This window comes from Pygocentrus nattereri, chromosome 20 (genome assembly GCF_015220715.1).
Source record: "Pygocentrus nattereri isolate fPygNat1 chromosome 20, fPygNat1.pri, whole genome shotgun sequence".
Lineage (NCBI taxonomy): Eukaryota > Metazoa > Chordata > Actinopteri > Characiformes > Serrasalmidae > Pygocentrus > Pygocentrus nattereri.
In genome coordinates, this window is record NC_051230.1 from 22,883,379 (window position 1) to 22,951,153 (window position 67,775).

Here is a 67,775-nt window from a genome sequence, read left to right on the forward strand (position 1 = left end):
TTGCTCCAGACAACATAGGTCCTAAGATCATTCAAGCACGCAAACCCCTCCACCATGATAAGGTGGTGATCCAAGGAGAGGGGATATTATCTACTTTTTAAAAATATTTATATATATATATATATATATATATATATATATATATATATATATATATATATATATTCTTCCTGTTATATTGTTTACACCATTACTGCTGTTACTGTCCTGTTTGGTGTGACTGCTACTGGCTGCAAAATTTCCTTCGGGATCAATAAATTTTCTATCTATCCATCCATCCATCTGTTTAAGAAAGTAAGGACAATTCAGTATTCCTTGATATGGGCCCTTTAAATGGTTCTTCGAGTTGTGAGGGTTCTACATATAACCATTGCTTTACTAAAGAACCATTGAAACCTCTTTTTAAGAATGAGTCTGTCTGGGATTTTAAAGGATAGTACTGTACATTCTTATCACCATCCGTTTCTTAGGCTGCCCCACTTACAGTTATCAGCATATTAAATGGAAGGTGAAGCAGTTAAAGGAATAGATCCCACACGTGTGACTCTGTGACTGAGACTAGAGAACTGGATTAATCAAGAGAAATAAAGTGGATTAAAGTGAAATAGTCTCTTGTACTCTGAATATGTATCCAACCAAAATGTATATTCTAAATATTACCTGGAATGGTGCCGACTAATGAACGCCACATAAAGAGCCCACTCTGTTCAGTTATTAGATTTCTTTATCTAAGAAAGTTACAGCAGTGAACGTTGTTCTGTCTTGTTCCACTGAAAGAGTAGTTCCTGAATCATTGGTTATTCTTGCCATTTGTCATACATACCAACATAATGAAGCAACGTCCATGTGTGTTACAGACCGGACAGTTAAACGTTAAAGAGGAAATCCAAAAGGCATAAAACGTGTGTCGCATTCATCAGTTACATATATTTGTGAATCTCAAAGGGCTTTTATAATTCTGTAATTACAATATAGAAACACTTCAACAAACGGTTGACCACATTTCCTCTCAAACATATGTCACGATTTGGAATGAACGTCATGACAGCCAACCCCTGCATGAACTCCTACCTTACATCTGGAAGTTATAAAGCTGCCTTACACCCATAATGAACCTCTTACGTACCTCTCCTATGTTACATTCTGCATATATCTAACACATTCAGTAGGGGGGGTGGAGGATGGGCCCCCTTTTTGAATGGGTGAATATTTTGCGGGTGGTTTGACAAATCAAGGTATCACATGATGCAACAAATTTAAATAATTTTAGCCAGAATTGTCAATATACAAGCACATCACATCAATGGTTCACCATTTCTGGATTTTCCAACCACCTGTTTTTTTTTTGCATATCATTACAAAGTGCATAAAAAAACTTGATAAAAAAGCCAGAAATCTGAGAAAATGCCTAAACATTGTAAAAGACCTTTTTACGCTTGGATGAGAAGTTGGACTTTCAATAAAAGGGATAATGGAAACCAGTTTCTCAATAAGAAGTGACATAGTGGGGACAAAAGCCACATGTTTGGCACTACATCCTATCAGAATTGTATGCAGCAGAGACCTTCCCAGGTGTTGGGTTGGTGAGGGCGAAGTTGGATAGCGGTTTTAGCCCACATTAAACGGACATCTCTGAACTCTTAGAGTTACAGCCGTGTACAGCTGTCAGACAGAGGGCTGTCAAAACTGCTCTACTATGATGATACAAGGTTCAAGTCTTTCTATTGCATGCGCTGCAGCCATCAGGACTCTCGTTTGAAGTCATAAGCGTGTCTAGTAATCTTTCAAGTATTTCAGTAACGATAGTTTGACTAGCCCAGTAGTTTTCAACCTGTGGGCCACAGACCCCCCAGTGGGCTGTGGAGGTACTGGCAGACAGCCCTGGGCCATCGGTTTTTCTAAATGTAAAGTTTTACAAAAATTCTGTTTTTTTCCTGCCTGCTTCAGTCCACTGCTACTCCCATAATCCCTAAAGCAGGAGTTCCAGTACAACAAAGATGCTAAACTCATACTCACAAACACAACTCACAACTGAGATGATTAGTTTGATCTTCCCCCTAAAGAGCTCAGTAATGCTGAGATAAATAATTGCCTCATCACGTTGATTTATCAGTCTACTCAGTCTTTAATAGGAACCTCAGTGTTTGTGCAGAAGCTGTTAATTAAGATCCTCTTCAGAATCCAATGAGCCTATTTGCTACATGCACCGTGCTCATTTTAAAATAGTTAATAAACAAACATTGATGGTATTGTATGTTTTTTTATTTTAGTGTATTCTAAAAGTATTCTCTTAAAAACACAAAAAGCAACTGTATTCTGAATACTGTCTTTACAAAATGTAACTTGGACTGAATGCAGATACTTAATGTCTGATACTTGTATTCTGTTACATCCCAACTCTGGCACCAACTGATTCTACAACTGCATTTTCTCAACAGCAGCAAAACGTATCATTTGGCTGTTTACCCAGAAAAGCTGACTGAAGAAATTTACCACACAAAATCCCATGTAGTGAAGATTTTTGGTTTATTTCTTGTCTTTGTAAAACAATTTTCCTTAACACCAAAAAGGGTCATAATATGGCCTAATTACTAAAAATGGAAAAAAACCCAACACATTCAGAACAAGCTTTAGCCCCGCCAAAGCACTAGTCCAAAAGGCCTCAACACTGAAATCACAGTGAACTGACACACTGCTTCATCCCTACTGAACATCACTTGCTTAGCAAATTCTACACATTTTTGAACCCAGTTATAAAGCTGGATTTATCGCAATACAAGTTAAAAGGTGATATTACAAAAATTGACATATCCAAAGACTTTGACTTGAGACACAAGAACCAAAAACAAGTATCAGAAGGTTCAGCATCCCAAATGATCACATTATATTGTGGAACACATAAATAATGTGTAAAAATGATATAAAATGAACAGGAATCCTAGAGCCAAACCCATATGAGGCAGCACTCTGGGGCAACAAACAGGCTTTGCGTTCATGCTCCGGTTTAGCCAGGCCCAACTGTGTGAGCACATATCTGATATTACATGTGCTGCGAATAAATTCTGATTGTATAAGAGACAACCTGAAAAGTGTGGAAATGTGGGCTCGAGCTTGATTGTCCATAGAAAAAACTTCCACTCAAATGCAGTCTATATTGCAGAAAGGCGATACATCATAAATCCTTTGCAAGGGATACAAATGTATATAAATCTTTGTTTTGTTTAAAACTCAAAGCTGTAGCTAATTAATATAGACTTTGCACATCTAAAACCGTAAAATGTCATGTATCAATCATACTAAAACTAAAAAGTAGAAATGTCTCTGACACGTCCCTTTCCTCTTGTGCATGGCCGCTTTGCATCAAACACTGGTATATTCAAACCACTGTGCGCATTTAACACTTTTAGAGCATTACATGTTTACAACTTACTTTAACCTTCATCTTTTGACTTCACAGTTTTCTGAAATAGACACTCCAAAAGTGCTTAGACAAGTTTCAGACAAGCCTTTATATATAGCTAAAATGAATCCATATGAAGGTAAATTTCACTGCTATATGTTGACTATATACACTGCTATATTTTGACATTCAAATCTCTCTTCAACCCAACATGACAAAGATGCATGATTGTCTGATAGTCCAGGTTGAGGATGTACTTTAAATAATACTCCTGCTCGGGAGCATTTTAACAAGCCTCTACTTAAAAAAAAAAAAACATTAATACTGATAAAAGAATATTGAAACAATTCCTAAATATATTCTAATGCAGTAGTGACCAGCTCTGGTCCTGGTCATCTAACTTACTGCAGAGTCCAGTACCAACCACAATCTGCCACACCTCTGCTCCAGCTAATTAATTTAAGTCCTTGATTGGTTGAATCAGATGCACTGGTGTTAAGAAAGGAGGGGAAACAGCATGTTAGACGCAAGCTAATCTCACAAGCCAGACTTCTGCATGAAGTCAGACGCCATCATTGTAAAAACCTGCTCACATACTCACTGTGCCCAAAAGCACCAGTTTTTGGGTAAAGAGCATGTCACCAAAATGAGTTAATCCAGTACACCAAAGATACCTGGATGGTGTACTACTCTGGTATCTTCGTGATACATTGATAGCACATCCTATAATGCAGGAATTTTCAACTCCTGTCCTGGACAGCCACTCTCCAGATGATAAATCTGATCAAACATGCCTGATGCAACTAATCTGTTATTTTCCAGCTTTAATATGTGTGTCTGAGAAAGTATCATCAAACCATCCTGGACTTCCAGCTTTCCAAGATCAGAAATGACCACCCCTGCAATGCAGAAAAGCATCATTGATCATCATCAGTGATTAGATGGCTAAGAAAATGAGGCAGATATTATGTTTGCTTTGATTGTCTCAGCCTCTCACTGTTGGTAGAGTTTAATCACACTGTAGTAAAGTTTGGTGGTCTCAGGCCACATGGAAATGGAGAGTTTGATATCTTTTGTACACAAAGCTGGCCATAAGTAACAGAGTTTGCCAGTTGCATTCTGATTTTGTCTGTACGTCCATGCATCAGTTTACCAGCTGAATTCTAGTCAGCAATAATTTATATTTCAGTGGACTACTCAACAAAGATCAAGCTTTTCAGAGCAAGACATATATAACACCCATCTCCCCCCAAAAGAGTGGGCAGTGATTGGTTGCTTGGCATTCAAACAACCTCTTTTGACAAAGCATGCACTTCTTGGCCACATTATTTGGTGAAAAGTAGGTAGAAGTCTGGCTTGTGAAACTAGGTACATGGATTCACATGGTAACTTGGGTATACTTTATGCTATGCTGCATACCACAAACCACATATACTGCATATAAGGAGTAGCATGCAGTATGTAGTATATACTGGTGCAAACTGCAGTACACAGTTCACAGTATCCTATTTTGAACAAAGCCAGTGATTATGGTGCACTTCATAGCTTAGCATGTGCCAAGAACCACTGTTTGACTGACAGTGTGACTTAGCCATTTTCAAAATGGGTCTGCAACAAAAACACATCCTTGGGGAAATAAAATGGTATAAACATCAGTAACCACTCAAATATATCTTGCTGAAGAGCTCCAAACATAACTCTCAAATAACTTCTAAAAATGTGCTGCTGTAAATTGCCAGTGGCTGTATCTCCAAAAGGCTCTTATGAAGTGTACGCAAACTGACATGCAGACAGCCAATCAGAATGCAACTGAAAAAAAAAACAGTTGTGGCCAGCTTAGCTTACTATATATAACGTACACGGAATGTCTGAGGCTGAGTCTAGATGCAGACTGGAATTAAACTCTGCAAGAAAGTAGATCTCCAGAAGGAAGGTTAGTGACCACTGGTCTAATCGCAGTTAATGCAGAACATCAATGTCAAAACCTCCTCCCAGTTACAGTACATGATCAGAAACCCCTCTTGTAGGACCTCTGAATATGAACAAATACACTACTGGACATAATAAACATTATTTGGGAAATAGGTGCTCCCCTTGAACTACGTGGGGAGCAGAGATGGGGTTGTTAATGCAGAAGCATGCTGAAACTACACTGATGTAATCTTCAGTGGAGCATACAGTACCATAATAGGCCTTGGTTGAGGTGAAAATACTACAGTCCTTTGATTACATCTACTGTTGTAACAGTACACTAAAATCTTGTGAAAAAAAGAACTGTTAGTTTGAGCCATATTAAGGCACTCAAAGATTCTGTGATTAGTAAATGTGGTAAACACGTCAGTAAAGACCTGTAATAAATGACAGCACCTAATAATCTGGTCACAGAGAACAAAGCACCTTTAGACTGCTGGGTTGGGACTGAGCATATAAATGTATCAAATGGTTACTATCCAACTTGCTGGTGCTATAGCAGCCCATCACTCTAAAGGACCCAAAGGCATATCCTATGTTCTGCTTTATTCAAAATTCTAATTTGAGCATGTTCACATGGTATTAAATAGGGGTGACATGTGAAGATGGTACAATAAATAAGCAATACTGTCTTTAAAATCAGCATAACATCCATCTGAAGCTGTCATTTAATGATAAAGGAGCAATTCTTCTACTAGTTTGATTCTTCTTCTTGTATATATTTCCCTTTTGCCTTCAAGTCATCCTTAAGAAAAAAAAAATATTTGGGGTAAATGAAAAAGAAAGCCCGGGCTATTCCTAAAAATGCAAAAAAAAAAAAATCCCAGATGAAAGCCTTGGGTTTCATGGTATCAAACTGCTTAATAAATAAAACAGTCCTGGACATTCTGTGTTCCTCTGCATTAGTGTTTGTGAAAAGATCCAACGAAATTCCTTTAAGACTGGGGTAAGTGCTGTTTGATGATCTCTTTGGACTGAGGAGGTATCCGGTCAGGAAAGCGCACGTGGAATTCCACTATCATGTCCCCGCGTTGGGAAGGATTCTTGGGGAAAGGCAAGCCCTCACCCCTAAGTCTCTTGATGGTGCCTGGTTTGATGATGTCATTGCAGGGCAGCGAGATCACCCGGTTCTCCATGGTAGGAATGTTCACTGTGCAACCACACAGAGCCTGGAAAAAGAGGAGAATGGGGGAATGCTGTCAGATAAGAGTAGAACTGACTGTTACAAAATCAGAAAGTCATCCAGAGAATAACACTGCTCTAGTGCAAAGACATTTCTTACTTAAATAAAAAATAACTATATGCACTATATTTCAAAACATGTTGTTTTATCCTAGATATTAAAAGTAAGCACTTATTGAAGTATACTGCTATTTATGCGTTTCCCCCTAAAATGCTAGTTTGTGACACTAGATTTAACAGCATAAAGTCACTTTCTGCTTTCATTAAACATGTTCAGTGTCTACGGCTCTGCATTCTGTAGTGAGGGGGGAATGGCACCTCTCATATGAAACACCATCATGACAGCAAGCAAGAAATAACTAGTACTCAGTGAGAGTGTTGAACAGAAGGATAAAATGGATCTTCAACAATTAGTTTAATAACTATTTAAAAGTTTGATTTTACCTGCAAAATGCACACAACTAGCATTCTGTGCCTCGCTTAATGTCCACCACACATGTTTTGATCAATGTTTTTCACAAATTCTTATAGATCAAGTTCTGACAGTCTGAGGGCCATTGGCAAGAGTGAACTCTAAGATCTCTAGATCAGCATGATCTAAAAGAGGGTGGTTTTGCTCTGGGCAATTTCTGTTCAGGACTTTAATGAATGAAGGGCAACCAAGGACAAAAAGTCTGTGAAAAGTCATTATATGTGGGGTCTCTAACATTTGCAGCATCAGTAAGAATTTTAGAAATCCAGTAGAGTGGCCAGGCATAACAAACACTAGTTATTAAACTGCCCTAGGTGCTCTGCATGAAGACAGCAGACGGTGCAAGACATGAGCCAATGATATGTTAGATTGTACTTTGTAGCTGGTGTCAAAAATCTTTTGTTGCTCATACTTGCAAATGTGGAGTCAATAATAGCCTTTTGTATCACGTCAGCCTTCAAAACATAGGCAAATTTCTATCTTTGGTAGTATTTTTGTGCAGACATTACATATTATAAAGGGCATTGCCATAATCTAGCATCTATCTTAAACATACAAGCCTAACATTAAGAACACGAGCCAGGAAGGAGTTGAAAATTTTAACCCTTGAAAGGAAAATCCTACCTAGAACAACTTGATTAAGGTGCTGCTGACTTGGTTAGGCCAAACCTCTTGACCTGGTCATTACTATTAAAGATAGTATATTTTCCTTTTTCTTTTCTAGCTGGATGCAGGTAATGAACAAACTAATGTACCAGGAACTGCGAACTGCACTGGCATGTGATGGCTAATAATCTCATTTGATTTGAGTGTATAACTTTGGACTCCATCAATCATTCATCTCTGTCTCTGTCACACTATATGACTTCTTATCACCTCAAGATTTGTCCAGAAGGCTGAAACATTGCTGTGAAGGTAAGATTGTGGCTAAAACAGCACAGTTTGAGCAAGGCGAGAAATATGAAAGTACAGAAGTAGAAGGTAATTAAGTATGACTCACTAGAGGGGGACTCTTGATGTACTGTCTATGAGCAAGTTTAGGGCTTGGCTTACGTAAATGTGGATAAGTGACTGTCTGATGTCTGCTATCTAAGTGAGCGTGTCGGTTGGTGGAGGGGGAGCTAATGGCCTGTACTGAAAGCTAATTTTAGCGGCTGCTCTCATTTTGCAGCACTGATGGAGTAACTGAAGATTCAGCAGAGGTCGTAAATAGTTGGCAAGTTTGTCAGAGAGGTTTAAACCAATCTATGACTACAAAGAATTTCCCTCGGTTGGACTCCTGGCATTTCCCTTAATCGATGGCAGGCACATAATGAACTACATTTAGGACAGTCAACAGAAGGTGCAGTTTAAAATGGAGGCGCAGCTGTGGAGTGTGACTCAAATCATTACCTGGCTGAAGAGAAACAGAGTTGATAATGTTTAAAGCGACTGACTTTAAGAAGACAGGCTAACTTTTTCTGGGATTTTCACAGTTTAAACCCGAGACCTCCCCTGCAGCACACTAAATCAAACTCTTAAGCATTAGTTGCCATCTCAACTGTCTTCCTAACTCAGGATATGGAAGGTACATTGGCTAATCCGAGAAGTTAAATCTGTGGCAGAGCTCATTACAATTCCAGCTTCCAAGAGTCTGCATTCTTTAAGCATTAATTCATCTCAGCTTATGGAGGCACAGCTTATCTTCAGCTTTCTTAATGATGAAGCACACAGCCTCAGAAGGCTACTTAGCAGCTGCCCCAAGAGACGAGGAGATGTGTTGGCAATGACATCAGCTCCTTTCTTCAGGCAGCAGCAACAAGCGGGGGGATTCATGGAAAGAAGGCTGTGGCTGAGGCTAACACAAACATTTGGCCTTGACCACATGCCAGGCATCTCCATGGCTGGCCTAATTTGGAACAATGGCTGAAGAGTGAAGGTTTCCCAAACAGCACCAAACAGCAACTAGGCAAGCTGCTAAAATGAATCAGCACAGATTTGGTTTATTAGAATTAAAGCAAAATGTAAGTAAGCTATAAGATTACAATGTATAGAACCACAATCAGCCTGAGCTTATCGGGATGAAATTAGCACCAAGGTAAGGCTTCTCTATGGTTTTAATCAAAAGTAAACCGAAGAAGCTCTCTTTAAATATAAGCTGAGTTTCATTTGGAGGCGATGTGTTCCCGAAACAAGTGCAACCTGCCTCCAGTCTTTCTCTCCAAATTTGTGTTTACGACAAACAGGCAGACAAAGATTTATGTGAGTTGGCATGCCCATGAGAGAGCAGCAGATGGCAGAACACTTTATTGCCTCTGTGATATTATAGCAGCACTAGCTTCTCATCAAGTCTCAATGTGGGCATCTAATGAGTATGATGAGCAGGAACAGCATATCTATGCCATCCTCGGGAAAGTTATTAAACACTGTCCCAGATTAGTGGCTCCACAAAATGAAAACATGTTTTCACTGCACTCTGGTTCTGAAGACCACATCAGAGCTAAGCTAAATGCAGTTGAATCTATTTTAGGTAAACAGCAGCCCTGCAGACATTTCTTTAAATTAGATAGCCCAAGAGATCAGCTAGCTTGACTGAGTTGACCCAGTCATATTTCCCTTGACTACAGTAAAGTATTAAGCTTTGAAACAGCCAGACATGGAAAACTCTCCACTTTTTATTATCCTTTTAAATGCTGATGGTGAAGCTATGAAACACATCAAGGTGACACAAGATGTGGATTATGGCTATTTTGAGGTTCAGTGAGAGGCTGTGAGGAATGTCTGATTTGTTTTCTAGGTCAGGAAAGTACTTCAGACAGATTAGATTTCAGTCAAATAAGCCAGTCAGTAACATCTTTCCTTATTGCATTTACAAAGTTCTTGGAATTAGTTAGCAGCATGCTTGAGCTCACTGGATAGACTCAGCGCTGGTCTGCATTGCACCAATAAACAGTAGCTTGTCACTCTACTGAGTCATATGGAGGTAAAGGGTCAGATAACACTGTATGAACAGGTCTATGTCTGGAGATGAATGTGAACTGGGGCTGCACAATTCACAATATGGACACAATATGGACATGATGCCAGTATTGTGATTATATTGCTACGTATTATTATTCTGATATGTCTCTTTCAATGCGATTTCAGAGATCATCCAGTGTTGTAGAACCAATGCCTAATGCTCTGAGCTGTTGGAGGTCCAATGCCGACAAGAATCACGTTGTAGTTATTTCGGATTCATCTTATTGAAGTGGAGACTGCAAAATGCTTTCTGCTCAGGGGTCGCCATCTCCTTGTAGACTGAATCGAACCATCTTCCGGTGACAGGAACTCTATGACCCCCTCTTTCAATTGGTATGTGTTTGGTTCCTATATATATATATATATATATATATATATATATATATTCTCATTGGTTAGAGGGCTTGTGTGTATACTGATGCCTTCTTAAACATCAGTTTTGAGAACGCCAATATTGTGGAAAAAATGATCAATCAATATATGCAGCCCTCGTGAGCTGAATGCAAGCTGGATGACTACTTACTTCCAGCATACTCTGCTTCTCAAAATAGCACATTAATTCCAATTCATCCATTTAATTTCTTCTATTACATGCCTGCTAACTTTTCTTTCTTTGTTGCCACTATGTATCTTCTACATTGGCTTTCCTGCTGTTTTGATTAAACAGAATGCTTACTCTAACATAGCATTTGCAATTAAACCTGCAACCAAAAATACACAGCATTCGATTGTTGCTGCACTTGCATGACAATTCTGTCGACACCGTTTGGCTTTGCTGGCTTTGCCTTTTCAGAGCATGGACTGTGTGCCCCAGCACATGACACCGTACCACGACATTCTTGAATGCTCACACTGTAGTGGGAGACGGTAAATCATGCGTTATGCTTGACCAGGCAGAGAATGGACTGCAGTTTAAACGGCTCAAAGCCATGATATGCCCCATACATTTGGACTTAGCCTAAGAATCACAGCATAAATACTGATATTGGTATCGATACCTTATTTCAATACTGATTCCTGAATGACACTTTTTAAAATTTTTATTAAAGCATCTTGAATATTACAAATACAAAGTGGATGTGGCTTAAACTAGAAATGAGTGTAAGGTTTTGGAAGTGGGTATTTGTATTGTAATTGATTACAGACTAACCATAAGCACTTTCATCAATAACATGCATTCAGAAAGTAATTTAGGCAGCAATCAGCAATCTAGATTTTGGAACAAGCATGTTTATTGGCTCATGGTTCCTAAGACTGACAACTTTGATACTAAATTTCAGTACTGGATGACAGACTTTTTTGATACTCCATTTCCAACCTAATATCAAGTAGAGATGTTCACAAATGGCTTCATGCGAGCCCAAGGCAAGTCTTGAGTCCCAGAGGTGTGAGTCCGAGTTGAATTTCGAGTCAATGAGGTGTGAGTCTGGGTCTTGAGACTTTTTTAGACAGTATCATTCTCGTTATTAGCTGCACCTGTCAGATTAAACACAGCTTTAAATAGCAAGCCTTTCATTACAGAAAAAAAAACTTTAGTCTGAAGAACAGAGCTGAACAGCTACATGCAGTAAATGAAGGGACTTTGAAACTTGAAATTGTTGGTTTGTCTGTAGTTTGTAAGTATGCTTGCTATTTGGCATAACAGTTATTCCAGCTGAGGTCTTATAGGATCTGTAGATTACTAAACTTTGGCAGGATTATCTGACAATTAGGGTTAATTAGCTACTGCTAGTTTTGCCTCTTTGCATTTACTGTATGTTGTACTTCAATCTGTCTTCAGACTGAAGGTTTTTGTTTAATGAAAAACTGAACCTGATGCTGTTATGCTCTGCGAGAAGAACATCATTACTGTAATTACTGCTTTTTACTTTTCTTGATTTCTGCTTCCAGGCCATGGATGCAGCTTAGGGTTTTCCCATAAAAAGCTCCAGTGCCAAGGGAACTTTCCTGTCACTCTTTTGCCAGTTTTCCTTTTCAGAAAGAATAAACTGGCCTGAAATGTTGGCATTTATTGCCAATAGTTCACTTATTAAAAAAGGGAGAAACAACAAGGCACCAAGAAGAAACAGCAAAAGAGAGCATTTTACATCACAGCAGTGACGACAGTTTGAGAGTTCTAAGTCTTGAGCCAGTTAAGCGTGCATCCGACTCGAGTCCCCATTTCTGGAAGAAGTCTTTAAGGTGAAAATACAAAGAAAAAAAAATTACATAATTTTCTTTTGAACATTATGAAGATTAGCCTAGCCATGAGCTACAAGACTAATGAAGTACACACATAATGACGTTTATAGCCCCCTTAGCATAGTGCTAACCGCTCTAAATCATTGCACACTTCTGCATCAGGTAATCTCATAGACTAAAGTACATTACATGGCTAAAATAGTATTAGCAGCCATCTTGATGTCTAAATTTTGTCAATGCATTTGTCTAGTTTTGCACTTGCAATCTTCCTAAATTGTGATATTTGTAGAGTAATGTTTAAGTGAAATGTAATAGTCTTAATTTCTATACATGCAATGTTATTGGTGTCACAGTACATCAGCGTTAAGATGTTTGATACAATGCTATTATTTAAAATCATTACAGGCCTCATAACTTAAATATATACCCTTTGTCTTAGGGACAAAATACAGTACAGCAGGTTCAGACAAATGGTGCAAAATCACTGTTTTGCACTGAAATATAAGGCTTTTTTACTTCTTTGCACAACTGGTAATTTATTTTTTTAGAATTCAATTCGAAATGTTTTTAAGCCACAACTGTACACAAAATAAAGCACCAATGCCCTGCTTGTGGAAAATAAGGCCACAGTCTGGGTAAATTTAGTGACCACTGAGGTTAACAAGGTCACGAGTTATTTTGGACACAATGGGCTGATGCCAGCTAAGCCCTCTGTTTCACCCTGTAAGTCCATGCAAATGAAAAGACTGTTGCCAAATGGTGGTCCAGTGATGGGACTGCAGTAAACCTGTCTAATCTATGTCTACGCCTCATTGATTCACAGGACTGCAGCAGCCAACTGACAAAACAACGCTCACTTTGTCTGTCTGCTAATAAGAGTGAATGAATGGTGGAAACCCACTGGGTCAGAAGAACCAAAGACAGTTCAAGGCAGATCATTGAATTTCTGAGCATGCTGATAATCAAGAAATGCATAATCCCATAATCCATAATTCATAATTCATAATGTCTTTCAACATGATTCAATTGTGCATTTTAGACAAACTTACTAGCTCAGGTTTTTTTTACAATGATAGAGGTCATGATGTCTACAATGAAAATATATCACATTTATTTACACATCTTCTGAGTTTTAAAGATAATATCGATGATGCTAAAATACTAGTCGTTTTCTTTGGGTACTATTTTGACTTTAGATATCCTGCATGTACCTCTCCACAATTAGTGTATTAAAACTATTGTAAAACAATGTGTTCATTCAAAAGGTAGGTTTTAGATGCATTAAATGCTCCAGACATCTGGTTCCTATCACTACCATTGTGAACAATTATTACTCTAAGTTTCTGCAGAACAGAGCATTTTCCATCAAACCACTCTGAATTACTTTGTTTATATCTTAGTAATTTATTGGTGGAATTCCCTTAGCCTCCACTGAAGGAATTCAACATTGTGAATCAGTTCAATCTATGGAGGAAACTCCCATGAAGGAAAGCAAACATAAGCGTGAATGGTTTTTCATGTTCTATATACCACAATCCTGCATTTCTCCAGGCCCCATTCAGCCATCGACTTATAAAGGTCGACTAAAACACTGCATACAATTAGCTGAAAAAACACAATCTTTCATCCTGTCTATTCACATTGTCATCCTTCTTTGCAAAATATTTCTGAATGCTTCCTAAATTCCCTCCGGAGATAATGACGTTAGTACAAAAGGTTTAGTATCTGATTTTACAGATTAATCTCCTAGATACCTAGTATTACTCTAATGTGGAAAGCACAAAGGTCTTTTTTTGGTTGTTCCATCTAATGATAGGTATTGTTCGACATAAAATCTTCAACTTATTAATGCCCCTCAGATTCAACTGATTGCAGATCCTTGCTACCATATTTTGGGCTGTAGTGATACAGGAGAACTTGGCTGTTTTAGGGATGCCCCACTATGAATAGCTTCAAATACTGCAGCTCTAATGTCTGATGGCATGTACATCTCATGACCTCTCCCCACTCTTCATCTTCTGAATGCTTACTGAGTCTCTCTCTCTTGCACTGCAAAATCATTTTAGCTGCACTACAGCAGTAAAAAGGAGCATGTTATAGAAAAACCATTAGAACATGGACAATTATAATTCTCAATTGAACTGAGTTACTGTAAGACCCATTGTGGACGCCCATTTTAAATACAATCATAGCTGGCATGGTGAAATGCTAACTTGAGGTGCAACAGCTTTTGTACACTGAACATATGCATAATATTATTTAAAGTCAGCATGAATCAGAAATCATAACACATTTTCCATCCATACCATGACACATTTCCAAATGAAACACAGTACAGAACTCTAAAATTGTGCAATTATGCTCATATTAGGAACTCTAGGTCTAAGCCACTTACTTTCAATGGGAAAACAGAATGGCATTTTAAAAAATCGCTGCCCTGTGGTAAACAAAAATATTCCAAACATGAAACGTTTCACTGGATCCTTTAAATTACAAGGTCATTTAGCAGTCATATATGAATAGTGCTACACGCATGTTACAAGCACACCTGCACTCTTGTGCATTAAAATGGTATCAAATGAAATATAAGTGTATTATTCAAATTCACTGCTATTACAGAACACCACTAGCTAATCAAACTGTGAGCTATTACTGCCAAAGGAACTTTTAAAATACCACATTCAACAAAGCTGTTTGGTTTGACAGCCAGATTTGTCAAAAGTGGTTTCTAAGTTGCTTTGCCAATAGCAGCCCACAGTTTGAGTAGCTGGAGTTTTTCTATTATAGTATTGAAGTTTTCCAGTATGGCAAACATTTGGTGAGGCTTCCAGTTATGATGTGAATTCAATGCACAGCAGTGTTAGGCTGCATGTAGGAATAGTGATATTCTAACTCTTCATTGACCCTGTAAAGATCCAGTGATCAGGTTTGGAACATTTTTGTTTACCACGGGAAGTGATAGCAGCGATTTTTCACCTTTCATTTTTCCCATGGAGAAAAAATGTTTAGATTTGTGATTCCTAATATAAGCATGACGCCGGCCACACAGCGATGACCTGACTTCAGAGGTCTTTAGGGACAGTCTGAGCTAGCTGAGTGTTCACTCAATGATAAACTCTTCAGGGGTTCTTTAGTAAGTTCACTGATTCTGTATAGCACCAAAAAGGGGTCTTCTGTTGTTACAAGCTTGACGTTGTGTTTGATGCGATATAGAACCCTTTTTTAAAAAGGTTCTATAGAATAATATACAACACATTCTGCATCAATCTGAAGAACCTTGCACAATGCAAAGAACACTTTAACTGGAACCAAAACATAATATTAATGATTAGGGAAATGAAACATAATATTAATGATTAGGGAAATTAAATATAATATTAGCTATTAGGGAAATGAAACAATGGTCAGTCTTGATACACTCCTCAGCAAGCATGGCCTGAAGCATATTCTACACAAGCACGGTCCTGGACCCTGGCCCTGGAGTACCCCTGTCCTGCATATTCTGGGGTTTTCCCAGCTTGAAGAGACATAAATAAATTTATCAGATATTAAACAAGCCCTTCCTGAGTCCTGGGTCTGAGGAAAAAAGCTAAAATATACTGCTGCGGCAGGTCTACTATAGGATCAAGGTTGGGAACCACTGCTGTAAAACACTCACATGCACTTCAGGAACTGCACTGAGTAAACCAAATTCTATATGTGAAATTGAATACCTCTATAAGCAAGTGAAACAGAGCACGTACCTCCTTAAGACTGATTTTGGCAGTGTATATGACGTTGGAGCCATCCCTCTTGAAGTGCGGGTGCCCCTTGTCTTTCAGCACAAATGCGATGTCAGCCGGAATGTTCTCAGGCGTCTCATCGCCCTCCTTGGGGAAGGTGATCTTGGTCCCTTCTTTCCAGCCTCTCTTGATGACAATATTAAGGATCTTGTCTTCTGTCCTCATTGTCCTTCCATCCGGGTTGAGTCGGCGACGAGTGATGCGCATGCGTTTGGTACATCCATGGTAGATCTCCTCAAGAGACACACGCAGCTCATGCACCACAGGAGGGTCCTGGACCTTCCTTCTGCCACTGTGCAAAGGCTCGTTGCGGTGCCGTCTGCCATGATGAAAACCATTGATGCCATTGAAGCCAAAGTGGCTGAAGGAGCTGAAAGGGTCATCATCTCCATCCATGTCAATGTCCATGTCATGGTCCCCGTGGTCTGCAAAGCCGTTGCTGCTTCCCCTGTGACGTCCAGAGCCAAAAAAAATGTCAAAGGGGTTAGAACCTCCAAAGAAAGAGGCAAAAGTGGCATGTGGGTCCCCATGGAAGGTGTAGTGATATGTAGTCCCCTGTCCACTAGAAGAGCCAGATCCTCCAGTTTTGAGTCCTGAGAAAACAAATGAAATGAGTTAATACATCTTCAAACTGAATAAGAATCACTTACTATCATTTACTAAAAATATCAGTTTCAGTATACAGTATCAGTTTTAATAACAGCTCCATTATCACTCATTCCAAACTATGCAGTGCTGACAGAACACACCAGGAAAATCTCTAATGCATGTCGAAATAAGTAAAGTTTGCCAGACAAATTTCTTTCTCCTCTATCTATGCATATTCTGCTCTACCCCTCAAGTTCTGCTCATACCCTTATAAGCTTATTTTAGTTAAGGTGGTCATTCCATGCTAAACCCGATGAGTGCTCTTCTCAGAATGTTCATCCAAAAATAAAAGTTTGGCAGTGTTAGCCATAGTCAACTTGCATAGTCTGTATATGTGAAAGGCCAGTTTTATTCCTGCAGGGTTACTTTGTGCAGTTAATGACTTGTATAACAATGTAATCATTAGGGATGCACGATGATATTGGAATCAGCATATATTTGTTTAAAAAACACTGTCGGCATCAGATGGATGTTTACATTTAACCAACATTTCAAACCAATATTGAATGATGTATTTATTGTACTGTAAAAGAGCTGAAAGTTTAGTTGACACTGGGCTACCATGTTAAAATATTTGCATATTATACATTTCACTGCATCTGTAGCTTTGTAATTGAAAAATGTGCACAAGAACACAAAAACTGCACATCTAAAATGTGGAGTAATGTTTTATGCATGGATGAGTCTAAATTTGTAATTGGGGTTATTTGGATCAGAAGAAGTAGTAAATGCAATCAGCTTCTAAGACTGAGCTTTGGAGATTGCAAAATATCCCTGCAGATTTCCTTGAAAAACTGAAGTGAGTCTGCCTAAAAAAAAAAAACTGAAGCAATTATAAAGGCAAAGGATGGACAAAATAAATAATGATATAAAAAAATGATTGATTGAAAATTTATATTACAAGTAGTTGTTGCACCGTGACCCTATCTGGACTAAGCGGTTAACAATGATGATGATGCTGATGATGTAGTTGTTGAGGTTCTGAGTAATTTTATGCCTTCTTCTCAGAATAAAGACTTATTATATACTTAATAATTGGAAATTAAATAAATGAAAGGGTAGCTAATTTTTGGTCAGTAGTGTATGCAAATGATAAATCGGCATTGGCCCACAATTCCTATATTGGTGAATCCTTAGTAATTAATGGAAACTGTTTGCCTGCAGGAAACTGCAGAATGCTTATATCAGCTCAGGGTCATTTTCCTTGAATGAGAAAAAGACAGTAATTCTTCAGTACTAACTACCTTGGGGGTTTACCAGTTTAAATGATTTACTTCTAATGTGAACAGATTCATACAAGAAACCTGGTACTACAAAAGTTGGTTCTTGTTATGACACAAGGCTTTTAAAGGCCAGCCTCATCATATATTCAACATACCATCCTCTTACTGATGATTAGATTGCTCACAGAACAGCACGTTTGCCATGCTGTTTTAAAAAACCCAATATTCTCCCACTGAAATAGACAAAAATAGGGCGAGGGCAATTACTGCTGGACTCACACCATTACATGACCTTACACCTAAAATGTCCATATGAATGCAGTTTAGATAGAAGTATATGGGCTGGAGGTTAGGGAACCAGCCTCGCAACCGGAAGGTCGCCGGTTCCATCCCCAGAGCTGACAGCACATGACTGAGATGTCCTTGAGCATGACACCTAACCCCCAACTGCTCCCTGGGCGCTGTGGATTGGGCTGCCCACTGCTCCGGGCAAGTGCGCTCACTGCCCCCTAGTGTGTGTGTGCTCACTAGAGTGTATGTGGTGTTTCACTTCATGGATGGGTTAAATGCAGAGGTGAAATTTCATTGTTATGGGACTAATAAGGGTCACTTAATCTTAAATCAAGTTTACATCACAGTTAAGCTCTACCTCTTGAAAAGGGAAAAAGCAGGGTCACCCAGCAATATAATGCTATACTAATGACAGACACTTGTAAACCCACTGCAGCTGCCCACTGAGATGATTATTCCATGGGCAGTTTTTTAAGGACACCAGTTAGCTAGGGTGAGTTCATGACACTGCAGTGAATTTAATTTCATTGCAACTGCTCACACTTCTCCATTTTGAAGTGTAAAGCTTGCCAGGCAGCTTGCCAAATGTGTCTCTCTCGCTCTCTTTCTGTATTTAGATACAGAAAGAAGACAACATAAATTAAGACAGATGGGTACAGTACACAGACAGCCTCCTCTCCTACACAAACAGCCTACCTCACTTCTATTCTTACCCCTTAGCAAGCTTAACCCTTTACTCTGTAAGAATCTGTCTGCAGACTTCTATTCGTCACACTTTTAATGACATATGTGGTTTCATATGACACTGTGGTTTCATAGTAGGGTTGGGCAATGTGATGATATTTAGTCAGTATTGTGATTAACTACATCACTATATTCTTTTCTGAGAATGCTTTTTGTAGATACCGTAAGGAATTAAACAACACTAACTGCTTATTTTATTACAAAGAGTGCATCTTTAGTCCTGTGTACGAGGATTTGGTGCAGTATGCAAAAAAACTTAATAAAAATCTAGTTTTTGATAGTATTTTTCTTTTTTTTTGTCTAAGGCAACTTATCCAACCTCAACATCATGATGTAGTGTGTTTTGTGAAATATATATGTATTATTTTTGGCACATTATCCATATGGCTATTTTATAGTAGATAGATTAACAGTTGAATAATAAGCCACAACTTTTGTTGGAAAATAAAAGAAAAAGCATGTAAGAGAAATTAAAGGAAAATGGCCTCATCCAGTACAGATGATGGTCTGAACTAGGGTTACCTCAGCAACATAATCTGAACAGGGTTAAGCCAACACCATCGCTGTTGGGACAAAACCATATATCTTAGTTTTTATCACTAAAAATGCAAACACTAGCTGCCTCTTAAATTGTTTGAAAATTACATATTAAATGGGCCAGTAGAAATGGTCTATAGTTAATTGCAAACAGTCTTTAACTTCCACTTTAAGTTAGGAATATTCTGAGGTACATGTTTCGTCTTCAACAATTGGGATTACAATTCTATTAAGACAGCACTGAAAGTCCCTCTGTAGGGTCCTGCAAAATTAACACCCATTTGCTAAGATGGACGACTGATGGCTTGTAATAAAGGATAAAGGCACACACTGCAACTGCTGGGACTACGGCTGAGTCATCTACGATTGAATTTTCTCATATAAAATATAGGCCACTCTGCATACTTAATACGGCTTCATCATTAAATATGCATCTTCCTTGCGCTTTGCGGGTTACCTTGAAAACAGACATTAGCTCCTCTGGCCAAAACAAAAAATGGGAAACCGTCATTAGATCTGTAAGTGGGTCATGTGGGAATAACCATATTCCCATTTGTTTAGACACAGTCCTGGTGTTTTTAAGGTGATATTTGGCATTGGCTGCATTTCCTCAGCGGTTTCTCAGCAGTGAGAATCTGACGGTTGAGTTTTTAACTTATATGCACAGATGAAGGAGCTTCTGAGCCAGTGCTGGATCCTTGGAGAGCTATACCCTATCAAACCGCTGCTATGCACTATGTTACGTATTCTGTAGCTCTGTATCAAACTCTCAGTGCCTGAAGGATTTGCATGGCGTTATGGCTGGAGAGGTTTAAAGCGAGGCTGCCCTCAAAGAGAATCTGTTTCACTATGGTCAAATCTGCAAGCTGCAGCCACTACTTCTTGGAACAGTCTCTGGGCTTTCTGACAGTTTTGCAGAATCTGTAAAAAGGTATAGCATATAGGAGCCTGTAGAAAAAACATCAAAGCATTTCTCACATATCCCGAACTCGCAGCTCACATCTGAAAACCAAGAAAATGCAGCTGTCTAAAGACAGATGAGTCATGTTGGCACCTGGCCTGGTATGGAATCAGCTGAAATCCTTTTGTTGCTACAAACATATTTTGCTTTTCTTTTTAAACACTGGCCACTTCAGCATTAAGTGCTAGAGATCTTCAAGGAGCAACTGGATTGGCTTTAAATGTGTGTAGAGTTATGTGACACTTCTAGAAGTGATGGGTTTGGAGAGTGTAAAAATCAGCTGTGGAGTCACATGCATGAGGAAGAATATGATCCTTTTATGGACTGAGACATTATGGCTTGTGCTCATGTAAATACACTGCTGTGTTTTGGTCCATGATGCAGTGTGCAGACTCCTGTTAGTATGTTGGATGTTCAGTCCATTACATAGACAAAGATGTACAAACAGAGGAAAAGATATGGTATTTTAAAAGGATGATTTGGTGAAAAATCTTCCAATTTAATTTAATCTAAAAATCGCCTTACCCAAAATGTAGTTGATGAGTCAAGATGTATTTGCCCTCTAAAGTTTGCTTCTTTAGCTTTGAACTGGAGCTGTGAGAGTAACATACCTAACAGGTAATAGACATCTAAGTCACTGAAAAAGATTTTTGTTCAGTTACTTTTTAGCCTTTTTATCTCCAATGTAAAACTAAAGCAGCAAACTTCAGACACCAAACATATCCTGGCTATTTGACTATATTTGAGGTAAAAGAAAGGACTGTATGTATTACGTTTTTCACAGACCTCTTCTTTTAAGTCACTGAAGATAGATATGCAGACCTAGAAGCACATTACCCAAGTCCAAAATATCAAGTTTCAATATCCAACTCGTTTTCAAGGTTTTAAGAATAACTATACTCCACAAAGACACCTGGATAACTTTCACACATTTATAAAACATAACTTTAATTCTGAGTTGAACTACTTTCCCCATAGGAAAGAAAACAATCACTTTAAAGTCTCTGTAGTTTCTCCTGGACAACAAGATGGAAAGACCAAGGACTTCTACTTAAGTCTCCTGCTGCTCAGATATTTCTCCGGAACAAAAGACTCCAGTAATTTCACAAGCGTGTCCTCAAGCCATGCAGTGAGATTTACCAAGATAATAACCCTCATGTTGATCTACAACTGAACAAAAGACTGGAACTCAGCGATTTCTCATCCACAACTAAGAGCCTTCTCAGTTTTGCTCCTGTAAACATATATTGTAATTTTTATCTGGGCCAGAAGTATCTCCTTTTTGTCTAATGCTATTTACCAAGATTATAATGACCGTTGTCCTGAACAAAACATACTGGATCTTATTCCACTTACCATCCTCTCCATACTGGTCATATATGACCCTTTTCTTTGGGTCACTCAGGACTTCATATGCCTCTGCTATTTCTTTGAACTTTTCCTCAGCATTAGGATCCTTGTTTTTATCTGGATGGAATTTGAGGGCCATCCTTCTGTAGGCCTTTTTGATCTCGTCCTCATTGGCACCAGACTGAATGCCCAGGATCTTGTAGTAATCCTTTCCCATGGTGCTGACTGATAGTGTCCTTCTGAAACCACCCTTTCTTTCTGGGAGACAATGGAGAACACAGGTTAGCCTTACACCAGAGAAAGCACATACTGAACATGAATGACTGACAACTAAGCAGACTATTCAAAAGAGAGCCATTATCTGGAGAAAGAAAAGACATGGTTATACCACTAACAATGAAATGAAGTGCTTGAATAAATTATAAGAATAAAAACATGCCGGTGACTAAACAGCAAAGTAAATTTAGAAAGCAGTTTTAGAACCTACAAGATGACAATGTGGATAAAGAAGTGTGGACTACATTAGACTGCAATGAATACTGCAGCTTTGGATTAGGAAGTGAGTAACTACTTAACAGTACCCCTCTACCTTGAACAGCAATGGCAGCTTTAGCATCATGGAAACTATTGGATACAATTGCCTTTTATGCATTAACCTTAGCAGTACTCGTTTTGACTATTAGCTTAGTGTAGTACAACTTTTTTTTTTCTTGGTTATTTTTAAAAATGTGTCAGAACAAATAGGAATTTGTAAAGCACAGAATACCAACTATTTCTGGGTAAGGATTTTCATAAGGCAGAGGCAGGGGACTCCAGGCCTGGAGGGCTAGATTCTTGAACAGTTTGGTGATTTTCATGATTGAACTCCCTGCCAGCTTTAGTTAGAGTGTCAGAACAGGAAAAACACCTAGCTGTGTGAGAGTCCAGCCCTCAGTTCCCCACCATTGTTATAAAGGTTGGAACAATAATTCAACGATGAACAATGTCATGTTTTTGCATTTAATCCCCCAATATAAACTAAGCATTGACAATGCAGGCATTAAAACAAATGTGTAACAGGTATTTCCAATTGCTCATGTGTTCCATGTTCTCTTAATCGCACACTCATTAAAAGAGCTGTGAATGTGTAGGAATGGTTGAGGCTTGTGATTCTGGCTTTGAGCTAAAAAGCACACAGCAAGATGAAAAAACTAGAAATGAATTGTGATGGAAAAGCAAGCCAAGGAGAACCATTACTGAGCAATTGGCCATCACATAATCAACAGTATGGAGTAACTTGAAATAGAAAATCCTGGAGGAGTAAGCAATTTGCAACGGCCAACTCATTCAAAGAAAGGCCACAGCAGCAGACGAGTTCCAGGGGACTTCTGCAGTTTCGTTTCATGGACAGATGATGTGAAGATAAACAAGATCAAAATGGAAACAAAAAAGTGTGGGGAAAGAGGGTTTACATATTTTCTCAAATTTCTTCATAACTCAATGGTTGAGATGTAAACCGTGTAAAAAAGTAATTTGTGGATTTGAAATGAGAAACTTACTGACTCTGATTTTTTTTTCAGTGGTGCTGATGGGAACCATTCTACAATGCAAATGCAGCCATTAATATACTAGCCAAAACCACCAGCAAGCCTACACGTGCCTTCTGAGTTTTTACATGAAATGTTGATCATGGTAAGATAGTGGTAGTGGTTCCTATCACCACTGATGTAAACTAGTTTGACTCTGTAAGTTTCTCTAAAATGAAGTATTTTACATCAAACCACTCTGACTGACTTTGCTTTCATCTTAACGACTGAACTGAAAACACTCAAAGCCATATTACATCCTAGGCATGTATAGCAGCCTTTGAAACTGACTAGCTGATCTTCATTGATTACGCAAATAATGATGGTACTAGCAGTACTAAAAACATCTATTCAACTTGACCATAAAAATGACCCCAGACCCATCAGGCAGAAGTTCAGAGTGCAGAAAAAAAGGTGCACACTGAACCAAGTGTCAAGGGAAGTAGATTATATCCCACAATTAAATCTGAATCTCTTTAATACAGAATTTATTTCTTACACCTAGGAATAATAGTTCTTTAGCTTTTATGTCTCCATGAGGCTTGTTATGTTCCTTGAGAAGGACGCTGTGACATGAGGTAAGGACTTGTTCTTGTCCAACTCTGGTTGATCCCACCTGAAATAGTAGAAGCCGATGGTACAGGAGTTGGAACTGGGTTTTCCCGTCATCATATAACTGGCTGAAAGGTGACATTCATCAACCTTGATCCTTCACTTCAAGGCCTTGAGTCTCCCTGAGATGCTCGAGATTGACACCGTCTTTGTTGACTAAATCTTACCAACGACACTGTGTTTAGTTATGTTTCAGAACCAATCCAAGCAAGTGATGATGGTAGTGTAAGTTTTTATTTGTAACTATGAATCAATTGTAAATGATATTAATATTGATTGTCTATTTTACACAGAAATGTCTAAGCTAGATGGGGAAGATGTGTGAGTGCTCTCAACTGACCAAGTCTCCTGACTTAAATCTAGTTGAGCATTCATTGCAGTTGTTAAAATAGGAATCTCAAGTAATAAAAACCAACCAGCTGAAGGAGAGCTGGGTTTGAGGCTTGGCAGAGCATCTCCAAGGACTATATGAAAAGACGCCAGTATGCAAAATGCCAGCAAAGATGCCGGTATGTCCTAAACTTCAGACAGCTATTAAATCTGAGAGGAATCCAACTAAATACTAACTTCATGCAAATATAGTTGGCTTTAATCCCTTAAATGGAGAGGACCTGCTGTTGGCTCCAAACTTCTATTTCTTACTCCTATAAATTAAGAATAACTTGCATTGCTTTCCATGTAGGCTAGTTACTGAATAATAAGCTTCAGTCTAGGATTTTAAGGAGTTAAATGTATTTGTCCCAATACTTCATCTTACTGTGAAGTACAAATACCATGAGCATGGAACAAATTGAAAATTTTTACTGTCCCAATATTTTTGCTTCTCACTCAATCTCAGTCATCATTTTTCAAACAAGTTAATTTCACCATATGTGCTGCATGAAGGCTAAACAGAAGTGATCTCATCATTCAATGTGTTTTAATGTCCAAGCCAGTCTAAAGTGGAAACCAGGTTACTCAGAATTTCTCCCCAAATGGGGCTGTAGCTGAAACCACCGGTCCTCATTAAAGGGGAACTTATGCCTTGTATGATTAAATGGCTAACATATCAACAAAGTCATCCAGAGTGGTGTGGCGTGAAATGCTTCATTCTAGAGAAACCCGTCGAGTCAGAATTGTTCACAGTGGTGGTGATAGGAACCAGATGTCGAAGGAGTGTAATGCCTCTAAAAGCTCCCTCACTGAAAGTTATTACATGAAATGGTTATGAAAACACTGCCTAAGCCTGAGACATTGTTCACAGTAGATTTGTGATTAAAAAGTAATTTTAATCAATTTATTTTAATCCATACACGGAGGAAGGATACATGAAGAGTGTTTGAAGGCAAAACAGTCCCCCAAGAAAACAGATTTTCCACTATTTTACCATCATCAACATTGCATATAAAAGCTCAGAAAACATGTGTAAGTTCAATGGTGGTTATGAAATGGCTGAAGTTGCACTGTACACATCAGTGGCCCCTGGTTCCCATCACTACCACTACAAAGAAATCTGAATCGGTATGTTTCTCTAAAAATAAACCAAACCACTCTGATTGATGTTTGTTTGATGTTTGTTTGTCTCAACAATTGAATTAGACAGCAATTTTGAAAAATTGGTAGAGTTCCCCTGTAACGCTCTCAAAGTGTGACTGAAACTCAACAAAACCGGCTGCAATACATTTTCTGTAGTAGTCACTTTGCTATGAATGATGAATGCATTTCTAAATGTTTAATGAACTCCACAGAAATTAATTAGGGGCTAGAAAACCCTCCAGTTACCTTCTTAACATTCCGTTGCACCTTAAATGGTGCAGCAGTTACTGCCAGGCGCCCATACAGACAGACAATTTAAGGGGAAATCCACCATTTTTTAAAAATTCCTTGGACTGTTTGAGGTTAAATGATTCACTGTTGAGAAACTCAGAGACTCAGATTTCTGTACAGTGGTGCTGACAGGAACCAGGGGTCACATAGCCATGAGTGGGTTCAAATAATGGATTAAAGTAAATTTTAAACAAAAAGTTTATTACAAAACTGTCCTAAAACAATGTGTCAGACTTCAGGCTGCATATATACACATGTAATAAGTTTCTGTGAGTAGGATTTCAGAAGCATTAAATCTTCAGACGTCTGGTTCCTATCACCACCATTGTGAACAGATCTGACTTGGCTAGTTTCAAGCATTTCACACCAAACCACTCTGTCTGGCTTTGCTTACATCCATGTAATTACGTAGGTTTTTTTTTTTAATCGGTGGAGTTCCCCTTTGACTGCTGCACCATTTAAGGTGGAACGGAACATGCGATTAAGAAGCTGGCGAATAGGAGGCTAAACCCAGCCTCAGCCTCGTGATGCTCTGCAGAACGGAGCCGGTTTGCCGCAGCCAGCGCCGTTTTTCCCACCTCACTCTCCTCCACTGCTGCACTTAATGATGTCATGGCGAGCCCTAATGTTGATAAAAGAGAAATATTAGAGGGGAATTCGCTCGGTGACATCGACATGTCTGACGTCACGGTCGCTTAAAACAGAGACTACGGTGGTCTCCTGGCATTCCGCCCTGTATATGAGTATATATAGCTATATATTCACCCACAGTGTCGTTATGACAAAGGATTCCCCCACAGCAGCGGAAAAGACTGATACAACACAGTCGGTCAGTCTCGAGAGGGGGGTGGGGTGGGGTGGGGTGGGGGGTGGATGGAGTTGTACACTGTGAACCTTTCCTCACTTAATACAGCAAAAAGCTTGAAAACCAGATTTTTAAAATGACAGCACAGCCTTCTTAAAGTCACCGCCCGCCGTTATCGATAGTCTAGATAAAACACGCTGTTATATCAGCTGAAGCTGTAATAATAGCTGTAGTGTTAATGGTCGCCCCCGCCTCCGCAGCCTGGAACACAATTAGAGCAGACTTAACATATTTCAGTCAGTCAGCGACGTGAAGTTGGTAACTTGTGTCCACCGTCTCCAGAAGCTCATTACATTCATAATGCCGCTGAAATCTCTGAAAAAAGGCAAATGTGTCAGTTCAAACCGACTGGATGTAAGCAAAGCCCAGTGAAATTGCCCGGGGTCGCCTAAATATCAACGAATTAATTTGAATGAAACTCGAAGTGTCAACTGAAAAGAGGCTACAAGAAGATACAGCCTACCTGAAACCTCACCCTCAGGACCAAAACACCACTTACTAACACGCACCTCACATTTCAGAACGGGGGGGTTCCAGTCCAAACTGTGTCCCAGACCCACTGGTTAGCATTCATACTGCTATTGTAGAGGAATCTGTAAGCTTACCGTGTCTGAGTGTCTCCCCGCTGACTGGCGCTTGCAGTTTGCCTGTCGTCCAGCTCCACTCGCTTGGCCCCGCCTACGGAGCGTCCCAGGCCCCGCCCCCAAACCTCAGGGGATGTATTTATTCGAGGGGTGCCGAGTCTAGCCAGAAGAAGCCCGAAGATCCCACCATGCAGAGGCTATAAAAGTGAAGCCACACTGGTTCTTCAAGGGTTCTTTAATAAAGACAGAGGTTCTGTGTCATTAAACAGTGCTTAAATGGTTCTCTGCCTGGTGAAATGGTTCTGCAGATTGTTGGAGAATCTGTTGTATATGCTTATACATTGCACAATATATTGTTACAATGCCATGCAGTAGCCCTTTTTGGTGCATTAGAACCATATATAATAAATTCCCCATCAATCTGAAGAATATTTCACCATGCAGAGAACTGTTTATGTATAAAATGTTTCTATGCAAACCATATAGCCATTGCTTTTACTAAAGAATCCCCAAAGAACCATCTTTTTAAAGTGTATAACATGATGTAACATCATGTCTATAGTTCACTCACTGCCCTGACTTTCATTCACTTCCTTCATTTCCTCAGAAAGCTGAATGAAGGTTTTAGTGACAAACATGGCTGTGCTTCCTGGCTCTTCTACCCACTGAATAGTGCAGTCAAGGAAACCCTGTGGCGAGGAGGAAATGAAGACAAATTTGGTTGGGTTCGATTATCTTCCACGTCACAGGGATCACTGCAGAGAGGAAGAAGGGAATACAAAGGAACAAAGAGTACCACAGAGATTGTAGCTTCTTTGAGGAGAGTTCCTCCAGACTATAGTGACATGACTTTACAAAATTCTGTCATTTTTAAAGCAATGATATTCTCACAGCATCAATATCTCATATGTACATATGTTCGGATGTTACCATGTTACAATGCATAAGGGTAAAAAATGAAAAGAAAACCCAACATAAAGTGTCTTAGTAAGGTGTTTGACCACCATGAGCTACCAGAACAGCTTAATTGCACTTTGGCATGGGATCTGCAAGCCTCTGGAACTGTACTGGGGGATGGACCACTGATATTTTAAAAGATATTCCCTCAACTGGTATTTTGATGAAGGTGGTTGAGAGCACTGTTTAACATGTGGCTCCCAAATCTCCCAAAGGTGCTAAGTTGGGTTGAAATCTGGATTGAAATCATGATCCCGTCATTTTCATACTCCATTCAGTGGCCCCTTGTGCCTGGTGAAGGGGGCATTGTCATCTTAGAAGAGACCACTCTTCTTAGAGACCTCAAAATGCTTTGCCATAGGATGTTTTTCCTTAATGATAGATCTAAATAACACCGTATTCCTCGGTTCCTATTGAAACACTAGCTAGTTGAGCCATCTTTGTGTCAGAAGCTCCTGCCATCCATGTCCCGAATGAAAGCGACTTTGAAAGCACCTTTTCAATTTGCCATCTTGATCCAAAATTAAGGTCAACTGGGCCTGTTCTGTATTTTCAAACATGCCACAGAGCATGATAAGATGTTAACTGCTTAACAGTGTGCAAAATATCGCCTGGGGGTCCCATTTTGGCTGACTACTTCAGCATTAGCTAGCTGCTAACTCAACTGCCACAGTGTACTGATGCTTCAATGGCAAGAAAATCTTTGCTTTAACAATTCTTCTTCTGGAAATGCTCTTTTCTAATTTGGTAATGCGCTCTTCCACACATTAACTGAGATTTTACACGTCTCCTCATTTGTCCTCAGGTGGAGAAATGTGTAACAACTCTACACTAAACTCTTTAGATATTATGTAAGTTTTCAAATTTACAAATATGTGCATCTGCTATAGCGCCACCCTGAGGCAGGACCAGTGCTGCAGCTCTAGTTAGTTAAGAATACCAAAGATAGAGGCTTGCCGGTTGTGGTTGAAGCAGGTAAATAATTAGCTTTCCCTGAATTTGTATTTGAGCATCTGTTTTACCCCAATGGCCAGCATAACTTTATAATGAATCTTTTTATCAGAGACCCCCCAGAATTTTCATTTTGAGACATTGAGGGAGTCAAAGAGGTTATTTAGGAGGTCCTGGACCCCCCGAGGACCCCCCTGTATTTCACACATTGATTGTACCATGCAATACACTTGAAGTCAGTATGATTGTAGACGTTTTGTGTAAACATACAGTATCTAATGGTAATAGCAAACAAGGCTCTGAACATCTGCTGTGGTCCTTCATTTAAACAGGCTTAATCACAGTCCTATTTGGCAGTGTGGTAGGAAACTTATCCAGACCAATGTACAGTAAATATGATATCACCACCGCAGCAGTTTGCCAATAGAGGGTCTTGGGGAACATTGGAAGTGAGACGAATTGGACTAAAGCATGAGCCTGTATTGTTTTTGCAGACATCTCAGATGTCCACCGAAGATTAGATACTGACTTTCTAGGTATAAAAAGAAACAATGATTTAATTGTCTCAAGACTTAATAAGTCAGAATAATGACAGTCAAACCCCTTAAAATCCTAAGCATATTACATACTAAGGCTAATTATTCAGTAGCTACAGGGACTTCAGTCTTATAGAGGTGTGTAATAAAACTTTAGGCCTCCTCTGGATCCTCACCAAAAACTATATTTATTATGAAATCATGAAATCTGCCCCTTAATCTGAAGCTTTAAAATAAGCTATTTTTAATTTAGGCACTTCACTTAAAGGAGAATTCCACAGATTTTTTTTTACATTTCTGCCTAGTTAAACGGTTGAGATGTAATCAAAGCCATCCAGAGTGGTTTGTTCCATCCTGGAGACATGTACCGAGTCAGATTTGTTCACAGGGGGGTGCTAGGAACCAGATGTCTAAAGTGCCTTTAAAAGGTTCTTTACAGAAAGGTTTTAAGTGAACTGGTTACAAATGCACTGCCTGGTGTCTGACACGTTGTTCTCTGAAGGTTTCGGAATAAGCTTTTGGCTTAAAATATATAGAATTTTAAAAATAGACTTTGTGTTGTAGACATTGTGACCTCTGGTTCCTATCATCACCATTGTAAAGAAATAAAAAAGAGTCTGTAAGTTTCTGTACAATGAACCATTTCACATCAAACCCCTCTGTATAACGTTGTTTACATCTCAATAGTATAATTAATTATTCAGAGAGTTTGAAGAATCAGTGGAATTCGTCTTTAAGACAAACATCTGAAAGGAGGCAGTCATGCTATTCAAACTAGTAGGTTGCAGTCACAACTACCCTTGAGAAGATACTGCCTAGAAAAAAATACAAAATACAGAAGTAAGACATAGCATAAGTGCAGTACAATACATTTCAGTAAGTGCTAGATTAGTGTTACTTACATTTTTACAAAGAAAGGGCCTTCAGTCACTGGTAGGTGCCAACTCTGCTACTCATACGTAATTCAAGAGATGCATCAACTGACTGTTAAGAAGAAGTAATTTACTGATTTGAATCAGGAACTAAGCCCATGCACATATGTAGTCCAGTGGAGAAGAATTGACAATGACTGTATTAAAAGTGAATTGCTTCAAAGAAATCTGGACATGTGGGAAACATCTGAGAACCACAATTAACGTCTGGTCTACTAGTGTTCTATGGGTTTCCCAGGGGTCAGGGCACATGGGATAAAACCAGACATACAGTTATATGCAAAACTTTAGGCACCCTCAGTTAAATGACATGTTGTGTTGAACCTCTAAGTGAAAATAAGTTAACACATATTCTAAAGAGAACACACTTAATGCAAAACTACTGACTAATATGACTAAAACATATAACCAATATGTTAAACTCAGCAAATAATCACAAATTGTGCACTAAAATTTGCAGAAAAAGGCCAGATTTAAGTGTATTAATTTATTTTCACTTAGGAAATCAACAAAACTTGTTTGTGCCAGGGGTTCTCATACTTTTACACATTATCACATATTCAGTCTTGCATACAGGCACTTCTTGAGTCCACACATATAACTGCAGTGCTGAAGTACTGAAGGAAATTCGTTGTGAATACAGCATTGTAGCAACAGTGACAGACAATTGTGATTTTAAGACCTCAGGTTCAGCATCTGCACCGTGCGTGTACATGAAGCTGATTGTGAACAGCTTTTTTAGTCAGTCAGAGGAGGAGCAGAGTGGAATGAGTTTGCAACACACTTGAAAAACGTGTTTGATTCAGTATGTTTTCAATATTAAAGTTTTTTTAGATTTGCCCATTACACTTTAGTCCATGTGGCCCATATATGAAAATTAGCCCACTTTGAATTCACTGTTTTTTGTGTTTTCCATACACTGATCAGGCATAACATTATGACCACCTCCTTGTTTCTACACTCATTGTCCATTTTATCAGCTCCACTTACTGTATAGATGCACTTTGTAGTTCTACAGTTACACTGCCGTCCATCTGTTTCTCTGCATACTTTGTTAGCCCCCTTTTAACCTGTTCTTCAGTGGTCAGGACACCCATAAATCCTCACAGAGCAGGTACTATTTGGTTGGTGGATCATTTTCAGCACTGAAGTAACACTGATGTGGTGGTGGTGTGTTAGTGTGTGTTGTGCTGGTATGAGTGGATCAGACACAGCAGTGCTGCTGATGATTTTAAACACCTCAGTGTCACTGCTGGACTGAAAATAATCTATCAACCAAAAATATCCAGTCAACAACGTCTTGTGACCACTGATGAAGGACTAGAGGATAACCAACACAAACTGTGCAGCAGCAGATGCGCTATTGTCTCTGACTTTACATCTACAAGGTGGACTGACAAGGTAGGAGTCTCTAATGGAGTTGACAGTGAGTGGACACAGTGTTTAGAAACTCCAGCAGCACTGCTGTGTCTGATCCACTCATACCAGCACAGCACACACTAGCACACAACCACCACATCAGTGTTACTATCATCAGTGACAGTGATAGTAATATCAATACCATTACCTCAATATCCATATTAATTACTGAATGGCATTTAATAACAAAAATTAAATTGGGTGTAAGCACTGGTGTGAAAAAAGACATATATAACATGTAATTTAGACAACCAATCAGCAGGCTCAATTTAAAAACAAACTTGCTTATTAAGTTTTTGGGTGCTAAGACCAACAACATAGGCACTGATATTCAGTAATGAATGATTAGGTAGTGCTGAAATAATTCAGTACTTTTAAGGTTTTGGATTTAGATACCCAGTGGTACTAACCCAATTCCAAAAAAGTTGGGCCAGTAGATAAAATGCAAATAAAACAGAAAGTAGTGATTTATATATCTACTACAAATTAATGCCCATGACCTTTGACACCTCAGAGGGCACTGCATGAAAACCCAGCATATTTCTGTGATGGGTTCAGGAATGCTTTGACACACAATTGTCAGTAAACACCATCCATCACTGCATCCACAAATGCAAGTTAAGACTGTACTATGCACATTGGAAGCCATATGTCAACAACATCCAGAAATGCTGCTGACGTCTTTGGGCTTGATCTGAAATGATCAAAATTGATTTGAAATGGACTGCTGCACAGTGAAAATGTGCTTTGTGTTCTTTCAGATTGTTTACAGAAAGGATAGCTGTTGGTGTTCTCTGAGCCAAAGAAGTAAAGGGCCATCCAAATTGTTACCAGCATAAAGTTCAAAAGCCAACATCTGTCACGGTTTGGAGCGGATTAGTGGCTAACTTGCACATATGTGAAAGCACCATTAATGCAGAACACATGGGGTAACATATGCTGTCTTGTATAGCCTGTGTTTTTCAGGGACACCCATGCATTATTTTAACATGACGACACTAAGCCACATTCTGCATGTGTTACAACAGCATGGCTTCGTAATCAGAGAGTGGGGGTGATGGACTGGCCTGTCTGTGATCCAGACCTGTCTTAAATTGTAAACGTGTGTCTTATTCAGCTCAAAGTAGTATCCCCAAGGCTCTGTACTGTTGCACACATGAATACTTGTATAACAGAAGAATGGCAAAAAATTCTGCTTTCAAAACTGGATTAACTGTTTAAAGTCAAGATCCCCTAACACAGAGGTAATCTTACTCCTGTCCCAACTTTTTTGGAATGTATTGTGGTAATCAAATTTAGAATAAGTGTATATTTGCAAAACACAATAACATTTATAAGGTAAGACATAAATATCTTGCTCTTACCGTGCAAGAAAAAAACAGAATTTAGTAATCACTGTTTTCATAAGCATCACATACTGTCCCAACCTTCTTGGAATTGATTATGTAATACATAAACAAAAAGGGCATTTTTTTGGTTGCTTGCCAAATAGTGAGCCCAACATTGAACAGTCTATACTGTTAAGCCTCAGATCTTGCTGGTAATTTATAATACTTTCTTGTCAGCTTCATCAGATATATTTTGTTATATCTGACAAATAACTCACTGTTGTCCTTTTTATTAATGTATTCTAGTACATGGGGCAGTCATGGGCTGGAGGTTAGGAAACCAGCCTCGTGACTGGAAGGTCGCCGGTTCGATCCCCAGAGCCGAAAGCACATGACTGAGGTGTCCTTGAGCAAGACACCTAACCCAAACTGCTCCCCGGGCGATACGGATTGGGCTGCCCACCGCTCCGGGCAAGTGTGCTCACTGCCCCTAGTGTGTGTGTGCTCACTAGAGTGTATGTGGTGTTTCACTTCACGGATGGGTTAAATGCAGAGGTGAAATTTCCCCGTTATGGGACTAATAAGGGTCTATTAAATTAATGACTTTATGACCTAATTAATAACAATTTAACTATTTTCAATAAAATTAATTCATAAACCCTTTATAAGGGTTGGCTTGTTGTAGAGTGCCTACAAGTGAATTATGACTGATTTTGGTACGTAGCCCTACACAATCATTATAAGCAGACCCCAGGGAAAAAATATAGTACAAGAAAAATGTAGGATACAGGTCCTTTAAAGTATAATGGCCACCACAGATACCAATAAAGCAATGGGAGAACATTCTTCCCATTTCAGCCTTGCCGCAGTGTGCTAATGCTCTGCCTTATGGAATGTCTCTGGACAAGACAGCAACACCAAGTAACTGCTGTGAGAGGAAATCTTCTCAAATTTAATGATGGACTACTTGGATGAGTATACTAAACACCTGAGGCCCACTCCACCAGTCATTGATTAATTAAACAGACTCACACCAATGTTATCACTTGTTATCAGCTTATTCAAGACCAAATCTGAAGCTCCAACCTGCAACTCTGCTTTCATCAGTTGATTGTTTTCATCACTGGTGGGCGAAGTACACAAACCATGTATTTGAGTTAGAGACACCCAAGGTGAAATATTACTCTAGTAAAAGTAGAAGTTCCTCCCTTTAGACCTCCACTTGAGTAAACGTACAAAAGTATTTGCCTTTAAATGTACTTAAGTATCAAAAGTAAAAGTACTAAAACATTAATTATGACTAATGTCCTATTATCATTTTTGTAACAAGACTCTTGCTTTATCACCTCATTTTAGATGAAAATACTCCAGTGTCACTCCTGGTAAACCAGTCTTTTAATAGAATGTCATTAATTAGTCTGACACTGATGTCTATTAAATTTAAGCACAAAACACTGAAGGCAAACAATTTCCATCAGGTAGAACTGAGTGGCTCTGAAATTACCTTTTGCAAACAAGCAAAGTTTCAGTTTAAGATTTATTTGCAACTTAGCTACAAGTTTAAGTTGGATAAAAACTTGCTTTAAACACAAGTTCACAAAAGAGTGATCCTTTACTATATTAATCTGTAGGTCTCTGTTCATAAAAATAAACTAGCAAAAACAAATTTACTATAAGTACAGATACACACCACACACACACACACACACACACACACACACACACACACACACACAAAAACTTTGACTCTTCAGTCAAACTCCATAGGCTGAGGGATAAAATGCTGCACTACAGAATATTGCAGTACCATGACTAAAGACATACTGAACTTTAGTTTTAGGCCAGACTGCCCCTTTAAATTTCCTTTGTGGAGTAAATGCAGTCATAGCCTCATGATTATTTGCTGGAAGGAACAATAGGGCTCCTATACAGTGCCTGGAATCTTGAAAGGTTTGCTACCCAAAAAAAGGTGTGAAAATGTATGAAATACATGAAACATTTGTACACACATAAAATCATAATATTTTTCATTAAAACTGATAAAAAAACAGTGTCTGGAGTGATAATTTAATGTTATGCACTGATGGACACATGTACTTCAATAACTGTTCATCATGTGGCCATGAGGGACAAGGACGCAGTCCTTGCAGGGGTGTGGCTAAAATAAGGCCCCACCTATGGACTAAATCTCTGTTTGAACATTTCATAATATAATTATTGTAAATTTCTAAGCTCGGAATATTGAATTATACTCCAGTAAAAGTAGAAGCAACTATGGGCTGCTAGTTCAATACAACAGTCCATATATGTCCTGAAATTTAAAGCTGTAGTTCTTGTAGCTATCCTTGGGATTCTAGCTGCACCAAATTTTCCATAATCCTGGAGGCTCTTTTGATACATTTTGCAGTATTGCTGTAGAGTAATTTTGACACTTTTACATTTGGGGTATTTCATATTTTGGTGTAGCAGTCATTTTGATGTATTTTCTCCCATCCCTGTGGACATGTCCTTATGATTCAATCCTCTTCTTTGCCAGAACCAGGTCTTAAATTTGATCTGCTTGGCTTTTGGCCTTGCTGGAAAAAGTATTTAAAGAGAAGCCAAAGTTTACAAGTGCGTTCGCCTCAAAATTCAGACAGCACAATTTAATCTGTATTCAAACACTCACTGCTATGAAATCAGCACTCCTTTCTGAGGAACAGTAGTCTTTTTATTTACTACAGAATTACAGCCACAGAATCATACAGTGCATGGTGAGAAAATTGAAGTGGGAATTTGAGCAGGAATTCATGTGAATGGCTCCCTATGGGTAACCCTGTCTGATAAATGAAGAATTTTTCTTTCAATGTAAAACCCTGGCAAAGGTAAGATAAGATAAGATAAGATAAGATAAGATAAGATAAGATAAGATAAGATAAGATAAGATAAGATAAGATGCTTTTATTGTCATTGCAGTGTAAAATGAAACTGAGCAGCAATCCAACAGCACTTTACACACAAAATTATTAAACATATGGCTAAACTATAAAAAGTGCAGATTTAAGAAAAATAGTATATACATAAAGGACTATAAAATTATATATTCTAAACAGACAATAGACAAGTGAGCAGTTAGTTATTGCACATTCCTTGGATAGCTTACAGAGTTATGTAATATTATACATCTTAAGAATTATTGCACAGAAAGAATATATACTACACACTTGAGAACAAATAGTGCAGTGAATAAGAAATAGAACAGAGATGAAGTGGAACACTGGAACAGTGTACAGTGTCCTATAAAGTACAGAGTTGTAGTGGTAGTACAAGTGTTCCCGTATGGCTCAGGGTAAAAACTGTTTTTCAGTCTGTCCGGGATGGGATAGACCTAAAGCATTTACCAGAGGGCAGCAGATCGAACAGATGATGTCCCAGGTGAAATGTGTCCTTCAGGATGTTGGCTGCCCTGCTGAGGCAGTGGGAGCTGAACAGGTCCTCCAGGCAGGGCAGTGGGCAGCCGATGATCTTCTGGGCCGTATTTATGACTATCTGCAGTGCTCTCCTCTCTGCCACTGAACAGCTGCTGTACCATGTTGAGATGCAGTATGTCAGCACACTCTGGATGGCAAAGCGGTAGTTGGACACCAGCAGCTTCTCCTGAAGGTTGTTTTTCCTGAGGATTCTCAGGAAGTAGAGCCTCTGCTGTGCCTTCTTGACCAATACCATGGTGTTGGTGGTCCAGGAGAGATCTTCAGAGATGTGTGTGCCTAGAAATCTGAAGGAAGGGACTCTTTCAACACCGTCTCCATTGATGTACAGTGGTGCAGGGACTTCTTGTTTCTGCCGGAAGTCTATAATGAGTTCTTTTGTTTTTGGGGAGTTCAGGGTGAGATTATTCCCTGAACACCACTCAATCAGTCCCTAGACTTAATCCCTGTAGGACAGTCAACCACTGTCATGTCATCTGCAAACCTTACTATGGTGTTGGAGGTGTTGGGCGGGGACACAGTCAGTGTACAGAGCATAGAGAAGTGGGCTAAGCACGCACCCCTGTGGTGCTCCGGTGCTGAGTTTAAGAGTGAAGGAATAATGGAGACCCAATTTTACAGACTGGGCGTGGTCTGTCAGAAAATCTTTGATCCAGACGCAGGTGGGTTGTGAAAGTCCCAAATCCGTGAGTTTGGTCACCAGTCTGTGGGGGATGACTGTGTTAAAAGCTGAGCTGAAGTCTATGAAGAGCATCCTCACATAACTAACCCCTGGTGCTCCAGGTGTGTGAGTGCTGTGTGAAGAGCGGTGGTGATGGCACCTCCTGTGGACCTGTTTGCTTTTTAGGCAAACTGGTGTGGATCAACGGTGGGTGGGAGGATGACTCTGATGTGATGCAGAACCAGTCTCACAAAACACTTCATTATGACCGGGTGAGTGCGACCGGGTGGTAGTCATTGAGGTCACTGATGGTAGTCTTTTTTGGCAGTGGAATGATGGTGGCAGACTTCAGACAAGGTGCGATGATGGATTTGGACAGGGACAGTTTGAAGATTTTTGTAAAGACCACAGAGAGCTGGTCTGCACATACCTTCAGCACCCTTCCTGTCACACCATCAGGACCAGCAGCTTTTCTGAGGTTCACTGCCCTGAGCACATGTCTCACCTAATGCTCCTGCACAGTGAGGATGTGGTTGTGGGAGACTAGTGGAGATCTTGTGTTTGTCTCCACTGCTTTCACCTCATAGCGAGCAAAGAAAGAAAGAAAGAAAAGTTCCTCTGCCAGTGAGGCATCACCCTTAACTGTCGTGCAGCTTGTGGTCTTGCGGTTGGTGAGGTGTCAACATGTCAAAGGCCTTATCCTTATTTGGAGATCAGCAGCTTTGGCAACAAATACTCTTGTTGAGGTAATCAAATTAATCTGACATACCTCGAAAAAGAAAAAGTCAAATGTACTGTTTAATATCCATTACTGCCTCAGTATTGACTAGAACATATGTCTGTGACTACTAAACATCCAGTAAACTAGATCTGATTCTAATTAATGACTAATAAGAACCATGAAGAACAGTGTAGTAATTATTTCACATATTTCTTGCAGGGGCCTAATTGAGGGGCAATCTGTTTGGGTGGTCATAAACATTAGCCTGGACCTTCCGTGGACAGACAAGCAATGATAACCATAAAGAAAGGAACAATAAAATGAAATTTAGACTACTTATAACCATGCAAAAGCCAATAAACTACCAAACCATCACCATCCCTTAAACAATATTCTCTTATGATTCTATGATTCTGCAATGATTCTGTTGTAAAGACCTTCGTTCTATATACAACCATGAACACTCAAAAGCACTAACTGCAAGGTGGTTCTTTGCAAAGGGTCCTTCAGATTCATGGACAATGTGTTGTGTTGTAGGTGGTTCTACATCAAACCTTTTTGAAAATGGTTCTAAATAGCACCAAAGACGGTTGTTCTATTGTTACAAGCCTGACAACATAATAATAGCAGAATCCTTTTTGATGCTGTTTACTAGAAATGTGTAGGTAAGACTGCTTCTACCGCACCTTTTTTGATGCATCTTTTTAGATTCATGAAAGCCAGAAACGTAGTCTAAAAATTAACTGAATTACCTTTTGTTAACATTACAAAACTTATTATTCCAGTTCAGATTTTCTTTTTAAGATTTCATGATTCACCTTTCCTGGATTGGGGCCTTGTCATGGCGGAAGGGCTTGTGTGGTCTAGGGATCTTCAGAGCTAAGTTGTTGGGAGCAATATGCTCCTGGTAGGGTCTCCCAGGGCGAACAGGTCTGGAGTGAAGACCCAGACTAACGCGATCCAAACCACACCATGCACGACATACACAAAAAATGGAGCCAGGCCTGGGGGTAGTGTTCCACGGCAAGCACCTGGTGGCCGGGCAGCCCACGTAACCCAGCCGGGCTCAGCCCGAAGAGACAATGTGGGGAGGCCATGTGGGCCCACCACCCACAAGGTCCAACATGGGGGTGCGGTGCAGTGTTGTATTGGCCGTGGGTAACTGCAGGGAAGCCCTTGGTGACCTAGGCCCCTGCAGCAGAAACTGGCTCTTGGTACATGGAATGTAACCTCACGGGGGGGAAGGAGTCGGAACTTGTACAGGAAGTTAAGAGGTACCAACTAGATATAGTTGGGCTCACCTCCACCCACACTGTGTTGGCTCTGGAACCAAACTCCTGGATAGGGGTTGGTCTCTCTTCTACTCAGGGGTTGCACAGGGTGAGAGGCACTGAGCGGGTGTGGGGATACTCATGAGGTCTCGGCTGGTGACCATGCAGTTGGAGTTTGTCCCGATGGACGAGAGGGTCGCCTCAATGAGAATTAAAATCACAGAGAGGAAAACTTTAACTGCTTATTCTGTGCTTATGCACCAAACATCAGGTCAGAGTATTCGGCCTTCTTGGAGCGAGTGGGCGGAGTTCTGGAAAGGGTCCCGCCTACAGACTCCATAGTCTTACTGGGAGACTTTAGTGCTCACGTTTGCAACGACTGGGAGACCTGGAGAGGCGTGATTGGGAAGAACGGCCTGCCCAGTCAAAACCTGAATGATGAATTGTTATTGGACTTCTGTGCCAGGTATGGATTGTCCATAACGAACACCAAGGTCGAACACAAGGATGTTCATAAGTGTACATGGTACCAGAGCTCCTTGGGTCAGCAGTCAATGATCGACTTTGTTGTCGTTTCATTTGACTTGGGACCATATGTTCTGGACACTAGGGTGAAAAGAGGTGCTGAGCTGTCAACTGATCACCATCTGGTGGTGAGTTGGATCAGATGGCAGGGAAGACTGATGGTCAGACCCAGTAGGCCCAAGCGAATAGTGAGGGTGTGCTGGGAACGAGAGTCAGAGGCCCCTGTTTGGAATGATTTCAACTCCCACCTCCGGGAGAGTCTGAATGGACCCTGTTCAAAACCTCCATTGTGGAAGCTGCCAGGCGTAGCTGTGGCCAAAAGCTTGTGGGTGTCTGTCGGGGTGGTAACCCAAGAACCTCCTGGTGGCCACCGGTGGTGAGGGAGGATGTCAATCTGAAGAAAGAAGTCTTTAGGGACTGGTTGGCCCGAAGGACTCCCAATTCAGCAGATAGGTACCGACAGACTAAAAAGGTGGCAGCTGCAACGGTGGCAGAAGCAAATTCCAGGGCATGGGAGGAGTTTGGTGAGGCCATGGAAAAAGACTTTCATCTGGCCCCAAAGAGGTTCTGGACAACTGTCCGGCGACTCGGGGCGGTCAGGGTGGCTGCACCCAAGCTGTATTCGCTAAGGGTGGAGAAACTCTGACTTCAAATGAGGATATTGTTGGTCGGTGGAAGGAGCACTTTGAGGAACTCCTTAATCTGGGAGATGTGCCTGGGAGTCAGGGCCAGAGGCTCCTTGGGTGTTAGGCTTCATTTTCCTGGTGGAGGTCACTGAGGTAGTTGGTAAGCTCCTCAGTGGCAAGGCACCAGGGGTGGATGAGATTCGTCCAGAGATGCTTAAGGTTCTGGATATTATGGGGCTTTCGTGGCTAACATGCCTCTGCAATATTGCATGGACCTTGGGAACAGTACCCTTGGACTGGCAGACTGGGGTGGTGGTCCCTATTTTTAAAAAGGGGGACCAGAGGGTGTTTGTCAACTATTGGGGTATCACACTGCTCAGCCTCCCTGGGAAAGTCTATGCAAAGGTGCTGGAAAGGTAACTCTGACCGATAGTTGAACCTCAGATTGAGGAGGAACAATGTGGATTCCGTCCCGGCTGTGGAACAATGGACCAGATTTTCACCCTCTCACAGATTGTTGAGGGGGCATGGGAGTATGCCAACCCAGTCTATATGTGTTTTGTGGACTTGGAGAAGGCTTATGACCATGTTTCTTGAGATATCTTGAGGGAGGTCCTCCAGGAGTATGAGGTGCCAGGGCTACTACTCTGGGCCATCCAACCTCTGTACTCCTACTAGAGCTGTGTCCGTATACTCGCCATTAAGTCAGACTCTTTCAGTGTTAGTGTTGGACTCCGCCAGGGTTGTGCCCTGTTTCCACTCCTGTTCGTGATATTCATGGACAGAGTGTCAGGGCGTAGCCAGGGTCAGGAGGGCTTTATGTGTGGAGGCCGGAGGATGGCATCTCTGCCATTTGCAGATGATGTTGTTTTTTTGGTTAAGTCACATGGAGCGGTTTGCAGCTGAGTGTGAAGAGGTTGGTATGCGGATCATGCGAGTCCATGGTCTGAGCCCAGAAAAGGATGGCATGCCCACTTCAGGTAAAGGGAAAGGACCTGCCCAGGATGGAGGAGTTTAAGTATCTTGAGGTCTTGTTCATGAATGACGGGAAGAGGGATCATGAGATCGGCTGCAGGCTGGGACAGACGGCAGCAGTAATGCGGTCACTGTACCAGACTGTAGTGGTGAAGAAGGAGCTGAGCCAAAAGGCAAAGCTCTCTGTTTCCCGGTCGATCTACATCCCGACCCTCACCTATGGTCATTAGCTGTGGGTAATGACCAAAAGAATGAGATTGTGAATACAAGCGGCAGAAATCAGCTTTCTTCATTAGGGTCATCCTAAGACCTGCTGGAGGGATTATGTCTCCAAGTTGGCCTGGGAGTGGCTTGGGGTCCCTGGGAATGAGGTGGAGGAAGTTGCGGGGGACAGGGTCATCTGGGATTCTCTGCTCTCTCAACTGCTACCGTGACCGTATCTGGACTAGCAGTCAATGATGATGATGATGATGATTTAATGATTCATGTTTGTGCTTGTAAATGAACTCATACACTCCCATGTGATCCATGTGAACTTGATATTCTGCATTTTAAAGTACTGCTCAGTGTAACTGGGTATTACTTTATCTTCCTAAGGCACTTTTACATGGTCATGTTGTAAACTTGTGCTTTACTACACCAAAAAAAAAAAACCTACAAAGAGCACAAGGCTACTTACAATATATTCTTTCTAGAGCCCCTGAAAAATCCACTAGGTGCTGCCTTGGATCACCACTCTAATTCCAGCTCATGGTTGCTGGACATTTAGCCAAGCTGAGAGAAACTACTGTAAAGCATGAGCATTTAGCACTAATATGAACTAGAAGAATTACCTGAAGGCAGTGTCAGCTCTACCTAATAAGCAACACAGGCAGCTGCTTAGGGCTCTGCAGCCACCGGGAGGTTCTCTAATATCTAGATTGTTACTGAATCATTTTGTTGTCTAAGATGCTTGAGTAAGGGGGGATAGCAACTGGATAATCAAGTCTCATAAAATAATTTATGCATCTATAGAATAAAACCTTAAAAGAATAAAGGATGAATACAAAAAAATGTTGATTATAAACAACTAGTCACATCAAACATGAGGAGGAGTCACCAAAGATGAGCGATATCATATTACCTAAATATGTAGAAGGTTTAGAATTTAACAGTAAAAAATGTATCCTGTCACCACCGTCACCACAGTTAGATCTAACTAACTATACAGTCAGCTGGGTTAACAAAAAATACTGGTAAGATCGACCCCTTGATCCAGAAGATTAGCTATAATTTCAACTGCAACTTATTTTGAACCCCAAAGGAGCATCAAATTCTCAGCAATACACAAATTAGAGTTATGAATTAACATAATTTAGACATCTTGTGATAGTCATTCTTATAAGTTAGCCTCTAATTGTACAGTACATCAGTTAGCAGTAAGATGACGACCCCAAATAAATCATACTACAGCCAGCCCTACCCACAGGAGAAGCTGTTTGCTTGTAGATGTCAATAATGCTCTTGATAACCAGATCAACTTGTTCACTCAGTGCAGACAACTCCCTGAGGATGAGATCAGTGATTGAGGGGGACAGGCTGCTCAGAATGAGGATGACCTCGAGAAGTTAAGTAGCACAATCCATCAGCCTGCTGGTACAATTTTCACACATTCAAATCTGCAAAGTGGCTAATGAACATTACATTTTGGTGAAATATAAATTGCTATCGTAAACCAAGGTTGAACTATATGGGGGAAATATCTTGTTGCGAACAATATTGCAACTTTAATTACAATTATTTTCTATAAATTTAGTTCCAGAATTGTTTCCTTTAATATTAATAATGCATGTAAGTTGTTTGGTTTACGTTTGGTTGACTTTTTAGGTGGTGATTCTGATGAAGTTTCAGAGAAGAAGGGACAGAATCTTCTCATCATCATCTGCTTCCAAAAATTACAATGCAGAAATAAAATTATAATAATAAATAATACTATTTGTATTATGTTCAATAAAATATATTAAAATATAAAGTATGTATTAATATACACTCATCAAGCACTTTATTACAAACACTACACTAATACTTTGTAGTGCCTCACTTTGCTCTCAATTCCCCATGGTATGGATTCCACAAGATGTTGGAAACATTTCTTTGAGATTATGATCCATGTTGACAGGACTGCATCATGCAATTCCTGTAGGTTTTTCAGATGCACGTTCATGTTGTGAATCTCCCATCCTACCACATCCCAAACGTGTTCTTTTGGATCCAGATCCAGTGACTGGGAAGGCCACTGAAGACTCAATGGACTCACTGTCATATGCATTACACTTTGAGATGACTTTTGCGTTGTGACTTGATGCATTATCATGCTGGACATTAGAAGGTGGGTATATTGTGGCTATGAAGCATCAGTAACAATACTTGAAGAGGCCGTGGCATTCAAGCAATTATTGATTGGTATTAATAGCCCCAAAGTATGCAAAAAAACTTTCCCCATATTATTACAGCACCTCCACCAGCCTGGACTGTTGACACAAGGCAGATTGTGTCCATAGATTCATGCTGTTGCCACCAAATTCTGACCCTACCACCTGTGTGCCTGAAGAAATTGAGATTCATTAGACTAGCCTATGTTTTTCAACTCTCCAGTTTTGGTGAGCCTGTGCCAAATGCAACCTCAACTTTCTGCTCTTGGCTGGAACCAGAGATGGTCTTCTGCTGTTGTAGCTCATCTGCTTCATGTTCTGCACTCGGAGAAGCTTTTCTGCTCACTATAATTGTCTGTTTGTTTCTGCCAGCTCAAATCAGTCGGGACATTCTCCACTGACCTGTTTTATCAACAAGGCGTTTCCATCCACGTAAGTGTTGCTCACTGGATGTTTTTTGTTTGCTGCTCCTTTCTGAATAAACTCTTGAGGCTGTTGTACATGAAAATCCCAGGAGATCATCAGTTATAAGATACTCAAACCAGTTTGTCTAGCACCAACAATCATGCCACAGGTCTACAGGTGTTCCTAATAAAGTGCTCGGTATGTATTTGTGTATCATGTATAATGAAAGACCATTAATGTACAATGAACCACAAATGAATTACAAACTTAATTTTATTTTTATATTTTGAAAAAACCCTGATCTGGTCTCAGCCATGTCGTTTATGCTTCTTATTATTCATTCATGCCTGTTGTCATGGTTCACAGTGATGCTAACCAAGGACTAAGAAGTCTTGATGAACAGTATAGCAGATACTATATCACATACTGCAAACACATACACACTGTTAGGATCCACACTTGTTTAGTTAGTTTGCTGGAGTTAGTCTACACTGCAGTTCAGTCTACCACATAAATAATCAAGCTCTGTTGTGGAGGAACAATGCAAAAAAATAAGAAACAAGCTAGTGTTCGTCCAAATCCTGCTTCCTGCTTATGCAGTTGATGATCATTGTCAGTGTGACTGTGTCCCTGTCAGCGCTGTGAGTAAAGCAGCATTTATCCTTTCACACCAAAAGGCCACAATGACTCAACCTAGACAAGAGGAAAAAGAGAGAGGGTGGGTGAGAGTGGTGTATTGAGCTAGTAAATGGTCCTTACAGTTGTCAGAGGGGGTAACATTTAAAAAAAAACACCTACTGTGAAATCCAATGGACCTTGCTTTAAACCTGTCATCTGCAGCATTAAGGCTGAGTAATGCACTCTATGTATGGTCAGAATTATAATTACTGTTGGGTGTGAAAGAGTTGTTAAAGGACATTCAGAGATAAAGAGAAAAGGAATGAGTGGCAGCATATTTTGTTTTGCTGGAGGGCATTTAATAACCCTCCACTTCTTTCACCTTCTCCACTGCCCACCAGTCCCCTTGCCGTTCAAACAAAGCTGAAGCACTCATGGCTGCCTGTTCCTCCCTCTTTAAAGCTCCTGGGAACCAGGCTCCCTGCTGATGCCTCAGATCTGGCTTTTTCAAGGTCACGTATGCTTTTGAAATACAAGGTACTTGAAAAAAGTATGTAGTTACTGCCTTCAGTCAATTGCTTTTGTTTAGAGATACCAGTCCTGAGAGAAGTCCTGAAAGACATTATGTAAGCCCTGTTCATAAAAAGTAGCAGTTTTGTGCTTGTTATGCTGGGATGTATATGATGCATGCAAAAGTCAAATAACAGGTTTTGTCAATTTTCCAAGTGAAAAAAAAAGAAAAAGTACTGTTTATTTGCTGAAGTTGTAGGAAACACATAGTGAAAAATGAAGCATAAAATGTAGCCTGTGCAAAAGTTTTGGCATGATTTATATTTTATGCTTTATTTTTGCCAGTTAGTTAAACTCAGCAAATAAGTACACACTGTACAGTAAAATGTGCAGAAAAATATCACATTTAACACTTTAACTCTTTGCTCTAGCCTTTCTACATCTTACCTTCGCTCACTCCTGATTTGCATATAAACCCAGTGGGCCAGTCCCACCTTCAACAATGTGTCCTTATAGAATAGTCTAGCAAATAAAAGCTATAGAACAAATAACCTAGAATAACATGTCAAAAACATTTTTTAACATACTACAATATTGTATCATAGTGTAGCAACCTGGTCCATGCAGCGTGGCATCACGCGGGGCCCTCACAGGAGCGCTGTGGTCGCGTTAAGCAAGAGACTTTAAATTACAAATAGTTGAACTGTGTGGACATCAGTGTTGGAGTTATTGCATACATGGAAAGTAGGCATTGTGTGTGTGAGCTGTCCACTCTCTACATGTGTCATGCCCTGCTGTGTTCTGTGCTGGGGTCAGTGATGACGGCAGGCCTCCTCTACTGCAAGTTCAATAAAAGAGCACTCACTTGAAATGTTTCCTTTGTTTTCTTCTACACCTCACACCACAATATCATACCATATCATATCATACCATACAATTTAAAGATGAAATTGTTTTTCTGTAATCTTTGACTGAAGGGCCGACGACTTTTACCTGCCTCAAAACATTGTCTAATTTTGCTTGGTTGTGTCATGATGCACCAGCGGACGTGGAAAAATTAAAGTAGCCAATAATATCATGTTTCAACTTCCTCTGACACCCCCACCTAATATTGAGACAAAATACTTAGCTAGCTCAGAGACTTTTCCACACTGTTGAGTATGTCACTACACAGAGGGAAAATGTGCAATGATTTTCGATTTTCATTCATTTTAATGTATGTATCATCTCCAGTTGGGAGACAGTTTATTATGCTGAAATGTATAAAAAAGAATATCTGTGTTTTGACAACTTCGGAAAGTTTAAACTCATCTTAACAGTAACTTGGGGGTAGATTAACCAGCATTTTGCACCATCGCAGCCCCACGTTTTGCCATTAAAAAGTGACTGCTGAACTACATTACTATGTAGTCATGTAGTTCATTACTATGTATGTATCTACATTACTATGTAGGCGTAATGGTGTTTCAGCGCCCATAAAAAGACCAAACAGGGCAACTCATGGCATATGCATTCATAGGTTTCCTTCTCAAAATGTAAAATACTAGGTTGAGATTATAACGTCACCTATTCTGAATGCGCATTATTAATGCTAATGAAAAGCAATAAAAAAATCAGTTTAGCAAAGCAATGCTTTAAGCTGTTATTTCCTTACACTTATGACATATTACAAGACTCAGCAAAGTGATAATTTATTTTAATAATAATAAAGATAATTAAACTGTAGGGTCACTCCATAAAAAGTTTAGTTTAAAGACAAAGTCAGTTAAAGTCTGAAATATATTTTATGAAATATATAACTCTACGTGTTAGAGCTAGTAACCCTAGAAGAGTTGAAATGTTCATCAAACACATGAATATGAGAACATATTTAATCTATTAGTGGAATTTATGACTGTAGTTCATTGCATCTCACTCTTGTATTTGGCCCATTTGCTAGGCAAACATTAACCAGCTATATATTAGCTCATGGCATTATTTCTCAGTCCCTGTTCTGGAGATCTGCAGATTTTTTTGTATTTTCCTTCCTCAAACATGAATAGGGTCCATTTTAATAGTAACATAAATTACAAACTTAATACTCATATATATTGCATAAAACAGTACAAAAGATTGATATGCCATCTGAAGTATAAAATTTAAGCTTCGCTAAGGATAGGGAAACACTTGACTAAGTGTGCTGGAAGAGTATTCTGGCCTTTGTCTGCCTTCTGGCCAATGCTGACTTGACCACAGGCCAGCTGGAGCTCTGTGTATGTCTTTCAAATGAATCAAAATGGAAAGAGATTTGGAGTTTTTCATGAAACATATGGATGTGGGCTAGCTTCTATAAACCATCACAGAAAAGTCTTTAATTCTGTGCCAAGATGTGCTACTTCTCTTTTGTCTTTTTCACATTTGAACAGGTTCCAAAATGCTTTCCCTGATTTACAGTCAGACACTTTGCTCTGAACAGTGATAATTCTTGCTTAGTGCCAATAGACAGAACCATTAGTGGCTGTTTATAATGAAAATTGTTATTCAGACCTCAGTTCAAACACACATACTGACAAAAGCTTAATACAGATACTCAGCATTTGCATTTTTACCATTTATCCATCAATATGATCATCACGGCCCTTTCTACAATCTTTATCCAACCAGATTCAGAGATGTTTTTCAGTCATGCTAAAAACTGTGGTAACCTGTGACTGTTAGCTAGGCCATAAATGCCAAAACATGGTCAAAAAATAAGAAAAAAGAAACCTTGTAATGTTTAATGTTTTAATTTTGAGCTTATAACTAGATGATGGATTATTATTGTAATTAATTTTATTATCATGATACACAATATTCTTTACTGAGCATTACTACATCACTACAGAATACTGACTACATCACTACAGAATACTGACCAACTGCATGTTTAATGACAAAATTGGTTTAATTGGTTTGTGTAGCACAAAATGTGAAACGTTGTATGAAAAACATTGTGCCCAGTTTTTGTGTTTGTTAATGAAAATGGTCCCACTCATTGGACATCAAATCATGTTCCGCCATTACTTCCCAATTATGTTGGCAGTTTATCATTCAGTCCAGCTCCTGAAGGCCTAATCAATGAGAGCGCTAGCTTGGCTGCATCTACCTAGATATCACAGACAAAAAAAAAATCTGACTGGATAATAGTTTATTGGCAGGTGCAAATTTTTTACTGGATTTTAATTTGGTTTCCAACCAAAACTCAGTAATGAAATAGGAATATTACTACAATGCCTGCAGAATTTGAATACAACAAGCTCAATTTTTCTACAGTATTAAAGGGGAAATCAAAAAGAGATTTGAATATTTGAATTCTAAACTCATTCAAACAGAAATATTTCAAACTGTCAATAAACAGCTTTTTACCAGTAAAGTCACAATTTGCGCTCTTCAAGAGCCTAAATAGTTCGTATGGATACATCTGTTGCCACGCCACGATCCATGTTGAAATAGTAAGGATTTTCCTCTTTCTTTCTCTCTCCTGCTGCATTTGTCTCTGACAGAGCCATAAGCCAAACACACACACACACACACACACACACACACACACACACACACACACACACACACACACACACACACACACACACACACACACACACACAAAATACAGAGAGGACAGGTACCACCATTAATTAAACAACAAATTCAGACCTGAACTTTTTCCATAAGGTCCTGAGAGATTCACACTGGCTGCACTTTCACTACCGAAAATGACACCTTTCACATCACGTATCATTGGCCAAAATACTACAATTGTCACTCAGCCCTTTACAAATAACAATATAACCACACAGCTAGAACGGGGATTGACGGTTCCACTGTAATGCATGTGATTCAGCTCCTCAGCTAATTATCAAGACCCTGATGAGTTGAATCATACGTGCCTCAGCACAAAGACATCACTAGGGAGTGTAGCCCTGTGGGCTTAGAATTGGCCACCATTATAGAGACCATTAGGAAACTTCAGCTACAGTCAGGGTTGTGTAGGTGTCCTTGACATGTGTCGCTTCATGTTTTTTAATGTTGGTTGTTGCATTCTGAAGTCAGTGTGTGAATTTGAAGAAGACAGCATGCCCTCAACCTCTTTCTTCAGTGTTTTAGGTTTTCATTGATGGGGTTGCTATGGTTTTAAATTCCAGATTTCAGAATGTATGTGAGCAGTTTTAGCTAGTATTGATGTAACAATATAATTGCATATTGCATGTTGTCTTTGTGTCAGTGCCTAAAGCAATGGATCAGGATGCAAACAATTCCACCTCTAGGCCCTCCTAAGTATCACTAGAAAGCATGACATTACAACATTTATTCACTAATTTTCTTTTCACCAAGTGCCTTCACTGTCCCACTACAGACAACTGGCTCTCCTCAGTTGGCTGAAGGACCACCAAAGAGTGCTTTGCGGTGGTCCAAGGCCCAGTATTTGAGGAACCCTGCTTTAAAGCACTGCTTTTGTTTCAAATACTGTCTATTTATAACAGTGAATCCTTTAATAAACTGAAAATGGAAAATTAACATATGAACATATGCACATTTTCAGCCACTTCTTATTTTTTGCTATAGTGAAAATGTATCCCACTGCATCGTAGGTTAGTTAGGTGCAAAAATGCATTCGTTTGAATGTGTTCATTCAAATGCATTGATTTTGGAATGACAGAAACAATTATAGCTCATTATAATATTATGAAGCACTCTTTTTTTATTATGCACTCTTTTTTTGGTCAAAATAATCTTCAGGTGCTATTTTCAAATATAAAAGTCCCCTGAAAATGTTCGAATCACAATAAAAACAAAATAAACATGACTGAGCTGTTAGGTAAGGAAGAGAGACTTTGCAAGACTCAAGGCCAAACAAAGCAGTCTGAATAGGAGTGATGATGTCTATATACTATCTGCAAGTGTGTGTAATTAAGTAGTGGTGGAGCCAGTGAGGAGTAGGAGCTGGAAAGATCCTGGGCAGGTCCGAATACAGTCTCCCAGAGGGGGGAGACATTGTGACACCACTTATGGAAGTAGTTTCTTGAGTCACATTTAAAAAAAAGTTTTAAAAGTGAATCAAAATCATATCAAAATAGTCAGTTAACAGAATAATTGTGAAATTTGAGATTTCATGATGCACTGAAGTCAAAAGATTTACACTTCTCTCTGGAGTTATATACACTATAAGTAAAACATTTCTGGAGTTTTAGTGTCAATCTTTGCATCAAGCAATTGTGAATAAACTTCTTCCTTGCTGTCTGTCTTGGTGTGAAACTTTAAGCAAGGTTACAGCTCCATTACTCATGTATATTCATAAAAACCCATTTCATGATCCTGCAGTGGTAGTTTCTTTATATAATGTTAGCAAGCTCTCGTTTAGTGAGCCAGGATAAAAGGCAAACCAAATGAGGGATGGAAGTGGTGGACTTCTGCAGATGAGTGTGGCCTGAGTCATCCTCCCATCACACGAGGGTGGCGGGGAGGTGGGAAAAAACAGTGACTAATAGAGAGGAGTACATGCTTTTAGCTAGGCTAACTGCCCCTCTGTGCACTTAAATGTTTGTCTCTGATGGCCTTTTCCATACACACCATTATGAATTATATGTTAAAGAAAGCAGTGCTGTGTTGTCATCCACATACTGCTATTCACTTCAGACAAACAGAAGAGTGCAGGTGTGGACCTACTTACAGCTCAAAAGATGATCATTGATATCCACAGGCCTTCACTGAATTTGTAAATGCTCATTAAATTAACATTTACAAACGTATAAACATGCTCTATAATGTTGTCCTCTAACTCTGGTCCTGGAGTGTTATGACTTGGGGTCACGAATATATTTATTTATTTATTTATGATATGCTTCCATATTGCACTTGCCTCATTTTATGAATTGTCTTTTCTCCAGTTTGCTAAATGCAACAAATAAATAATAATTATACATTAAAATGAGTGTGTTCTCTGTAGATGTGAAAACTTTTCACTTAAAAAATAATTTGACCAGTGATTTGCATATGACTGTAAGTAATATATATATATATATATATATATATATATATATATATATATATATATATATATATATATATACATCCATCCATCCATCCATCCATCCATCCATTATCTTCCGCTTCTCTGGGGTTCGGGTCGCAGGAGCAGCATCCTAAGCCACTTCCACTAGCTCTCCAAGTGGGATTCCGAGGCGCTCCCAGGCCAGCTGGGCGATATAGTCATGCCAGCGCGTCCTGGGTCTTCTCCGGGGTCTCCTCCCAGGTGGACTTGCTTGTGACACCTCCCGAGGGAGGCGTCCAGGAGGCATCCTAACCAGATGCCCGAACCACATCAGCTGGCTCCTCTCGACATGAAGAAGCAGCGGCTCTACTCCGAGTCCCTCCCGGATGACTGAACTTCTCACCCTATCTCTAAGGGAGAGTCCAGACACCCTGCGGAGGAAATTCATTTCGGCCGCTTGTCTTCACGATTTCATTCTTTCGGTCATTACCCAAAGCTCATGACCATAGGTGAGGGTGGGAATGTAGATCGACCAGTAAATCGAGAGCCTTGCCTTATGGCTCAGCTCTTTCTTTACCACAACAGACCGGTAAAGAGCCCGCATCACTGCTGACCCAGCACCAATCCGCCTGTCAATCTCCCGCTCCCTTTTACCATCACTTGTGAACAAGACCCCGAGTTACTTGAACTCCTCCACTTAAGGCAAGAGCCTATCCCCGACCCAGAGAGGGCTCTCTGCCCTTTTCCGCCTGGGAACCATGGTCTCGGATTTAGAGGTACTGATTCTCATCCCGGCCACTTCACACTTGGCTGCGAACCGATCCAGCGAAAGCTGAAGTTCACGGCCTGATGACTCCAATAGGACCACATCATCTGCAAACAGCAGCAATGTGACTCTGAGGTCACCAGACCGGACACCCACCATCCCCTGACTGCGCCTAGAAATTATATCCATAAAAATAGAAACGGTGACAAAGGGCAGCCCTGACAGAATCCAACTCTCACTGGGAACGAGTCTGACTTACTGCCGGCTATGCGAACACACACTCTAGTCCCCCTTTTTAAAAAGAGTCACCACCACCCCAGTCTGCCAATCCAGTGGCACTGCCCCCGATGTCCACGCAATGTTGAAAAGGCATGTCAGCCAAGAGAGCCCCACAACATCCAGAGCCTTGAGGAACTCAGGGCGGATCTCATCCACCCATGGAGCCTTGCCACCAAGGAGCCTCTTAACTACCTTAGCGACCTCGGCCTCAGTAATGATCAAGCCTATTCCCATGTCCCCAGACTCTGCCTCCTCACTGGAGAACGTGTCGTGGGATTGAGAATGTCCTCAAAGTATTCCTTCCACCGCCCAATGACGTCTTCAGTTGAAGTCAGCAGCACACCATCTCCACTATATACAGTGCTAGTGGTACACTGCTTTCCCCTTCTGAGTCGCCTGACGGTTTGCCAGAATCTTTTCGGAGCCGATTTAAAGTCACTTTCTAAGGCCTCACCAAACTCCTCCCACACACAGGTTTTTGCCTTGGTGATGACTGAAGCCGCAGATCGCTTGGCCTGTCCATACCTGCCAGCTGCCTCTGGTGTCCCACAGGCCAACCATGCCCAGTAGGACTCCTTCTTCAACTTGACGGCATCTCTCACCTGGGGTGTCCACCACCGGGTTCGAGGATTACCGCCCCGACAGGCACCAACTACCTTACGGCCACAGCTACAGTCAGCCGCTTCAACAATGGAGGAACGGAACATGGTTCATTCTGAGTCAATGCCCCCCTCCTCCCCGGATATCTGGTCAAAGTTCTGATGGAGGTGTGAGTTGAAGATCAATCTGACAGGTTCTTCTGCCAGATGTTCCCAGCAAACCCTCACTATACGTTTGAGCTTGCCTGGTCTAACCGGCATCTTCCCCCACCACCTGATCCAACTCACCACTAGGTGGTGATCAGTTGACAGCTCAGCTCCTCTCTTTACCTGAGTGTCCAAAACACATGGTCCGCTGACACGACTACAAAGTCAATCATTGAACTGCGGCCTAGGGTGTCCTGGCACCATGTGCACTTATGGACATCCTTGTGTTCAAACATGGTGTTCGTGATGGACAAACTGTGGTTTGCACAGAAGTCCAAAAACTGAACACCACTCTGGTTCAGATCAGAGAGGCCATTCCTCCCAATCACACCCCTCCAGGTCTCACGGTCATTGCCCACATGAGCATTAAAGTCCCCCAGTAGGACAATAGAGTCTCCAGGAGAAGCACTTTCAAGCACCCTTCCCAAGGACTCTAAGAAGGCTGGGTACTCTGAACTGCTGTTCAGTGCATAAGCATAGACAGCAGTCAGGACCCGTTCCCCAACCTGAAGGCGTAGGGAAGCTACCCTAAAGAAAACCCCAACATACAGGCACCGAGTCGAGGGGCTATGAGAAAGCCCACACCTGCCCGCCACCTCTCACCATGGGCAACTCCAGAAAAGAATAAAGTCCAGCCCCTCTCAAGGAGATTGGATCCAGAGCCCAAGCTATGTGTTGAGGTGAGCCCGACTATATCTAGCCGGTATCTCTCAACCTCGCGCACCAACTCAGGCTCCTTCCCCGCCAGTGAGGTAACGTTCCAAGTTCCAAAAGCCAGTTTCAGCAACCGAGGATCAGAACGCCAAGGCCCACGCCTTCGGCCACTGCCCGATCCACAAAACACCGAACCCCTACTACTGCTCCTCCCATTGGTTGTGGGTCGATGGGAGGGGGGACTCATGTATCTCCTTCGGGCTGGGCTTGGCCGGGCACCATGAGTAAATGCCCAGCCTCCAGACGCTCGCTGGCGAGCCCCTCCCTCAGGCCTGGCTCCAGGGTGGGGCCCCGGTCAATTTTTGACCCTGATCCGGGCAGGGTACACAAATCCTGTTTTTGTCTTTTCATAGGGGTAATTATGGATCACACTTTGTCTGACCTGTCACCTAGGACCAGTTTGCCATGGGGGACCCTACCAGGAGCTTTTGCTCCAGACAACATGGCTCCTAGGATCATTCAAGCACGCAAACCCCTCCACCATGATAAGGTGGTGATCCATGGAGAGGTGTAAGTAATATAATAATAGATATACAATATATAAAATGTAAAATATAAAAATCACATCCTGTATATATATATATATATATATATATATATATATATATATATATATATATAATGATTTTGATAATGAAGGTTGAGATTAGTTCTAATGCCGGTCCTTTAATAGCTGCACCACTGTAGCATCAGTTTATCAGTTTTGGGATTTTTTTTTTTATTTAATCCTGGAAATAAACAGTTATGAGACGTAAAATGGAAATTAAAAAAATCCCAAAACTGATAAGCTGATGTTACAGTGGTGCAACTATTAAAGGACCGGCATTAGAACTAACCTCCAGCTTCATTATTTGTAGGTCAGTAGACAAATTTAAGCAAATTTGTGATTAAGCATTGTTGAGACCTTTCTACAAAAATGTCAATTTTAAAAAGACCCTCACCTATTGAAGCTCATGATCAGATTCAGACACTCAGATGTATTTGACCTGCTCATCAGATGCTTTTGTCGAAGTTGGTGAAAACCTAAAGGGGGTTAGTTAAAACAAACATAAAGAAATTTTTAATTCATGTAAATATTTCAAAGCTTTTCACTTTTTTTAAATGCTAATATTATTTGTCATAAAAAATATTTGTAGTAAATTAGAAAAGAATGCAAAACACAAGCATTTTCTGTAGTGGGCTAAGACTTTAGTGCCCCTCTGTATATCTGTCGTACCCACATGCACCAGCTCCATGATCTTTGCGTTGAGACCACAAAAATGTAGCTCAGAGCGTTGGCCTGGTCATGCTGTGGCCTGGTCATGCTGTGATTTCTGCAGTTATTTCTCTTTAACAAAAAAATATTAACAATATTGTTCATAAGTAATATGCAATTACTTTTGGCTTAAAACCCTCTGTACTGTAGAGGTTCAAGCTTCATCATTTCAAGACTACAAAAACTGTCATTCTCCCTAAATTAAACTAACAGTAGATCCTTAGGAATAAACTAGACTAAAACTCAATGAGTAAACAAATGTGTTTTTACTGGGAAAGTTTTACCTTTGTGAGAAATGATGGAAGCATCTCTCATTGTATTCACCAGAGAACCTCTTCATGGCAGACAGTAGGCGTATGAGAACTGCTCAATGTTCCTCCCCTTTCTCGTTTTCTCGCTCTCTCTCACTCGCTCTCTTTTTCCCTACAGCTCACTCCAGAAATACCCAGCCTACGAATGGATGGGCCTTGCTATGGTAACAGGCCTTACAGAGCGTACCTTGGCAGCCCATCCACTCGTTCAGCTCCCCAAACCATCCCACTCACATGTCTGAGACAGTGACCTGAGTGGCAGTGTGTGGGGGTATGTAGGGATGGGAAACAGGGAGCTTCCTCTAATGGAGGCAGAGCAAAGAAGCACTGCTTCACTTAACACCAACATTCCTTGATAGTGAGAGACTAAATCAGCCTAGGAGGTAAAATAACACTGTATGGTTTCTTTATCTTTGATTAAATGAAATATATTTTTAGTTATTATCTATAAAATATTACAATCTATTAAATTCCACTCAACCTTTCCCTAATCCCAAATGCAATGCTCACTCTAACTTTAAAGGGGAATTCCACAGGTTTTCAAATTTCCTACTTAAGATACTGATTAAAATGTAAACAAAGCTATTCAGAGTGGTTTGATGTGAAATGGCTGAGTGTAAAGAAGCTCACCAACTCAGATTTCTCTACAGTGGTGGTGAGGAACCAATGACTGCAATGTTTAGAACTCCAATAAAGCCATTTTATTTACTATGCAAAACCTACAAAAAACCTGTAGTTTCCTGAGTTGTTATATGTGATGCTGATGATGCAATAGTAGCGGATCTTATCAAATTAGTTTCATGGCCTTACATCATGATGTACCATTAATGTTTTAGGCCAAAATCTCAAAACTATAATAAAAAGTTTTATTTGTATCCAGTTCATGTATAACTTTGTGGGGGAGCTTTTAGAGGCATTAAATGCTTCAGACATCTGGTTCCTACCACCATCACTGTGAACAATTCTGATACGGTACCCTTCTCTAGGACCAAACCACACTGTATGAGTTTACTTACATCTTAGTGATTAAATAATGTTTTTTAAAAAAAGGTAGTTAGTGATGTGAGCATTTGTAGGAAAGCTCAAGTGACTATCAAATAAACTGAGACTGTTGTGTCTATAGCTGTAATACTCTAGAATCCTGCTCCTAATATAACTAGGCTGGTTCCAAAAGTAAAGAGGTGTTACTCCAGCATCCACCCATGCTGTAGAATCGCTAAAAACATGAAAATACTTCAGAAACATCAGCCAGTCACAATGAATCACATAAACAAGATATGGATATGGTACCATGATATTGTACCATTGATTATGGTATAAATGTACCATGAGCACCATTACTTAACATCTATTCAGCAATCGCAGACAATGAGGATACTGTAGTCCTGCGTGGAGGGGGACAGAGAAAAATTGAGTGAGAGAGAAAAAGAAAGAGAGAAAGGGGGGCAGAGAGGTGGCAGGTCACAAAATTAGCAAAGTGAGCAATGTGAGAGCTAGCAATGAAATGCAGCCCAAACAGAGAACCACATGATGGTAGCCATGGCTACAGAACATGGGGACAGACTGGAGTACTTTCAACAGATGCCTTCTAGATTTAATCGCCCTTAACACCAATAACATGTTTGAACTACATACTTCCTCTGGTGACATTTTCCACTTACAATTACTGCACGTCATGTCTGAGGGAACAGTTATATTACATTGTAGCTCTTTAACCTTTTACATGACCAACTCGTAAGGCAAATTATTCAGCAACTGCATGAAATAAATGTAAATTGTAAATGTAAAATGTAATTTGTTTTTTGTGAAAGTTCTCCTCAAATTTGCAGAAAATGTGTTTTATGATCTACACATATTGCGACATGCTTACAATTTACTACTGAAAGCCAAAATTCTTAGACGCTCTTTGTATTTTTTTGTAAAAATAATTTTTACAGAGCAGATTACTGAAGAGACACCATCTGTTTATAGTTTATAGCCCAGATTTGTGGAAAAATGGGTCGACTTCCAGCAGACAACAAAATTGTGACTTCAGCTTCGGCTATTATAAGGTTTTAAAATGACATCACCCGTCTATTTGAATAGAAAGAAGACAGTTAAAGCTTTCATGACACCCACCTTTTGACTTGGCTGTGGCTTATGAAATATGAAAGTTATGGAGAATATGACAAAGTACATTTTAGAAGGCTCAGATCCTCCTCTTCCATTCATCTCTCTGTACCTTCTGCTCGTCTGAGTACCATGGGGAGCAGAGCTTTCAGCCGCTCTGCTCCCAAACTCTGGAACTCCCTCCCACCTGACATCCGTAACATTGACTCTTTTCCTCTTTTCAAATCAAGTCTTAAAACTCACCTGTTCAAATTAGCCTACTCTCTCTGTTGATGTTTTTTTTTTTTTTTTTTTTTTTTAATAACCCTACATTTTGTACAGTGTCCTTGAGTGTCAAGAAAGGCGCTTTTAATTTAATTTATTATTATTATTATTATTATTAGAACCACAGGTGGTTCCAAGGAGTTTAAGAGGCTACAGCATAACCAGTGAAAGGCCTTCACATGGATATTACAGAATTGAAATGTTTTTTAGTTTTGTACAAGAGCTACAAGGCTAATGTAGCTAATAAGTAACTCCAGCAGTTAGCATTGTGCAAACTACATGTCTAAATCATCATCATAAAATTCAGGCTTTTAGATGGCTGCCGTATTTTGTCAATTTCTAAAGAGGGACAGCACATCTTACAAAGTTAGAAATGTCATAAGCAGTTAGAGGGAAGCTAGTCATGATTTGGCCTGCAGTTTGCATGATTCTAATAATGCCATTTTCTCACAGGCTAGCACAGCATAACTCTTATCAGGTTAACTAGTGTACTCAGTGCTGGCTCTACCTAATAAGTGAGATAAGCAGTTGCCTAGAGCCCCACTGCTACGAGGGAGCCCCCTAATAACTTTTGGGTTAGTACTCCACCATGATGTTGCCTAAGATTCTGGGTTAAGCTTGTCTCAAAAAGGAACACATACATCTTGAGCTGAAAAAGGGAGAAGAAAATGAGCATCCAATATTACAGAACATCAGCTAGCAAGATGGTGTCCCCCAGAAATCCTGCATAGGGCCCCCAAAAAATTTGGCATAAGGCTGTAGGCTTAGTTGCAAGCCAGAACCCAGAACTATCTGTATCCTGGTTTTTTCCTTGCATAACAGCACCACAAAAGTAGGCAGAGTTCATTTGTGCCTTAAATAGAAATGTACTTAGTTAATTGCGTTTATGAAAAATGTCAAACTAAGCAGTATTTTAAACGGATTGTTCACTTTCTGTTCTTTCAAAAGGCAGCTGGTGTATTTCAGATCATTATCGTTTTAGCAGTTTCTTTGTAGATGTCTCCAGGTTTGCTTCCAAAATGCCTTTGTATACTTCGGAATTCTTGATCCCATCAATAAGCATAAGCTCACTACCATTATAAGAAAAAAACCTAGCCTCACAAAATCAATTTGTTTCAATTAATGAAGCAGCCTAAAGAACTTCATTAATGTTTACCAATGCTTACATGGTTAAAGTGTGCAAATACTATTGGCAGGTCAACCACATTTGAGGTAAGAGGAAAACTGTGTACATCTGATGTTTTGCTGAACTATTCCGTTAAAATATGCTCCTTTTGAAAAGGCTGAACATTTGAGATCCTCAGGCAGCTCTGAAACTATGTACACAGTAATGCGATACGTTTGATCACGGAAATAAAACTGATTATAATTTACACTGGGGAAATTCTTTCATTTTATGGGCATAATTTTTCACACAAATGAAGCTTTTCCCCCGGTGTAAAGTGTGCATAATGAGTCTGGTGTCTCACAGAGAAAAAGGAGGTAGTGAAGATGTCACTTTTCTTTCAGTAACAACCAGAAGATAAAGTTAGCATGATATCCAATCCTGCTTAGGAAGCATACCTTTTAAAAGCATGCCTTTACCTTCACAGACTCAGGCCACACAGTTTCATGCACTGAAATGTTACTAAAAAGTGACACTTATCTGTTGTCATCAATATAAAATGTATATACAAGCCTATGCTCTTCTAGGATAGCCTGTTTCTGCCACTGGAGAAAAATAACAGCCATTTACTAAGTCATAAAGACAAAGTTTTCCACAATTATAACTTAGTATCTCATAATCATGGCGAAGCATCTCATTATTATGACTTGCTATCTCACCTCATAAATATGACTTACAATTCATAATAATGAGAAAGTCAAGATTATGAGATACCAAGTCATAATTATGACGGTCATTATTGAAATGCTAAGTCATAATGATGAGAAAGTACATCATATTTATGAGATATAGTAAATCATATTTATGAGATTGTATGTCATATGACATAGTGAGTCATTATTAAGCGATACTAAGTCACTTTCTCATTATTTGGATTATTTGTGGCGGAAACGGAAGCTTCCATACTCCTCCATGCTTCTTTTTGAAGCAGAGGGTTGAGGAAAACGAGAAGAGGAGACGCAACAGGTGCAGCTCTGTCATCACAGCTACGTTACTACATCTCCTAAATGAGGTCATGACTGACACAGTACTATCTTTAAATATGGGTTCTTTCCTGTAGTAAATGTCTAGGCACCGAGCCACCTGTTTCAGCATATCTTTATGGAAGATAACCTTTCCGACGTGGGTGCCTGCTTCCATCAGTAGCTATGATTGAGGAAGCGGGACTTTACATTAAATCCACTGCCATGTCGTAGTAAGTTATAAAGGGTCTGAAAATAAACAATTATCTGGCATGCTAAACTATCTAGTTTCATTACTCTCTGAAATACTTAGATTAACTTGAATCATAACTCACAATCAGGTGTCGACTGGAGAAGGGTGGACTCCTGTTTTGAGCATTGGTTCTCAGTAGTCTCAATGTTTATTCTTTATGCTCTTAGGGAGTTTTCTTTTGCCTCTGTTGCCCTCAACTTATCAATTAGAAGTCTTGACCAGTGATACATTACTGTTTGGAATAACCTGTCATATTTAAAAATAACTTTTCAATATACAATAATACAGTCACATGCAAAAATTTGAACACCACTGGTCACATGATGGATATTCATTTATTAATTATAATTTTATTGCTGATGTTATGCAGCTTTATACAGTCATATTAGAATGACAAATTTATACATGTATATTTAATTTTTTTCTTCTAGCTTTCAAGTAATTATTTAACATGTTAGGTTTCACAGGATTAGCATCGATTTATACCTTTATTTAACAAAACTGGTGTTACAATATGTATAATATGTACTTGTTTAAGTAAATAAACCAAAGGTTTTCTTCCATGAATTAATCACAATTGTTATGTGGTCACTATAACCTGATCACATCTGAATGTTGAACCTATGTCAGCCCTGTGACCACACTACCTGGTCACAATTGAATTCTACTGGACCAAATCTTCTTAGCGAAAAAGTCTTTGACATGAAGAGGAGACAAATCGACAAAATCCACATTGTTTAAGCACCGTTCCCCATACAGAAATCTGATATATGGCAATTAAAATATGTGACATATATTAGCATATATGGATAGAGATGAAATAAATATATGCTAATATGTCATTACTTGTACTTGTATAAGTATCAGATATTGGAAATACATGTGTAATAAATGTCTGACAGGTGGGTGAACACATATCATCGCTGTCAAAGGAGAACAAGTATCTCAAATAGTCACTCTAGAGGAGAAGGCAAAAACACTTACATTTCAATGTAAGTTAATGTAAAGAGATTTTAGTGTGTGTCTATTGGTCCATGCATCATAAACTTTTTATGCAACATAAAGCACAGCTGGTGTGTTGAAATTATTTAGAAAATAAAAATCGACAAAATCAGATACCTGATTTTCTTTGGCCAGCGACGATATGCATAATACATAGATCAAATATATATACTGTCTGTCTGAGACACATGACTGATACATGGATCAGACATTTGCATCTGATACGAACACCAAATATACCATACACACACACACACGTATACATATACATAGATACATACACACACACACACATATGCATACATATACATATATTTACATACATACACCCCCCCCAACACACACACACACACATCGTTTCTGTTGGAAGAAAACCTTGTATCTCCATTTGTGCCATTTTTCAGTTTTTGACATAATTTGAAAGTACCTGTTGTTATTTACACTGTTTGTAAATTTTATGATGAATGGCCTAAAAGAAAATCATATGGGAAAAATTCTGGTTCCATTGACTTACATTGAAAGTGAAGTATGTTTTTTCCTTCTCCGGTAAAGTTACTATTTTGGAGACAAGGTTTTCTTCTCAGAGCAGCGATATGCATACATATACATACATACATACATATACATATATTTACATACACACACATATGCATACATATATTTACATACACACACATACATATGCATATATTTACATACACATACATATATTTACATACACACACACATACATACATATACATATATTTGCACATGCACACACGCACACACACACATATACATATATTTACGTGACTTGTACCTGTAGCCTTCCGGTTGCTAGCTCAACTTTCCTTGGGAACTTTCCTAAATACAGCATTCCTTAAAACAAGGGTATGACTCAGAAACCCACTTTACATCTATAATGTCATTTGATGATCTGTCTGTACACCAGATGCTGCTCTTTCCAACCCCATGAAACTTTATCAAACACCCCCTTTAGCTTGCCAATGAGAGCGTATGCTCAAATTAACAAAGGAGGTTGTGACATCACTTCACAGAAAAGCTTTAAGGCAGACTTCATAAGGAACCTGGCACCCTCCAAAGGCAGATATATTAGAAAAGATCAATCAATAACCACTGGCAGCTCTTTCCTCATACATCATGAGTTTCATTTATGGTGTGATGCAGAGGGGATCTCACACATAAGCGTAACACAGTGGGACCACTGATGTTATCAGAACCAGCCTTATCTATATACGACTTTAACCAAAGGAGCAACCGGAGCATATTACTGCATTGACGAGTCACCGTCTTTTAGCAAACCTCAGTGAAAGAAACCAAAGGATGTTTTGTGTGTAAGTGTACTTAATTATTTTTGTACAGAATATTTGAATATAGTATGTCCAATTGGGCTGACTGCATGTCTTTGGACTGTGGGAGGAAACCGGAGAACCCGGAGAAAACCCACACAGACACGGGGAGAACATGCAAACTCCACACAGAGAGGACCCTGGTCGCCCGGCCGGGGAATCGAACCCAGGCCCTCCTCGCTGTGAGGCAACAGCGGTACCCACCACGCCACCATGCCGCCGCAGTGGCTCATGTCAATTATTATTAGCATAACTCAGGGGTCCACAGTGTTGAGCTGGTGGGCTTGTGAGACCATTTAATTTGGCCCTAGCCATCCTAGGTTCTTGCCCATCCACTCAATGAGAGACCCTTTTCTTTTTTTCATAAAAACATGTTTTAAGTTTTTAATACTGAAGCACTTTTAGCACCAAAATATATGGTGTCTTAACACCACACAGTCGCCACTGACCACAACACATACCAAAACATGCTAGCTCAACAGCTATGAGCTAATGAAAGCCCATTTAGAAATGAAAGTCAATTCTGTGAAGTGATAAAATAATTGTATGTATTCGAAATGTATCTCACGTATAAAAAAGGCATGCTCATGCGTCCCTTTTCCGTATGGAAGGTGGTTACATGTTAATCCTTTGTTTTCATTGCTCTTCTGACATTATTAGTGGCAGGTGCTACAAAATGATTCAAGCCTTTGTAAAGAGTTAAACAAACAGGCCGATTATGTAGACAATGCAGTGCTTATGTACACTGAGGAATAGCATGCTCTAATGATGAATTCCCTCATTTGATGTGGACCATCCCAAAAAAAGTGTTCCCAATACTAGTGGACTGAGCTACAGTTTGTTTCAAGTGAGACCCCCATTTTTTTGCAGGCCATGGTTCATTTGTTTGATGTGGAACTGAATATGAGTGAACTGTTCACACCTGTCAAACAAAAGAAAAAATCTGATTGGTCCAAACTAAGTAAAGTAGGTGTAAAGTCCTGATAAAACATGGGTCATTCTTCAGCACAACACACACTAACACACCACCCCCACGTCAGTGTTACTGCAGTGTTGAGAATGATCCACCACCCAAATAGTGCCTGCTCTGTGAGGGTCCATGGGGGTCTTGACCCCTGAAGAAATGGGTAAAAGGGGGCCAACAAAGTATGCAGAGATGGACTACAGTCTGTAATTGTAGAACTACAAAGTGCACTTATATAGTAAGTGGAGCTGATAAAATGAGAATAGAAACAAGAAAGTGGTAATAACGTTATGTCTGATTGGTGTATAATCGTCCATAATTAAAAAATGTGCAGCGATACACTATATTGCCAAAAGAATTTGCTCGTCTGCCTTAATACACATGTGAAATTGAATGAGATCGAATTTTTAATTCATAGGGTTTAACATGATGTCAGCCCACCCTTTGTAGCTATAACAGTTTCAACTCTTCCGGGAAGTCTTTTCACAAGGGTTAGGAGTGTGTTTATGGGAATATGACCATTCTTCCAGAAGCGCATTTGTGAGGTCAGACAGGTTAAGGTCAGGACTCTGTGCAGGCCAGTCAAGTTCTTCCACACCAAACTCGCTCATCCATGTCTTTATGGACCTCGCTTTGTGCACTGGTGCGCAGTCATGTTGGAACAGGAAGGGGCCGTCCCCAAACTGTTCCCACAAAGTTGGGAGCAGGAATTGTCCAAAATCTCTTGGTCTGCTGAAGCATTGAGTTCCTTTAACTGGAACTAAGGGGCCCGAACCCAACTCCTGAAAAACAACCCCACACCATAATCTCCCCTCCACCAAACTTTACACTTGGCACAATGCAGTCAGAAAAGTACCGTTCTCCTGGCAACTGCCAAACCCAGACTCATCCATCAGATTGCCGTCTTCACTACTTTATAGTCCAGTGACAGCGCTTTACACCACTGCATTTTATGCTTTTTTGGTGATGTAAGGCTTGGATGCAGCTGCTCGGCCATGATTACCTATTCCATGAAGCTCTCTACGCTGTTCTTGAGCTAATCTGAAGGCCACATGAAGTTTGGAGGTCTGTAGCGATTGACTGCAGAACGTTGGCGACCTCTGCACACTATGTGCCTCAGCATCCACTGACCCTGCTCTGTCATTTTATGTGCCCTACCACTTTATGGCTGAGTTGCTGTCATTCCCAATTGCTTCCACTTGGTTATAATATCACTGATAGTTGACTGTGTAGTGAGGAAATTTCACAACTGGACTTGTTGCACAGGTGGCATCCTATCACAGTACCATGCTGGAATTCACTGAGCTCCTGAGATCGACCCATTCTTTCACTAACGTTTGTAGAAGCTGTCTGCTTGCCTAGGTGATTGGTTTTATGCACTGTAACCATGGAAGTGATTGGAACACCTGAATTCAATGATTTGGATAGGTGAGTGAATACTTTTGGAAATATAGTGTCGATGAGCTACTGTCTCTGACTTCACATCTACAAGGCACTGTTTAAACAAGGTAGGTATGTCTTCTAATAGAGTGGACAGTGAGTGGTCACAGTGTTTAAAGACTCCAACAAGGGCTAACAAAGTATGCAGAGAAACAGATAGATTAACGTCTGTAATTGTAGAACTACAAATTACAAAATGCACTTGTATGAAAAGTGGATCTGATACAATGGACAATGAGTGTAGAAACAAGGATGTGGTTTTAACGCTATGACTGATTCGTGTATATATTCAACTTTTTAGCAGGCCCTAGTTTGGGCAGCCCTGCGCTAGATTTATTGGCAGCATAGTGTGCCTGAAAACATCCAGTGACATTATGACATTTCTCTTCCTGACAACAAGTGAAAACATAAGGCTAAGGAGTTGCCTTTTTACTTCTAACTGTCTTGTCTCTTTAGTCTTCAACCCACACAAACACTATACTTTGCCCCCAGCCTCCCATCACCCCAAAGATCAAATTCATAGAAGCAATCAATGGTTAGTGCCCCCTCTACTCCCAGCTTTGCTCCCCCACTTCCAAACAAAATCAGGCACCCATGCAAGAAACTAAATGCTAGACACATATTTAATTTGTTATTTAGGATCTTTGCCTACAAGAACAGCTCCACTAATATTAAGGCTACATCTCAGTGACACTTTGATATGACTGTCATATGGGACACACCAATAATATGAGTCTAAAACTCATGCAAATCTTCCCCATCTCTCAAATGAACTGTTCACTGTTTTGTTTTGTTTCAAAGCCCACACAGATCAGTAGTGTTGGCCTGGAGGCAATTGCCTGAAACAAGGGCCTCGGTTTCTTAAATTTGTCTCCTCCATTGGGATGCAAATGGAATCACTGCTATGTACCAGAAAAGAATTTGCAGCTTTCTCAGCACCAGATGCAATCAAGTGTGTAACACTGTAAATGACAGCAGTCAGCATTGCTGAAATCTCTGACCAGACAATCTACTAATGTTACATTATATAGCAAAAATTATGTGGACACCCCTCCAAATAATTAAGTTCAGCTGTTTCAGCCACACTCATTGCTAACAGATGTACAAATTAAAACACAAAGCCATGCAAACGCCTTACATAAACACTGGCAGTAGAACAGTAGAGTCATACTGAAGAGCTCAGTGACTTTAAATATGGCACCGTAACACAAGTGAAATCCTTCTGTTAGCTGAAATGGCAGAGTCTGTTGGGAATTATGGACACAAGAGCTTTCTAGGATTTTTGGGGTTCAACACACTGGTGCTTTGTATCAGTGACATTTTGTGTGCTTGTTTTAGATACCAGTTTGTCATATTGTCAGCAACCACATAAGCAATTCCGTTTTAGGCTATTCAACAACTTAACACAGTATGGGCCAAGTGTGTGATGATTTAGGTATACAGATTGCAAGATACTTACTGGTGGGTGTAAGCTTCCATTACTTGTTAGCTACACTGCAAAACTTACCACGCATATCTTGGCTGATCAACTATATTTCATATAAAGGGACAATTGTGTACATCTGATGTTTCATTAGTCCACCTGTGCTAACATTAGGGAGTCAGGATCTGTATGAATCATACTTCAGTGCTATTATTCTGTGATTACAGTACAGCTCTTGACTGAGTCACTGTTTGAGACACGTGTTAGACTGGGGTTCATCAGAGGTAATGGCTTCATGTGATTACACAGTTCTCAGCCTGGTGTGTGTCTTGGCTGAGTTAATGTCTGTACTCTCTAAGTCTCTGCATTTTTCTCCAACACAGAGAGTCGATGGAGAAACACTGCTCTGAGAATACTAATGAGCCTTTCAAATGTGAGCTGACGTGTGCTGAAAAAAAGAACACCACGAACAGAAACCAGACCACCTTTCCGGGAGGAAACCCCACCAAGGGGACTTTCACCATTGTGAGTCCCAGCCTTGTTCAGCCTGCTATGTGTGCATAGCAGAGACACTTAATCATGAAAGAAAAGGAGTGTGTGAATGTGGAACATTGGCAGTAAAAAGGATTAGTGGTGTAAAAGTGCACCGGTGTATTATGATGCATCGATCTGAAGGCATATGTAGGTAGCTTCTAAAAGGATACTTGGGAGGTAGCTAGTCTCCTAAACAACTACATTACGATCTTTACAAATAATAATACGGGCTTATATTATGGTTAAATATAAATATCCAAACAAACCTTAAAGGGGGATTTTGGCCTAAAACTAGCATTTGAAGTTATTTGTTGTGTAATGTAGTATTCTGTGTTTCAATACTGCATCCCTCAGTTTAAAAGGTCACAATTTTGTATCCTTTATATATATATGGCTGATGTTTTGGTCACTTTTGAATGTTGGTGGTGCTTTCACACTCGTGGTAGCATGAGACGGACTCTACAACCCATACAAGTGGCTCAGATAGTGCAGCTCATCCAGGATGGCACATCAATGCGAGCTGTGGCAAGAAGGTTTGCTGTGTCTGTCAGCATAGTGTCCAGAGGCTGGAGGCGCTAGTAGGAGACAGGCCAGTACACCAGGAGACGTGGAGGAGGCCGTAGGAGGGCAACAACCCAGCAGCAGGACCGCTACCTCCGCCTTTGTGCAAGGAGGAACAGGA

General features: G+C 40.0%; 1 protein-coding gene and 1 long non-coding RNA gene across 4 annotated transcripts; both read right to left on the reverse strand.

The window, feature by feature from the left end:
• Window positions 1-2,275: 2,275 nt before the first annotated feature.
• On the reverse strand, window positions 2,276-27,253 carry dnajb5 (DnaJ heat shock protein family (Hsp40) member B5). 2 transcript variants are annotated; one of them, XM_017687271.2, is made up of 4 exons: window positions 27,196-27,253; window positions 21,749-22,000; window positions 15,950-16,581; window positions 2,276-6,540 (listed from the first exon to the last, which is right to left on the reverse strand). In XM_017687271.2, the coding sequence occupies exons 2-4, from the start codon at window positions 21,957-21,959 to the stop codon at window positions 6,307-6,309; spliced, it is 1,077 nt and encodes a 358-aa protein (XP_017542760.1). In that variant the 5' UTR covers window positions 21,960-22,000; window positions 27,196-27,253; the 3' UTR covers window positions 2,276-6,306. The 2 variants fall into 2 exon arrangements, with proteins under 2 accessions (XP_017542760.1, XP_037387792.1); XM_037531895.1 differs by having other exon boundaries at window positions 27,100-27,196.
• A 17,407-nt stretch (window positions 27,254-44,660) lies between these two features.
• Window positions 44,661-55,726, reverse strand: LOC108412609. Of its 2 annotated transcripts, none has more exons than XR_005129170.1 (4): window positions 55,599-55,726; window positions 55,280-55,386; window positions 55,001-55,082; window positions 44,661-45,052 (listed from the first exon to the last, which is right to left on the reverse strand). It is a non-coding gene; the product is annotated as an uncharacterized LOC108412609 (long non-coding RNA). The 2 variants fall into 2 exon arrangements; XR_001856675.2 differs by having other exon boundaries at window positions 55,276-55,386.
• Window positions 55,727-67,775: the final 12,049 nt, after the last annotated feature.

Bases quoted from the DNA above. Each gene is read 5' to 3' on its own strand.
- dnajb5 (XM_017687271.2), bottom strand. From the start codon at position 21,959: ATGGGAAAGGATTACTACAAGATCCTGGGCATTCAGTCTGGTGCCAAT. The intron at 16,582-21,748 runs GTAAGTGGAATA...TTGTTTTCTCAG, and splicing joins TGACCAGTATGGAGAGGATG to GACTCAAAACTGGAGGATCT. The intron at 6,541-15,949 runs GTACGTGCTCTG...CTCTTTTTCCAG, and splicing joins CCAAAATCAGTCTTAAGGAG to GCTCTGTGTGGTTGCACAGT.